The following is a 72,089-nucleotide window of genomic DNA, read 5'->3' on the forward strand; positions in this document are numbered from 1 at the left end:
AAGAAGACAATAAGGGATGCTAAAAAAGAATTTGAGCAGCACATTGCTAAGAACATAAAAACCAACAACAAAAAATTCTATAAATACATTCAAAGCAGGAGACCATCTAGGGAGACAATTGGACCCTTGGATGATAAGGGAGTCAAAGGTGTACTAAAGAACGATAAGGAGATTGCAGAGAAGCTAAATGAATTCTTTGCATCTGTCTTCACAGTGGAAGATATAGGGCAGATCCCTGAACCTGAACTAACATTTGCAGGAAGGGATTCTGAGGAACTGAGACAAATAGTGGTAACGAGAGAGGAAGTTCTAAGCTTAATGGACAATATAAAAACTGACAAATCACCGGGCCCGGATGGCATCCACCCGAGAGTTCTCAAAGAACTCAAAAGTGAAATTGCTGATCTGATAACTAAAATATGTAACTTGTCCCTTGGGTCCTCCTCCGTGCCTGAGGACTGGAAAGTGGCAAATGTAACGCCAATCTTCAAAAAGGGATCCAGAGGGGATCCCGGAAATTACAGGCCAGTTAGCTTAACTTCTGTCCCTGGAAAACTGGTAGAAAGTATTATTAAAGCTAGATTAACTAAGCACATAGAAGAACAAGCCTTGCTGAAGCAGAGCCAGCATGGCTTCTGCAAGGGAAAGTCCTGTCTCAGTAACCTATTAGAATTCTTTGAGAGTGTCAACAAGCATATAGATAGAGGTGATCCAGTGGACATAGTGTCAAAAAAGCGTTTGACAAGGTACCTCACCAAAGGCTTCTGAGGAAGCTTAGCAGTCATGGAATAAGAGGAGAGGTCCTCTTGTGGATAAGAAATTGGTTAAGAAGCAGAAAGCAGAGAGTAGGAATCAATGGACAGTTCTCCCAATGGAGGGCTGTAGAAAGTGGAGTCCCTCAAGGATCGGTATTGGGACCTGTACTTTTCAACTTGTTCATTAATGACCTAGAATTAGGAGTGAGCAGTGAAGTGGCCAAGTTCGCTGATGACACTAAATTGTTCAGGGTTGTTAAAACAAAAAGGGATTGCGAAGAGCTCCAAAAAGACCTCTCCAAACTGAGTGAATGGGCAGAAAAATGGCAAATGCAATTCAATATAAACAAGTGTAAAATTATGCATATTGGAGCAAAAAATCTTAATTTCACATATACGCTCATGGGGTCTGAACTGGCGGTGACCGACCAGGAGAGAGACCTCGGGGTTGTAGTGGACAGCACGATGAAAATGTCGACCCAGTGTGCGGCAGCTGTGAAAAAGGCAAATTCCATGCTAGCGATAATTAGGAAAGGTATTGAAAATAAAACAGCCGATATCATAATGCCGTTGTATAAATCTATGGTGCGGCCGCATTTGGAATACTGTGTACAGTTCTGGTCGCCTCATCTCAAAAAGGATATTATAGAGTTGGAAAAGGTTCAGAAGAGGGCAACCAGAATGATCAAGGGGATGGAGCGACTCCCTTACGAGGAAAGGTTGCAGCATTTGGGGCTTTTTAGTTTAGAGAAAAGGCGGGTCAGAGGAGACATGATAGAAGTGTATAAAATGATGCATGGCATTGAGAAAGTGGATAGAGAAAAGTTCTTCTCCCTCTCTCATAATACTAGAACTCGTGGACATTCAAAGAAGCTGAATGTTGGAAGATTCAGGACAGACAAAAGGAAGTACTTCTTTACTCAGTGCATAGTTAAACTATGGAATTTGCTCCCACAAGATGCAGTAATGGCCACCAGCTTGGACGGCTTTAAAAGAAGATTAGACAAATTCATGGAGGACAGGGCTATCAATGGCTACTAGCCATGATGGCTGTGCTCTGCCACCCTAGTCAGAGGCAGCATGCTTCTGAAAACCAGTTGCCGGAAGCCTCAGGAGGGGAGAGTGTTCTTGCACTCGGGTCCTGCTTGTGGGCTTCCCCCAGGCACCTGGTTGGCCACTGTGAGAACAGGATGCTGGACTAGATGGGCCACTGGCCTGATCCAGCCGGCTCGTCTTATGATGGGCTGGAGGGAGCATTTGCCATTTACTTCAGGCACCAAAAAGTCTTGGGCCAGCTCTGCGGGTGAGCTAATAGTCTGACACATACACACCCTGATACTCCCTATAGATACTAAGTGAAACTTTAGACTACAAATATACATCTGTCCCAGTGCTTGGTCTTTCCAATGTCTTCTGACTAACAATCATGTTCACCCCTCTGTTTCATTTTCCTAGAATCAAACAAACCTTAAGCATTTGCACAGATGTATCCAACACTACACCCTTGCAAAATATAGATATAAATATTATCTGTCGTGCTGCTTTTACTGCATGTAAACAAAGCACCTCTTTTAAAACATTTATTCCCTGTTAGATGTGCGCTTCATTGTACTCAGACTGCTGCAAATTTAGCTCATTTATATTGTATTCACATTACAAAACAATCTGTCAGGCTTTTTGTTGGAGGTTCAAATCTTATGCTAAAAAAAAAAGGTAAGCCACACACATCATCATCTCAGGAGAGAAACGTTTTACCAATTATTCCAACACTGATAGGTGCTCCCTAAATATTCCTAAACTCATATGATTTCTAACATATTAAAATAAAAAACATGTTGTGCAACAGTGATTGCGCTGTCAGATAAAAAAAATGCTTTCAAAATATATGCCGTGCTGTCTAATATTTGTGTTACTGTGCATGATTAAAAGTAGTGAAGGGATCAAGTTTTGTTGTTTGGGAGAGGGAGGTTGAACCCCTTGAGCTCATTCTCAGTCAAGCTCAGACTGTAGAACAGGGTGGAGAACCTCAGGTCTAGAGCCTGAATGCAGCTTTCTAAGCCTCTCTGACCTGCATCCAGAAGTCTCCCCAGGCCCGTCCCTTTCCATAGGCCACACCCCTCATTGGTCACGCTCTCTGCCCTTTGCTTGGCTGAAATGTGCCCTACAACTTCTTGCTTGGCTGGAAGGAGAGATGAGGAGTGAGTTTTGTGTGGCTAGAATGTAGTCTGCTATAAATATGCACATAACACACAATTGGCATGTGGCCCTCAGAAGGTGTCCCATGAGGGAATGCAGTCCTTGGGCTGAAAAGGTTTCCCCACCCCTGTTCGAGAGAATCACCCAGTCGGTGAGGCTTATGTTTCCTAAGCATATGTTTTTCAACCAGACATGATTTACCATGTTTAGGGATCCCAGTCACCGTTTTTAGCTAGCAAAGGCTTTAGATTTCACCAGAAACACCAACATGCAGTGACCTTGAATGACAGATTAGTACCCCAGCTGTGAAGGTTTATCCATTCAAAAAGGTCATAATACCACTTGGAGGCAAGAAATACTCCAAGGACTGTTTTTTCTTTCTTTCCTGCTGAAGATTCTACCTGTGGTATTTTTATCATATAAAAGGTATATAGAAGGATATCTGTTAGGAAAATTTCATCAGGGTCATTAGCAGCTTAGCTGTGAAAATAAAAATAATTTCATATACCGCAACAGGGAATTATGCTTGGATTGTGATCACAGTCCAATGCATACCCAAAGTTTTAATAGTAAGGAAAAGTTCCCAAACTAGTCAAGGTAATTTGTAGGGATTTGTTCCACTAGGCTTTTCTCCTGAAGAGGGTTGGATGCTTATAACATGGCTGAAAGGTCCCTATGCTTAATAATATGTTTAACATCCAGTGTAATTTAATCTTACTCTGTTGGCTTTGGGTGTTACTATCTTGCTTCATTATTTTGTTTCCAACATGCTCCTTCAGGCTGAAAGCTCACTCCGTTAGACATCCCAGGTAGGATTCCACAAAAAACACTCACTCATTCCTTCCTCTCTGATGTCAGTGGGTAAGCCAACAAACAGTAAGGCTCAAGCAGGTTTATAACTGTAATTGGGTTTTGACCATAATACATTCATTCACATCTGTTTGGTCATGTCACTTTGGTTGTGAGGTTGAAAGTGCAAGACTCTGGGCAAGTAATAACAAGAGGCTTTGGGGAAGGACAGTAGCTCAGTGGTAGAGCACATGGTTTGGATACAGAAGACCTCAGGTTGAATCTGTGGTATCTCCAGGAGGTGCTGGGAAAGACACCTAGGTCTGAAACCCTGCAGAACCTCTGCTAATTAGATAGTACTGAAATAGATGGGCCAATGATCTGAATCTGTGTAAATCAGCTTGCTATCTTCTTGAGCAGGCACAAATGATAAATAAAACAAAAGCCTGACCATTTATCTACGATAACCTCTGGTTCTCCTCTTTGTAGTTCTAGTAAACAAGGTTGTACTATAGCATGCATCATATAGCTTAATTCATGATTTTGTAAATTAGATTGGACTGCCTTCAAGTTGATTCTGACTTATGGCGACCCTATAAATAGGGTTTTCATGGTAAGTGGTATTCAGAGATGGTTTTACCATTGCCTTCCCCTGAGGCTGAGAGGCAGTGACTGGCCCAAGGTCACCCAGTGAGCTTCATGGCTGTGTGGGGATTCGAACCCTGGTCTCCCAGGTCATAGTCCAACACTCTAACCACTACTGTATTCATGTGTCACATAACCAAGTAGTGTTCAACTAAATATAGCAATCTGACTCTTACATTTCATTGCTGCTATTTGCAAATTAATAGGGAGAATAGCTTTATGAATATGTCACAGAGGAAAAGCTGAATATGTGATCAGTTAATCTATTTATTCCCTAATGGAGATTACAAATACATAGTACTCATCTGCATGCTAGGTTTTGCATATGAATCTTAAAATTTAGCTAGCACATGTGCAGAAATTAATGGAACCTGACATCCTCTTATTAGATGCATAACTAAAAGGGTCTCAGGTAGATTAATTATTCCATCCTAATTAAGTCTGAATTTATGCTTTCTAAATCTGCCCTGGCCATGCCTATTTCAGAGCAAAAATATGAAACTGACATCATCAAATGGAAAGGCCCCATATATAGTCTATAAACCATCAGCTTACTCACCTGCCTTCAGTATCTGCATACTGAAACCTGAATCTGTTCAGATATGTAAAATCTGCACTCTGGCATATTATACTCATTTTGCACACACAAAAACTACACATATACTTATTTCACACAAAAAACAGGAAGATACATACCAGAATCTGTCATTTTAATATTTCTTTGAGTGGATGATGTAAAAGATGTTAACATATGCAACAAAAACGGTGCCACGTTAGGAAACAGAAGAGGGAGATGAATATGGCACAGAGGTATATAGAAAGGACATAAGCACTGAGTAATCAAGAGAAAATTTATTTTCAGGCAATTGTGCTGCTCCCAGCTCTGCTGTCAGACTTTAAAACTATGCAAGTCTTTCAAGATTCAAGCTGGTAGCATTTTCATGTTCTAGCTGCCAGTGGTTGATGCAGCATGCAGTCAGGGGGAATAGGCCACAGAATTAATTGCAACGTTTGGCAAAGATTTTTGCTAAAGGTAAAGACTGTTGGGTTTGGTATCTCATGTTGGTTTATGAAATCAAACATGTTCTTTTTTACAGGATAACCTTACAAAAGAATTGCCATTCAAGATCAGAGCAAAACTTCATTATATCCAGTAACTTATCTCCAATAGATGTGGCATTTCCAAGTAGTACATAATAATAATAAGCATTTCCTATTGTTTGTCCCCAGGATGTGGTAAACATAGGTTTGCTGCTTTAAATACAAAAAGTTTGTTCTTAGCTAATACTATTAATAGACCTATTTTCCTTAAATCCTATTTATAAGCCATCTAGGGAACTGTCTCTGCTAATGAACATCATCATATCCTTTGGCAATATCTTCCCTCAAGCTGCAGAAATGCCAAGATGTCCTTTTACTTTCTAGGAAGTTATGAGACTATCTTTATGCAAAATTAATTGCAGCTGAATTAAGCCTCAGACAGTGAAAACGGAAACTGAGCATCACTTCTGAAAACCTGGCAATTGTATTGCCTAAGCAGTGCTTGCTTTTGATGCACAACAAATTCCATTTGGTGAAGCCTCATAGGTTAGGTAGGGTAGGTAGTAGTTATGCATGACTATGCTAAAATTAGTTCTGGGTGGGAGCTCCAACCATAGCTTGCCTGTTCAGACAACCGCTATTGGAGACAGTGCAAGCTCAGGCAAGTACAATGTCTGACATATAAGGACTCTGAATAGGCAACAGGGAGAATGTAAGAACCCTCAATCCTATGCATTCATAAGAAAGAGACCATCTTGCTGGTTTCAAAAAGCAATTGCTTCCAGGCAGATAATGTGAGCTAATGCCAAGCAGAAAAATTCTGGGTAACATGAAATATGTAATGGGATATATATTTAAGGAATAGAACCAGTTCTAGGTGTTTTCATAATAGGATCTACTTTAAGTGCTCATGTACATCTGATATGATTGAATTTCCCTTCCCCTTTTTTTCAGATTACACATGCAAAATGAAAGTAAAATGCCTTTAAAAACTTTTTTAAACCATGAAACATGTACTTGAGGCATTGTGCTTGAACCAAAGACTAGCTGCTTAAAAGGATCACTAGCAGATCATAGAATCATAGAGTTGGAAGGGTCCTATAAGGCCACTGAGTCCAACCCCCTGCTCAATGCAGGAATCCAAATTAAAGCATACTCCACAGGCGGCTGTCCAGCTGGTGTTGCCCACCACCTCCCTAGGTAATTGGTTCCATTGTCATACTGTTCTAACAGTTAGGACATTTTTCCTGATGTTCAGTTGAAATCTAACTTCCTTTAACTTGAGCCCATTATTCCATGTCCTTCACTCTGGGATGATTGAGAAGAGATCCTAGCCCTCCTCTGTGTGGCAAACTTTCAAGTACTGGAAGAGTGCTATCATATCTCCCCTTAGTCTTCTCTTCTCAAGGTCCAGTTCTTTCAGTGTCCTCATAGGACTTTGTTTCTAGTCCTCTGATCATCCTTGTTGCCCTCCTCTGAACCCGTTCCAGTTTGTCTGCATCCTTCTTAAAGTGTGGTGTCCAGAACTGGACGCAGTACTCAAGATGAGGCCTAACCAGTGCCAAATAGAGGGGAACCAATACTTCACATGATTTGGAAACTATACTTCTGTTAATGCAGCCTAAAAATAGCATTTGCCCTTTTTGCAGCCACATCACAGTTGGCTCAACATACAGCTTGTGATCAACAACAATCCCAAGATCCTTCTCAAGAGTAGTATTGCCGAGCCAAGTATCCCCCATCTTATAACTGTGCATTTGGTTTCTTTTTCCGAGGTGTAGAACTTTGCACTTATCCCAGTTAAATTTCATTCTGTTGTTTGCAGCCCAATGCTCCAGCCTATCAAGATCCCTTTGAATTTTATTCCTGTCTTTCAAGGTATTAGCTATCCCTCCCAATTTTGTATCATCTGCAAATCTGATAAGCATTCCCTGCACCTCCTCATTCAATGTTGAAGAGCCCTGGGTTCAGGACCGAGCTGTGGTGTTAAATTCACTTCAGACCATCAGTACTTCTTTTCCCCATGCCTCCAAACATTATTTTCCTCTCATTATAGACAACAATCTGCTGCAGATATAGTTTTCCTTTTTGCAAGGCAAATATGTCATCTAGATTAATCTTGCCAGCTAGTATGTGTGCATAAATCCCCATAGGCAAGTCCCCTGCTTGACATCAGGCAGGCAGACATACGAAGTCACAGTCAAATTCCATTTCATGCATAGGAACAATTTCCTTTGACTGCTATATGCTCTCCAGCATAATCAGAAATATAAAGTGAACAACAACACTGCCGGAGTTCAAGAAAGAAGTGCAGCCTAGCAAGGAAATAACAGTGAAATGCAGATAGCAATTGCCATAATTTTAACTACTTGTGCATCACCGAGGGAGAACACACAAATTTGCATTAAAATGTAGATAGGCTAGATAAAATGAATAGATGCACATTTAAAAATAATTACTACAATTTTAATATAAATAGAATATGTCTCACCATACTGGGGAAGACTGTGACCCAGTGACTTGCGTTCCTGCTCAGTCAGGTGATGGGGTGCTAAGAGTAGGTGGTTAGGCTCTACTCCCGCCGTTTACTTCCTGACAGACCAGACAGCCCTTCAAATAGAGGAGAGTTCCCTGTATAGTAGGATGCACGGCCATCCTAGTTACTATGAGAATGGATGGAGCTGTTTAGGACATGGATGGGAAACCTGTGGTCCTCCAGATATTTTATTATTAATTTTAATTTAATTGTTGGATTACAACTCCCATCATCCCTGACCATTGGCCATATTGGCTAGGTCTGATGGGAGTTGAAGTCTAACAATGTTTAGAGGGCTACAGCTTCCCCACTGTATTGAATCCTCATCTCTGAGTACTAGAACCTAATTTCTCTGGTTTCACCAGATTTACACTGCAATAGGTATTTACTCTGAAATGAATCTTGCTGTTCTTATTATAAATGGCTTCTTCCTTTCCCAGAAATGGCACCTATTCTAGTTAGCTGCTCTTAGAGAGAGGAGAGACAACATGGCCAACTTCAGCCACTTGATTGGGACCAATTGCTATTTGGCTCCTCCTCTCCCAGAATGGACTCCTCAATGTCATTTTATCTAGTCATTGTTTAACTGGAATTTTTTCCCTCTGTAGTTACTTGTTTTCCTCTTTCTTCTCATTATCTTTTTTCTGTTTGTGTCATTTGATAAAAAAAATCTAAATCTAAGAGAAGTGGTCTGGCCTCAACACATGGTATCTATCCAGTCAGCTAAATTCACACCATCCAACCCACACTTTAATGTAAATCAGTCCTCAATTTTATTAATAACATGAAAACAGCTTGAACAACAAACAATTTATCAATACTTAGCTGTGGAAGAAGGATTAATAGATGGTTGAATCTGTCTAAGGTAAAAAAATAATTAAAAAGATGGTATGAATGAGGTGAAAAGACAATGCCAGGCCAGGCCTTCCAGGTTGCCATTCAGAATAGCCAAAAGGAAGCTGTTTTAAACAGGATTAGATATTCTATATAGAAACAACCAAACAAATGCATAGTAATCTGTACTAAAATGCTGAAGAATTTTCATAAGGCATGATCAGTTGCTAGGAGGGTTGCCAGGTGTCCTGTTTTTGCCTGGAGACTCCAGATTTTGGGGGACCTCTCTAGGTCTCCGGGTGAGTCACCTTAATCTCCAGACTCTCAGCTTTCATTAAAAAAAGATAAGTTTCTAGGTGGTTTGGTTTACGAGATGTACACCAAAACATCACACACCCCTGCAACTTCTGTGAAATGATCTCTTAGCAGGCTGCTCTAACCCTGCTCTTTCAGGTTTGTACCAAGTAGGTTAAGTGAGGGTTGTGATTGACAAGGGATTTCTTGGCCTCCACGCAGTACCTAGACCCCACTGCAAAGGTAGAAACTGTTTGTTTTTTCCTGTTTATCTTTATACTGAAAGTATATAGCTTTCAGTAGTACCAAAAGTAATTTTTTCTCTTCTGTGCAGAAGTCAAACAAGTTTAAATTTTCCTGGGCTATTGAAGATGGCAGTGTTTTGAAAACCTTCCCAGTATAAAGCTAATACCCACTTTTCTGTGAGTAAAGGAATAAAGCTACAATGCTAATCCCACATATCCAGAGTAAAACCATTGAATTCAATAGGACTTACTTTTGAGTAGACATGGTTAGGATTGTGCTGTAAATTAATGGGACTTTTGAGTGAACATAACAAAGAATCGCCTTTTTGTTGTAATTTTTTTTCTCCTCCTCCAATCCTATTTTTTAAAGCAATTAGGCAGGGCTTACATAGGTATAGCACAGTGGGGAGGAGAGCCTGGCTGGGAGTCCAGAGTCTGTGAGTTCAAATCCCCACTTGTGTCTCCTGGGTGTCAAGGGCCAGCTAAAGATCACCCCACAGTGAGTGGCTCAGGGGTTATGTCCCCTGCCACTTGTGCAGCCGTGGGCAAGCTGCATAGTCCCAAGGAGCCCAGTTGCCCCTCAGCTGGCAATTGCAGACAAGGAAGGGGCTGGCTTGTGCAGCTGTGGCAAGCTGAGCAGGCGCTAGCCAGCTGGGGAGGACTAGCCTCAGAGGGAGGCAATGGTAAACCCCCCTCTGAATACCACTTACCGTGAAAACCCTATTTATAGGGTAGTCATAAGTCAGGATCAACTTGAAGGCAGTCCATTTCCATTTTTTCATAGGTATCACTGCTTTTATTATGTAGGAAACTAATAATGATTTTATTTTATTTTTTAAATAAAAGTTCTCCAAACTGGTTTTAACACTAATCTATTATTCACTAATAGGCAAAAAAAAAAACCCTTGCCGTTGGAACCCCTAGTTGCCGGGGATTGACGATTCTGTCAGTTTTGGTTCTCTTATTTTATCATTTTTCCAATCTTAAATTAAATTTTCTACATTTCTACAACGATTGGTTATTTAAACAAATCCTCATGAAAATTGTATGTAGTTTTCACCAACTACACTTTTTTGAAAGCAATTTATCCTGATATAATGCATTTATATGTGTTATTTGGTTGGTGAACTGCTTTGCAAAATTCAAGTAAATGCAAATATGAAAAGATAGCTGTGTTTTGGTTCTCATATTGCTTTGGAAAGTGCAAATATGATAAATTTGACTTTAGATGCAAATGGAATGGAATTTCTCCCCCATCCCTATCAGTTGCTAATAGAACAACAGAGTGAAAATTGAAGTTCTAAATGGAGAAAGATTCGGCAAATAACAAATAATCCAATGTACACATGGAACAGAACAGGAAAGGGGCTGTGGTTTTTTAAATGCTTGTACGACACATAGAAAATTTAGGAGTAATAATAGTAATGTCATTGTTATTACTGAATAATGTGTTCAGTAAGGCTTATTCAGGTTATCAGGTTACAGTCACAGTCCCTGTACCAGAAATCTAGAAGTACTGAAGCAGGTTGAGCCCTTCCTGTTGCAGCCACAATTTGACTGATTTCCAGCACAACCTTATGCATGTCTACTCAGAAGTAAGACCCATTGAGATCAAAATCACATAGGGCTGTATCCAACTAAGTTCTATGCAGAGTAAACCCATTGAAATTAATGGACATAACTTAGACCACATTCACACCATACATTTATTTCACTATTATTCCACTTTAAACAGTAATGGCTTCCACAAAGAATCCTGGGAAGTGTAGTTTGTGAAGGGAGCTGATAGGAGACCCCATACCCCTCACAGAGCTACAATTTCCAGATTCCCCTGAGAAGAGGGATTGACTGTTAAACCACTCAGAGAATTATAGCTCTGTTAGGGGAACAGGGGTGTCCTAAAAAATCTCAGCACACTTAACAAACTACAGTTCCCAGGATTTTTTGGGAGGTGCTATGACTGCTTAAAGTAGAATAATAGTGGGAAAACTGTCTGGTGTGAATGTGGCCTAACTGAGGTCCAGAAATTTCAATGGGCCTACTCTGAGTATAGCAGTGTATAGCATTATAATTTCAGTAAGACTCTATGAGTTTAAATCTAAATGCTCTGGTAAACTCAGTTGTGTCCCAGGTTGCATACATTTCAGATGGAGAACTTTGGTTTTAATTGGAGCTTCCGCTGGACTCCTATATTAAACAGAATTTGAGCTGCCATTCGTGGGTCCCACTGCTACAGAAAAAAAATTATGTTGCTTAGCACTATGCATTTATCCAGAAAATGTTCTATAATCTAAGTGTTATGCAGCCTTGAGATTACAATAAAACTGATCTATCTGTGGAAAAAGTAAAAACGCATTAAGAGATCTGGGGTCTGCAATGCTAGCAACTAGTATAGAAGGGAGGCATGGAAGTGCAAAACATAACTTTCCATATCTGAAAGTGATTTCCCCATGGAGATCTATTCCTCTCTGGGCCAGGAAAATTAATTTCAGAATGGAATTCCTTCTCTAATTTTGCACATTAGTCTGAATGCATCACTGAAACATGTTGCAGCACATTTCTTAATACATTCCTTTGTCTCTACAGTCTTCAGTACTTTTGCTACTGAAATGCTAGGAGGGTGATTTCTTTAACATTCTCCTTATCACAATGGATATTTTGAAATAATGTTGAAGAATATTTCTGGGACTTTCACACGTATGTTTTCTGTTGGTGCTAATGTTAGGCCAACCAAATGGGGTTTAAAAACAGCGTGCACATCCTCTGGTGGTTGTTTCTGATAGGCAAAGAATTTGAGGCCACATCCATACCATACATTTAAAGCATTATTATACCACTTTAAACAGTCATGGTTTCCCCCCAAGAATCCTGGGAACTGTAGTTGGTTGAGGGTGCCGAGAGTTGTTAGAAGACCCCATTCGCCTCACACAGCTACAATTTCCAGAGTTCCCTGGGAAGAGGGATTAATGGTTAAACTACTCTGTCCATTAACAGAATACATATCCATTCCTATTATGTAAACCCTGGTTTTTAGAGAAGACATTTATTTTATAATTTGTTCACATTTGAAGGCTATTTTGCAGAATAGTGAAGAAAATGTTTTTGCCTCAGATATTTCCAGGAAAGCTGGAATTTGGAGCATTTCCCAGTACATTAGTGTAGTTTAAAAAGTTAAATTCCCTTGAACTATCTCTGAAAAACCAATGTGCCGTAATGAGGAAGGCCCTAATGAAGAAGCTGAGGTGAACATATAAGCTAAAATTGGGCTTCCTATGGTAAATAATCAACAAATACTTAATATGAATTGTACATTATAGTTTTCAGCTGGTGTAGCAACTAAATAAAGAAAATTGGGTACTTGGTATAAGATTTCCTAGAAAATGTTTTCAACCTTCAAAGCAAAGGACACTGTAGATTGCATTATGTTTTATTTAACTGCAGTGTAAATTTTTGGAAATGCCACATCAAATCATCTGCCAATGTTTAGGGCATTTCTTCTCTAGTTGTGACCGTTTCTTATTGTTCAAGGGAAGAAGATGAACCTGGAAAAAGGGGAGACAAGTCTTTAAACAACTACAAAAATGTAGTAATTCTCTTGAGTTGAATCACTTGCTCCTAGTCATTGGCTATGTTGACTAAGCATTAATTACATGTTATTATGAACAGAATACATTGCAAGAATATATAAAATTGCTAGAATGCAGCAGTTTAAAAAACCAGGGATGTATTGTCACAAATGGCAATTATTAACAATTTTTAGGAGGGGGTCATAAAATAAATATGTTTGTTCTATTTCTGGATGTATGGTTCATAAAACAGCGACCAGGGAGCAGGTTAGTGAAATGCAGGGAAATGTAGTAATAGGTAAACACAGGGACCATATAGAGGCAAATGACATGGTATACTGCCCCATGAGATTCCAGACCCCTGGGTATTAGCTTAACATGGGGACGGACAGGCCATCCCAAGCTGTTTTGCTGCTTGAGGCAAAGGACAAGATGCCCACCATTCCACATACAGAAGCCAATTGGAATGGCAGCAGGACAGCATTCTCCAAAGCACCTGAAGGCAGCAGAACAGCTTAGGGGATGTAGGGCACATTTTTATCTCATCCTTTGTGAGGAAAGCGCAATAGCTCAGTAGCAGATGATCCACTTTGTATGCAGAAGGTCCCAGGTTCAGTCCCCAGCATCTCCAGATAGAAGTGAGAGAGACTCCTCTCTGTTGAGCCCCAGGTCTTTCAAAGGAATCAAGGAAGGGGGTGGAGGAGCTTCAGCCCCCTCAGCTAAATCAGCAAGGGGCAGAGCCTGAGACTTTCGAGGACACTGGGGGAGGGAGTGTACTTGACACTGTGCCAGTTCCCACGGACAGTCCTCCTGCTGAAGAAGACACACCAACAGAACCATTGGGGGAATCTCTGGCATGCGTGCCAATTCCAACCTCCCTGGATCCCCCTCTTGACACTTCAAATGCTTCCCCCCTCCTGACCTCCAGCCTGCACCTATCCAGTCGGTATTGTCAGATGAGCCGTCAGAGGCTCGCCCTCTTTCACCCCGCGCCAGACGTCACGAGAAGCGCGCCGGTCAGAGGGAGGTTCCTTGAAGGAGTGAGAGATTACGAGTGAGGACCTTTCCTATTTAAGCTTGCGCCCCCTGACTGGGGTGCTGACTCAACTTCCTTCATATGCTGCAGAGTATGCTTAGTAGCTTAGATAGGGCTTGAAGTGAGTTAGTTAGTCGAGTTAATGAGACGTGCTGCCTCTGATGTTTCAATTACCCTAATAAAACAAGAATTTCTTCCACCCTTGTCCCTGACTCTCCTGCATTAGGGATTTCCAAGTAAAGACTAGATAGACACTTATCAGGGATGGTGTAGTAGTGGATTTCCTGCATCAGCAGGGCAGCTAAATGACTTTTCGAGTCCCTTCAAGCTCTGTAATTCTACTCAGCAAAAAACCTTCTGGTAGGCCCAAACCTTTGTGGGAGCAAAAGACGGGAAAAGGGAACTGGTAGCGTGGCAATGGAAAAAGGTTAAGCACTTCTTTCCTTCCTGTCCTTTCTCTGATGTAGATTTCCCCCTTCCCAAGGGATCTTGGCAATGGGGAAGAGACCAGTGGAATTTCTTACACATGGCTTTCTTATAAATGGCTGACATGTAGTTTATCTCATACGCTTTATCTAGATCCCAATTAAGCCATTGTGTAGGAGGCACAGAATGGAATTGGGCCTTCAGCTAGTATAATGGTTATTCTACTTACCACATGACAGCATTATGGACCAAGCAACATTTCTCCCAGAAGTTCCTCTCTGATTTTGAATGTTAAATGTGTTTCCACTCTGGACAGTAAGTACCTGAATGGTCCAATCCAGCCTATTCCCACTTCTCCCATCCCTAGCCATTCACCCACTGATAGACCATCCAAATATAGTCATAGGAATGTTAATGTTGGCCAAAATCATGAAGATGATTCCCAGAAAAAACATGATCAAGTAATGGCACAACTCTAGTCAATTCATTGCTAATCTTTGACCTAACAAATGCTGGAAACCACAGGAGAGGAGAATGTTCTTTGCGCTCAAGTCCTGCTTGTGGGGTCCCATGGGCAATTGGTTGGTCACTGTGAGAACAGGATGCTGGGTTAGATTGGCCACCAGCCTGATCCAGCAGGCTCTTCTTGTGTCTTATGTTCTGAAATCGCATCATACAATCATTGTGGGGCTCTGTTGCATTTCAGAACTGTCTTCAGTGCCTCTCTTGTTTTTGTGCACTATCACACTGATGATCCCTCCTTGTCAGTATTTCCCTGCAAGTAGAAAAGTAGCACAATCAGAAGAAAACGTCTGACCTCTTCCTAGTCATATGTTGCCATGCAGTCATCCATAGAAATGAATGTTTTACTTATATGAACTGGAAGAAGAGGGTCTGCACTGCAATCTGCCTTTTTTTGTACCAGGTCATATAAATTTGTACTACTTTTCTAACAGAATATCTTGATATCTTTTGTGTTTTCCATAATTCAGATCAATTCCATGGTGGTTGTTCTTGGCTATGGAATCAATTCCTGCTGTAATACAAGAGGCCCCATCTGTATTTGGCATTATGCCAGCTTTTGAAGCAACCAGTTTTCAGACTTTGTAAACTGCTTAGGAGCGTATTTTGGCATTATGTAGTATATTTTTAGTTATAAAATTGTTTAGTCACCTTTCTCAACCTGACCACAAGTGACTTGCAAAAGTATAAAAATAGGTGGTATAAGTCCAACTCTAATTTAAAGGCTTGTTTTCCCTCTCCCAGACTTGGACAACCTCAGCAGACATGAGCCTCATTCATGAACAGAGTTTGGATCTGGTAGCTTAACTTAAACTGGTGTAAATTACGCTGGCTTCCCATAGTTAGCATTGCTCCCTTAGTCATACCCATTCGCATCAATGGGTCTACTCTACTTAGAACTATCAGAGGATACAGCCCAATATATGAAGTTTAAAACCAACCTCCACCCCAACAATAATCCATATAATACTAAAAATATGCATAAAAAATTAAAAAATCAAAATTGCAGAATATACAATTAACCAGTTGTATATTGTTAATGAAATCTAAGTTCCTTGTGGTGAATGAAAGGTTCTGGAAGCAGAGGGGTGATAGTGACAACAGGAACGCTCCTCTGAAATTTCTTCCAACAATAAAATTTATTCAGACATCATGTTCATGCTTCAGATATGTTGCCATATTTTTTCTTATTAGCCCTTGAAATAGCATATAAGGAAATTAGCATATATAGGTGCTCCTATTAGCACCACAGCAAAAAATTTTGAGGGGGGTTGGGGAGAATTGTGAAAAGAAAATAGCTTTTTGCTGCATAGGAGGTATTTGTGTGTATGATATACTGTATTCTTTGAATATTATATATTATTTGTCCGATTAAGATTTTAACAGGCTATACAAGGAATATCCCACTTTCAAAATACTCAGAATACACTATATGGGAAAATGTGAATTCTAAGATAAAACTTTAAACAGATAATCTGTCTCTTTGGTGCATATCTTGCAGCAAGAGTTAATGAAGACAGAATGCCCAACGAACCATTTTCTGCTTTATGTTTTTACCTTGACAAGCCAGATATTTATTGGAAATATCTTAAGTTAGTTTCTGTGGCATTTTAACTGTTCTGCCTCATGATTCATTCGCCCACTTGATGGATAACAAAATAATAATGAGCTAGTAGTTACCTTCAGAATCGGATTTGAATAAAATATACCAAACTAACTTGCAAATAATTTAATTGTGTCATGAGCTCTGCAGAGAACTGTCAGTTTGATGCATTCAGCTGAGAAAGATGGAGATCACCTCATGAAATTACACTATGTTACAGGGAAAACAAAATTAGACGCAGAACTACAGGCAGATGCCTCAGTCCCAAAAGAATTGTGTGTGATTCTAATGCATTCTGGGAAATGGTTCCACTGTCTTCTATCAAAGTGACTTTTCTGAAAGCAGACAATCGAGATCAATTTGAAAGATAAAATCAATGTGATGATCAGGGTTGTAATGTGATAATTTGATTTCTTCAAGTTCTCTTCTACATGGAACTCATTGGAAGTAGACGAGTGATCCAATCAGATACTGACATCCTATCATCTAGTTTGGTTCTCAGTGCAAAGCATATTAGTCTTTCTTTATTACGGTCAATGACCAGCAGAATATTAGTTGGTTGCATGCAAATAGTTGTGAGATGTGGGTGGGGACTGGTGTAATTGTTGCTAGTATCACAAAGCAGGGGGGAAAGTAACAAGCCCAGGATGACTAATCTTTTTTGGGCAGACTGCCACATTGACCCATGGTCAACTGTTTGAGGGGGGGGCATGCCAAAGAGAGTGTGGCCAAAGTGTAATAAAAGTGGGTATGGACAATTTCAATAATTTTGGGGGGCGGGGGGGTCAATGAAAGAACCACACTAATGAGTGGTCAGAAAAAATAAAAAATTTAAGAAGTATTTTTTTTAAAAAAATGACAAAATTTTCAGGGCCTTCAGGGGGATACAAAAACATTTGGCATCACAGTATAATAGTGGAGTACCTATGGGAGCAGTCATAGACAGACAGATGATAGATAGATAGATAGATAGATAGATAGATAGATAGATAGATAGATAGATAGATAGATAGATAGATAGATAGATAGATAGATAGATAGATAGATAGATAAAAATTTTAATGGACAATTTTTGGGAACTTAGGGGTCCTCAAAAACCATTTTGTCATTATGGCATCATGGCAGAGGACATTTGAGAAGAATCAATAAAAATGTAATTTTTAATGAAAAAAAATAGGGGGCATAAAATGCCTTTTGTCATCATTGTATCACAGTGGGGACCTATGGGAGGTTTTTTTTTAATAAAAAAATAAAAATAGGTTAGCCGTTCCTACTGTAACCCTTTCCTAGGCAAAATGGGCTTTCAGGGATCTCTTCCAAGTGAAAGGCTGCATGTTTGCAAGCAGTCTATTCCTTTCATCTCTCTCAGTTTTCTGGTGGCATCTCTGCTACCTACACCAGCAGTTCGCTAAGTGAAATGTGAGTTGCTGCACAATGGGCTGGGTGCCTATGAAGGTAGAACGTTAAAACACTCTATGTTTTAGGAGTGCTTCAAACAACAATAACTGTAAAAATGCCATCTTCATACTAAGATACACCCTATGGAGCTCCTAAAGCATATCCACCTAAGGACCCATCAAAATCATTTATTTATATTGCATATTAATATCAAGGAAGCTAAAATGCCACCCTGGGTTTCATTTTAATGGTAGATATAGCAGCATACAGAATAGAAAAGAAGGCAAGAATACATGTCTGAGAACACTCTAATTTAAAAATATGGCTGTCTACCTAGTTCTGTAACCCCCTGTCTTAAATGGATCTCCCAGCTTAATACAGCAAGATACATTAATTGAAATGACAGCTCTTATGGCAGAACCAGCATGGCTTCAGCAGGATTAAGTCCTGCCTCCATAACCTTTAAAGTTATTTAGACTGTCAACAAGCAAACAGAAATATGTGGTCTAGTAATATTATCATGCTATGTAACCATACCAGGTTTGGCTACGTGCTGATATACCTTGGAGTAAGTTCCATGAAACACAGAGACTTAATTTTGAGTAGACAATATGTATACCAGTGTTCCTAAAGTTAACTATACAATGATTTGTTCTGCCAAAGAAGAGGCTTAGCAACATAATTTTTGGTTTAACACAAATTTTGAAGTCAGGTTTGGCCTGCAATCTGGCTAGATTACTAATTTAACTCTCTCTTGGTCTTTGTCACTTGTGTGCATTCATAGGCAAAGAATCACACACGCACGCACACGCACACACACACACACACACACACACACACCAGTCCTGCAAGATTGGTCTTGGTCAGATAAGAAAAAAATCCTTCCCCTCTTTATTTTAGATTCCCCCCACTCTGCTTCTTTTCCCCACCTCATGGTGGTGTTGTTAGAAAATGAAACAATTGTTCACAGTCATCATCAGCATGACAGAGAATTTAAGAGCATTCACTAATGGGCAAAAAACTTTGCGGTTTAAGAATTTACCTATAGGTCACAGATATTTCTATCAAATGTTAAAAAGCAGGGAAATTGGGCGGCTATAGTGAATGCACCAGGGGAGCAGGAGACCTCACCTCCTTTCTGAGATATTGTACTGCCCTACAAATGTGTAAAAATGCAAACACAAGTTGGGTTGTTCTTTCACAGTCCAATCCACTTGCTGTGTAGCTTGAAATAATTTGGTAACATGTGCCTCTGAGCATATGGTGAGTAATGGCAACACCTGCCATCTCCAAAGATGGAGAATTACATTTTTGTATGTTTGCTGGTGTTCTTCTTACTTTGCTGACCGCAGGGGATGGGGAGGGGAGGAGGGGGAGGGGAGCAGACAGGAGGGGGAGGCGGAGGGCAGGTTTGATCATTTGCATGTTTATTGAGTTCAGTGGGATTTACTCCCGTGTAATCATGCTTAGGATAGGTAAAACTGACCATGGGGAAGGAGGCCTGCAGTGGGCAAGGGAGGAGGAAGAGGGAAGGGGAGGAAGAAAGGAAAGGAGAGGGGAAAGGCAGGTCTGATCATTTGCATGCTTATTGAGTTCAGTGGGATTTACTCCCATGCAATCATGGCTAGGATAGGTAAAACTGACCATGGGGGAGGAGAAGGGAGAGGGGAGAGTAGAGGGAAAGAGGAAGGGTGGAGAGGAGAGCAGAAGGATGGAGAGTGGGAAGGAGGGGATTGGAAGAGGAGAGGGACAGACGAAGGAGGGGTGAGGGAATGGGTAAAAGGGAGGTGATGGGAGGGAGGAGGAAGGGAGGACAGGTTCAATCATTTGCATGCTTATTGAGTTCAATGGGATTTATTCCCATGCAATCATGCTTGAAAATGAAATGGACTGCCTTATGGCGACCCTATGAATATTCATGGTAAGTGGTAGTCAGAGGTGGTTTACCATTGCCTTTCTCTGAGGCTGAGAGACAGTGACTGGCTCAAGGTCACCCAATGAGCTTCATGGCTGTGTGGGGATTCGAACCCTGGTCTCCCAGGTCATAGTCTAGGATAGGTAAAACTGACCATGGGGGAGGGGAAGAGGGAGGGGGAAGGAGGGGATTGGAAGGGGATGGGGAGAGGAAGGGAGGGTTGAATGAAGGGAGAGGGAAGGGGCAAGAGGGAGGGGATAGGAGGGAGGAGAAGGGGAGGGCAGGTTTGATCATTTGCATGTTTTTTGAGTTCAGTGGGATTTACTCCTGTACAATGATTCTTAAGTTAGGTGAAACTGATCTGGGGGGGGGCAGGGAGGTGAGAGGAAGGGGAAAAGATTGGATGGGTGGGCACTGGGCAGAGGGGAAGCCCCTTTCCTTTCCAAAAGGAAAACATTGTGAACAGTATCATCCTTTTTCAGGGTTTCCCCCACCTTTTTATTCTACAGCAGGCATGTATAGCCTCCCGCCCAAATTTAAACCAAAGCTGTCACTGGCCACACCTTTATTTCTCTTTAGACAGTCATGGCTTCTCCCAGAGAATCCTGGGAAGTGTAGTTAGTGAAAGGTGCTGAGAGTTGCTAGGAGAGGCCCTGTTCCCCTCAAAGAGCTTCAGTCAGAGTGGCTGACTCTTAAACCACTCTGGCCACTGGAGCTCTGTCAGGGGAATAGGGGTCTCTCAGCACCCTTCATAAACTACACTTCTCAGGATTCTTTGGGGGAAGCCATGATTGTCTAAAGTGAAATAAAGGTCTGGTGTGGGTGTGGCCCCCTGATTAGCCAAGCAGCCATGAGTCTAGCTTTTGGAACACTGACAGTTGGTTCTTACTGAGCATGCCCAATGTTATTGTTGAGTTCAATGCAAAATTACTTAAATTAATTAAAAATCAGCCAGGCATTTTTTAACTTTTAAATTGCAGAAGATGAAGGTCAGAGTATGGCTGACTTTTAATTAATTTCAACAGATTATGAGAACTCTGACAGAAAAAGGTCCAAAAGGGTCTGGTTTTCCCCCTCTGTTTTTAGACTTTGAACTCTGGATTCTCTCTGTTTTGTGTATTGCCATGAACATTTAGAGGGTTGTTAAGCAAGTGTTTCTGAGATCAGGACTATAAGTTTTGTAAGGTTTTGTCTGAAATGAGCTTATGGGAAGCATCAGAATGGCATGGGGGTATTTTTTATTCAACATTGTGGAATGCAAAAAATCCATGCTGACTGTAGTACACAGCGACTCTCATGGCTGTATAATATGTAAATTTTCTTTTCTCTCTCTGTCAGGAAAAAAAGACATAAGAGTTCAAAGTCACAAAAGAAATAGGTAAGCTAGAATAGCAACCAAGAAAGTAGTTAGGTGGAAACTTTTTTAATTATGTAGATTTCATCTTTTTTTAAAAAAAACATTGAAGTATTGAAGAATTAGGCTTGCATTTGTAAGTCGGGAATCTGATCCTGATAGTGTACAAATGGGCAGGAAAGGAGAAAACCTGTGCCTGGGGCCACATTCACACCATACATTTATTACACTACTTTAAGCTGTCATGGCCTTCCCCAAAGAATCCAGGGAAGTGTCATTTGTGAAAGGTGCTGAGAGTAGACTCCTGTTTTCCTCACAGAACTATTTCCAGAGTGGTTTAACAGTACCTCTTCCCAGGGAACACTGGGAACTGTAGCTCTGTGAGAAGAATAGGAGTCTCCTACCAACTCGCAGCACCCTTCACAAACTATCTTTCCCAGGCTTCTTTGGGGGAAGCCATGAGTGTTAAAGTGGAATGTACAGTGTGAATGTGGTCTGGGGCCGCTTGATGCTGATTTCTCTGACATCCCTACTTACCACCTCATTTTTTAAAATATAAAAAAGCCTTATGTAGATTCTGAAATATGCTATGGATACATATCTCAAGAAAGTGAACACAAAAATGGTCCAAATCCATAAAAACTGAAAATATAAATTAAACTCTGATAGTTTCCAAAGTCAATTAGACACTGATTTTAATGGAATTGCCCTGAAGTGAGCTCAAAGTTATTTTTCTACAAAATCTGAAAAGAGACATATTATCCATTCACACCATGGAAAGGCTGGCTTGCATTTTATTTAATAATGTCTTTAAAGTTAAATGAATTTACTATTAGTGTAGGGCAATGAAAGTGAAATCATTAGTGTAGGGCAATGAAAATGAAATCAATGTCAGACAGTCTCATATGTGTCTTGTCCAGACACTTCAGAACAGACAGAGTAGCATTGATACAAAGGATAGCAAGCAGCACTGACCAAAATCTTGGTTCATATTTTCTAACCAGAATTTATGAGTTAAGGCCATAGCTTGGTGGTAAACACCTATCCTGCATGAAGGTCTGAGATTCATATCTCAAGAATCTCCTTTTAAAAAGATCTCAAGAAACTGAGATTTTGTGACATTTTAGCTGATGGTAATAAATCTATTGCTTCATTGTAGATTTTAGTATTTTTCTTATAGATCAACATGGCTGCTTTTGCTTTGTATGCATCACATCAGAGAGCAATTGATTTCATCTCACTGTTGATTGTGTACTCAATTGCAACCCTGACTTGGGTGACATGCAAGTGTTTGTCTCAGTGGTACAGCATCTGCTTTGCATGCAGAAGTTCCCAGGTTCAATCACAGCATCTCTAGGTAGGGCTGGGAAAGACTCCTGCCTGAAACTCTGGAGAGCAGCTGCTAGTCAGTGTAGACAATATTGAACTAGATTGCAATAGTCTGAGTTAAGGCAGCTTCGTATGTTCCTAATGTGGAAAGCTGCACTGACCACTGAATAAGGCTTAAGCCACTCAGTGCTGGTTAGAAGATCATTCTTGATCATTCTCACAGCATGTTCCCCCAATGGAATGAACTCTGAATTTGATTTCATGTGTGGCTGCAGGGAAGAGGGGGTTTAACTCCCCCCCCGAGTCAATTTTTACCATCAAAATGTCTCAACCTGTTCCCCTGCCTGTGGAATGGGGGGTGGAGGAGAGAAAGGTGTGGTTTAGACTGTAAAAAAAATGGTCATTGGGGAAAGAGATTATCATTGCTTCACTTAGCTCCGTTGCTGTTCTCAAATTCAGAGTGCCCCAAACATGTATTTCATTGGGAGTGGGAGGAGACTCGGAAGACAGACCATGGGCCTCTTCGCACCATGTGGAATTTGAGCTTTAATTCCAAGTTACCGTCAGCAGCTGGCAACACAGATAAATTGACTATTTCATATTAGTTCAATATGCTCCCATACTCAATCTTTTCTTCTTTTTTCTTGCTTACTGTATCTTGCAGTATCTTTTTCTTTTATCTTGTCCTCAGTTAGATGGGGAAGAGGATATGGGTATGTGGAGCATTGCTATCTTTATTTATTTATTTATTTCAATTTTTAGTAAGTCCAATAATAAAATCTTAATAAAAATAAATAGAGGTTTGGTTTAGAAATGTAAGATTCTGTAATTAAATTCTTACATAAGCTGTCTGTAGAAAATGAGTTCACGGGAACTCCGTGGGCAGTTAGCATTTCTCTGCTTCATTGCCAGCTATCTCAACATTTCAATCATGCTGTAGTTGCATATGCAAAAATCTATCAACCCAATCTGCAGCTTTCATCATTCATACTCTCTGTTGTCTCATTTTTAGGAATACAAGGAGGAAAAAAAATCGTCAGTAAAAGGTCAGCTTCAAAACATGCCAGACATAGCAATCAAACTAGTTAATCCAAAAGTGGGGAAATTGTCAACGTGCCAAGAGCTGTGAAGAAAAAATAAGAAGTCTATATTTACAGACTGCCTGCACATGGGACGGAAGAAATGGTACACCAGGTTTTTTATAGCCCTCTTCGGGCATTCCAGCAGGTGTCTACACCAGCAGTGGGGACCTGGATCTGGCTAACGGACCAGATTCTGATGGCCCAGCCCCTTCTCCCAACCCACCTTGCAGGCCAAGTTTGACAGGTGGGCAGGGCCACCACCTGTCAATATCTGATGTCACAATGCCAACAAGTGACCCATTTTTGCCTTCACGGCTTGAAATCAAACTCTGCAGGCAAAGTGTGGTGCACAGTGCTTTGTAAGCCCTGATGATCAGCTGGGCATGCAAAGCTTGGTGCTCGGTGCTGTGCTAGTCTCACGAGCAGCTGGTTCTTGAGCATTGCACAGCAGTGTGCATGGGGCTTTGCACAGGGCTTTGCACAGAGCTTTGCAGGTGCCATCAGTGAGCTGATCAGAAGTGCCTGCAAATCCCCTTTTGACCCAGCTGTCAGGCATAGGACAAGTGGGCATGGCTTGGCCAAAACAGCCTCAGAGACCAAATGGGGAGGCCTGGCAGGCTTAATTAGGCCCATGGGTCTGATTTCCTCACCACTAGTGTACGCTAACAAGTGAAGGGTGGGTGCGAACAAGCATGCTCATTCTACCCCCATCATGCTGCACAAGTTGGAAGATACCTCTATGAAGCAGGAAGCCTGCTTCTATTTGGGTAGGCTCCGATAGAGAACCCAGGAAAATCAGGGTTCTGCTTCATGCAAGGAGACTACACACAGAAAAGCAGGCTCCCTACTTCATATTGTCATCCTCCAATGTGCAAAGGGTGACAGTAACAGGGACAGGGGTAAAGTTAGGGTACACCAGGGATGGGATCAGTTGGCCGGTGCCGGTTCAAAAGCATTCTGTCGACCTAACAGGCTGTTATCAATAAGAGTTAGTTCTTCGTCTGCTAGCTGCTACTTTTACAGATCCATTTATTATTATTATTATTATTATTATTATTACATTTATACCCCGCCTTTCTTTTCATGATAGAAATGCTAGGCGGCTTACATATGGTTCCCAAGCAGTCTCCCATCCAGGCACTGACCAGACCTGACCATGCTTAGCTTCAGCCGAGACCTGGCCTTATGTGCCTTCAGACCATAGCCTGGTATTTCTTTTCATTCTAAGATTTATATTTTGAAAGGAAATATCAATAAATCAAGGAAATGTTGATCAAATTGTTGTTCTTAATAACAATATTTTAGAGGTAGGTTTTTTTTTTAATTAAATAGCCAGTGAAAATTACTACATAAAAATCAAATCCTCAGTAACAGAGAATAAGTGAATTAATGGAAAATTCAATACCAAATGCAAATTGGGTGGAATTCTCACACAGCCCTAATGTACACAGTTGCTGGCACACCTGAAGAGGGTTTATGTGTTTACAGTGCTATCGGAAAATGAGAGACTTGTGTCATCCTCAGCACAGGTACTCAAAAGTAGCTCCAACAAAGTTCAGTACAGACTGTTGGAGAGATAAGTGGGCATAGGATACTCCCAGCGAAGTGGGCATAAGATTGAAACCTTACTCTCTGGTTTAGTGTGCTTAGGACAGCAATTGTGAAGCACAATCCTATGCATGTTTGCTCAGAAGTAAGTTCCATTGTGTTCAACAATGCTTATTCCATGTTTATGCATATGATTATAGCCTTAAACTGTCATAGTAGAAACATACTCCATTTATTTTAATAGAGCCCAACTACAAGTAAATGTACTGAGGATCAATGTTAACCTGAACTCCAGTAACCTCCACCTGTATGCTATAAGGAGCATCAGCGGGTGAAGGTTGTGTCTCTGAGGGGACAATGATGGGATCAAACCCCTCTAAGGAGTTTGATGGTTTCTCCAAGGCCTGACTTAATCATGATCCTGGCCATAGCAGCACATTTACCTGCTGACTTGTGTAAACGTTCTTACCACATACACTGCTTTGGCCCACGTAGATGCACTGCTGGAATGCAGCTTGATTGGTCACAAGGGTTGTCATCTGTCCTTCTTTACTGAAGACTGCCCTCTATTTGAAGGGGCATCCAGTCCCAGTAAGTAAACCATACACACCTAGACAATGGACAGCAGGCACACAGGTCACATTTCTTCCTACTACGATGATGAGATGCATTAAATTTCTATTTACATTAGAGGAATTATTTCTAAATTTGCATCTATACATATAAATCAGCACACAGAAATTTTATGCAGATCTGAGTCTTGGGGGGACATTTTGTGAATGATCACTGAATAGGTCAAAAATTCTGCAGGTGTGATCTATGCAGATAGAAGCTCCCTGGGGTAGGGTGACAAATAGAGGTGACCACCCTGGGCCCCATGCTTTGTGGTGGGCTCATGCACCTGGTGTCAACAGGCCAGTGCTGCTGCCTCCCACCATCTGGCAAAGCTTTCCTCTTCCTCCCTTCCTACAGCAAGGCAAGGAGAGAGGTGGTACAGGTGGCAGATGCAGAGGTGAGATGGAAGCAATGGGTGGCAAGCTGTGTGATTAGCCCCAGGCAAATGCCTGCACCCCCCTAGAAATAGCCCTGACTGCATGTATATAACATAATGGTCTTGAGATGGTTATATAGTAGGGTTGCCAGGTTCATGGCCTGAGACTGATCCTGTATCTTTAGGAGGAGAGAAAGTCAGCCAAGTGCAGGTGTTCTTGCAACACTGTAATGAGAAAAATCACAAGGCGGAATTCTCCCTTCCCCCTGCACAACTTTTAAAGGTACAGAAGACCTCTTGGAGGCCTGGCCTGGCAACCAAGAGATCTTCTGTATCTTTAAAAGTTGTGCAGGGGAAAGGGAGAATTCCAGCTTGTGGTTTTTCCCATCACAGTACTGCAAGAACACCTGCACTTGGCTGACTTTCTCTTCTAATGATACAGGATCAATCTCGGGCCATGAACCTGGCAACCCTATTACTATCTACCTGTGTGAGTTTCTGCAAGACCTGCTCCCTGCATTTCTGGCTGATTTCCACCTGGCCTGGAAGGGCAAGGCCCTGTCTCTCTCCAGCTACAAAAGCAGCAACTGCTGAAGGGGCCAGAGACCATCTACTTGTGTGAGTTTCTGCAAGACCTGCTTCCTGCATTTCTGGCTAATTTCCACCTGGCCTGGAAGGGTGGGGCCCTGTCTCTCTCCAGCTACAAAAGCAGCAACTGCTGAAGGGGCCAGAGACCATCTACCTGTGTGAGTTTCTGCAAGACCTGCTCCCTGCATTTCTGGCTGATTTCCACCTGGCCTGGAAGGGCGGGGCCCTGTCTCTCTCCAGCTACAAAAGCAGCAACTGCTGAAGGGGCCAGAGACCATCTACCTGTGTGAGTTTCTGCAAGACCTGCTCCCTGCATTTCTGGCTGATTTCCACCTGGCCTGGAAGGGCGGGGCCCTGTCTCTCTCCAGCTACAAAAGCAGCAACTGCTGAAGGGGCCAGAGACCGTGTGTGTGTGTATGTGTGCGTGAACCCGCTGCTCGGGATGTCTATAGACTACTGGGGTTTTGTTTAGTATTATATGTTATATTTTACTCTATGTTATATTTTAGTCTATGTACGCCACCTAGAGTGGCCGTTAATTCAGCCAGATAGGCGGCCTAGAAATAAAATTTTATTATTATTATTATTATTATTATTATTATTATTATATAGTCAGGAGCACAGAGCCACAGAAGCAGCTTACATTGAGAGTGCACTGTTTGCCATGCCAGGCCCTGTTCATTCTTTAATGACTTTATTGGCACTGCATCAAACTTATACTCTGTATTCAAAAGTTGTTAAAACTGCTTCAAGTCTTGAGGCTGCTTCTTCCCAGAGCATTCTTGAACCTGGGGGGTGTTAGATTGTTTGCCACAAAGACAACATAGACATATGGCACAGACCCTGGCTCACTGATCTATTTGCCGAGATTCAGTTACAGCTGGAAGAACATCAGCTTCTGAATGTTTTCTAATATGGTTAACAGATTTTTAAAAAATTAATTTGCCTTCTGTTGCCTTGCCTGCAACTGCAACAAGCAGCTACTGAAACAGACTCCCGAAACTGGGTAAAGTGTTTCCATACTTTGGAATATACCTGATGGGTGACTCCAGTAACAGATGGGGTTGAGTCCTGTAGCAGCCACACACATACACACACAGAGTAGCTTATTAACTAGAATGAAAAAGGAGTGATGGTAATAAATACACTGCTTACAGTTGTTGCTCAACATGTTCGATTATTATATTGTGAGTTGAGTGAAACGGCCAGATCAGATAAGCCATCATAATATGAATCACATAGGAAGCTGTCTTATACCAGGACAGACTATTTATCTACTGAACCCAGTATGCTCTGACTGATAGTGGTTGTCCATGGTCTATAGCAGAGGTCTTCAACATCACCTGCTATCTGATCCTTTTATCTGGAGATGCCAGGGATTGAACCTGGCCCATGAAAAGTATGTTCTCTCTACCACGTGGTTGCTCCCCAGAACCTCAGTCAAAGAAAGCACTCAAACAGAGGCCAGATGATTCAGTGGTAAGTTAAAAGCTAAGAATTGTCATCTCAGCTGAGATTGCCTTGAGAGTGGAAGCTTAAATGGGTTAAAGAAATATTGGACTAATCCAGCAAGACAATTCTTAGAAGTATGTAAGCTGTCCTAAGTAAAAAGTAAGTAAATAGAATAGTAAGCTGCCCTATACCAAGTCAGGTCACTGGTCCATTTAGCTCAGGATTGCCTCCACTAGCTGGCAGCCGTTCTCCAGGATTTCAGAAAGGAGTTCATTCCCAGCCTTACCTGGGACATTTGCCTGCAAGCCGTGCACTACCGCTGAGCCTTGAATTGTGCACTTCTCCAATGTTTGTGATACAGTTCTCCAACCAAAGAATACAAGTGCAAAAAATCCACATACTAGTAAAAAGTGCACCAAAAAATTCATATATTAGTGAAAGTACCAAACACAAAAATATCCTGTTAGGAAGGAATTGCTTGCAAAAATGCATATGGTAGGCAGAATTATGTACAATTAGGAGAAATGTGCATGAAACTGTGTACTCATTTTCAAGGAAACTTAAAAACACACACAGTACAAATGTACACAGAAATGGGGCAAACCAAGCTTAAGACTGGGGGGGGGGATTAGAATTTGAGAGAAACTGACAGAATCATCCATCCCTCTTCCAAGTGAAGAGACTTTTCCTGCTTCAGATGTTAACTTCAGCAGCCTCATTGCTGCCAACTCAATTGCATAGCTTTCTCTCTCTGCTCAGATAGCCACCCTGTATCCACTGCACATAACAGTCTAGTCACTAGGATAGGTGCCCAGACAGTTTGGCTTCCTGGTAGCAAGTACACCACTGAAGTAGCATGTGAAACAAGCCTTTAATAAACTTAATTGATGGGTTTCCCATTCTCTGTCTCTCCCCACCCCTTTTCCTTTGATATTCAAATTGCAAATCAGCCTTCTCAGTTATAAACTGAGTTGCTAACCTTTTTTGGCCTGAGGGCCACATTCATCCTTAACCAGCTCTCTAGGGGCCACCCCACAGTCTCTCACACATTCATTCACATGCACACACACACTCATTCACCCCCTCCTCAGTTAAACCATGTAGATCAGCTGATGGGGGTTTATTACCCCCTCTCCACTCTAATGATAGATCTGATGGCTTGGGAAGGGCCATTTGCATATCCAACACTGAGCTCTGTCTACCTCAGCAATGTGTCAACTATTTTTTTCTTTTTGCCACTGCCATTAGCAATGGTGAGGTTTTGGGGAGCAGAATAGCTCCCCCACAAAAAAAAACACCTGGGGGTTATCTACCCTTGCTTTAGACCAATGGTGAAATATCAGAGCTTTATGAGAATCCATTTATTCCCTACAGAAACTGTTTCTCCTATAGGTACAGGTTGTAGCAGATGTTCTTTTGGTCAACTTCTCCTTATCCATCTTCAGCAAAAACTGGCCTAACAGCAACAAGCCATGTGGAGATCTTGCCTCCTGTTTACAGCTCAGTTCAACATTCATGTCATGCAGCAGCTAATTAACTGCTGGTTGTTTGCTCTCCATTTGCTTTGCCAATTATCCAAGCTCAAGAAAGCAGGGCACAGACATATGATCTGTTCTAAAACAAATGTGCTGGCAGGCAGGTAAGCTTATACTCCACCTGAGATAAATGTGTTTATTTTTCCTTCCCTCTGGCCCTGTCTTCTTATTAAGGCAGCCAGATAACAATTTTAGTGAGATGTTTTGGAGGTGAAGACATATTCCTTGGAAGCATGGACTGTAGAATGAGCAGAAACCCGCTATATCAGGTCTGGGAAGCTCCTGGGATTTAATATACTAACGTCTACTAAATGCAGCTCAAAATTGCATTAGCCTTTTTTTTTTGCAGCTGTATCACATTTCTGACTCACATTCAGCTGGTGATCAATTATAATGTTGAGATCCTTTCGACATGTACTAATGTCAAGCCAGATATCCCTCATCTTGTATGTTTAATTTCCCCCCCCCTCTCTCTCTGTCTCTCTGTCTCTCTCTCTCTCTCTCTCTCTCTTTCTCTCTCTCTCTCACACACACACACACACACACACCCCAAAATACACAACTCCCACCCATCATGGGCTTCTTTTCTCATCAATCTTTCTTTCTATGGAATCCTACCTAGGATTTTTATGACCTTCTTAAAATTTGTTGTTATGTACCTTCAAGTTGCTTTCAACTTATGGAGACCCTATGAAAGCAACCTCCAATAGCATCTGTCATGAACCACTCTGTTCAGATTTTGTAAGTTCATGTCTGTGGCTTCCTTTATGGAATCAATCCCTCTCTTGTTTGGCCTTCCTCTTTTTCTACTCCCTTCTGCTTTTCCCAGCATTATTGTCTTTTCTAGTGAATTATGTCTTCTCATTATGTGTCCAAAGTATGATAACCTCAGTTTCATCATTTTAGCTTCTAGTGATCATTCTAGTTTAATTAACACCCAATTATTTGTCTTTTTCGCGGTCCATGGTATTGGGTTTCCTGAAATCTATGGTATAAGTTTCACTACATTCACCATTGGTTTGCCATAAGATCATGACGTCTAGCATTACATGGTCCAAGTTCTCACTACTTTAATCTTCCCTAAGTTCAAGTCAAGGATAGTAGATCCCCTCATTCCTTCCTTCACCTTCTGAAAGAGGAGCTTGTCAGCAAGTCATGTCAGAAATTTGGTGGAAGTTTTATGCATAGTTGAGTTTGTCTCCAAGCAGATATCAGAGTTGTGAAAGTCCCCCATTACTATTAATCCTTACTTCCCTGAAACATCTATAATCTGCTTCATGAAAGCATCATTCACATTCTCTCCTTAGCTTGCTAGTCTAGTAGACTCCAATCGCAATGTTGTTTAGATTTCTTTCTCCATTTATCCCCCCCCCATGGTGGGGAAAAAGAGGACCTTCTGAGTTTCTGTCTGTGTGCTAATAAAGTACAAGGCCACTGGCAGCAAAAACCTTTTTCCAGGCAGACATGTAAAGCATATCCCCCTCCCCACAAAGAATCCTGGGAACGGTAGCTTATCCCTCACTGAGCTAAAATTCCCAGGGTTTTTTGAGGGGGGGATGTGTTTTGAATGTATGGTGTGTACACAGCCTCTATGCCTGAAAGAAATGTAGAAAGTGCAGTATTTCTAGTCACTAGGCAAGGCTGCCCTGACACATAAAGCAGGCAGCCTGTCATCTAACCCAAAGGAGTGGCCAGCAATAAATGATGTCTAGAGCTACACTAAAATACAAGCATAACTAATTGATAGAAGCAACAAAAAGCCAATTAAGGTAAAATAAAGTCTGTGTAATAATGTCCATAAGTGTACTCAGTGCAACATCAGGGATTAAAAACAAGCTGAGCAATGTTCAGCTAAATTCTTCCACAGAAGCAATAGGAAGAATGCAATCTACAGCTTTTCCCCTCTTCGTAATGATACCAGAAAGGCATTGTTACGGTATCTACACTTCAAGCTGACATAAAAGTACTTAAACGAGAAAAAATGCAAAAAGCTACCATACTATCCTGAACCTCATGTACCTCTTATCTAGAAAAAAAAGCCTGTTTAGAAAACAGGATTCAGGGACGTTTCATTCGGAACACAGGAAAGCGAGTCAGAAACAGCATCACACAGTATTAAATTTCTGAGTTTCACTCTGTAAAGTCACACAATATTAAACTTCAGCTGGGTGACAAACTGCTGAGACCAGCCCTACCATTACGCAAAATGGGCAACCGCCTCAGGTGACAAATGATAAGGACAGGAGCAACAGCCCCCTGGCTGTTCCTCCAAAGTCTCCCGGCCATTCCTCTCTGCTGGAGGACAGACCTGTGAATTCTTTGCAGCCTGTCTTGCCCCACCCCACCCACACCAACTCAAGTGCAGTGGAGGACACTATCCCATCATCAGTGTAGAAGTAAGGGTCAACTGCCAGTCCAGCCAGATTCTGCATGTGGAATGGAGAAGATGCCATTTTGTCCTTTTAACTCAGGCCATAAAAAGTTTTGGGAACACCCTGCAACCTGCCCTTTAATATTAGCTTAACATTACCTATGGGAAACCTCCACTGACCCCCTAGGTAAAATCCTTCTCAGGAAGAACTGGGTTTAGTGGGGCTTCTTCCCAGGCAAGTGTGCTTAGGCTTGCACCCAATCTCTTTGTAAAAGACAAACGCTTCGGAACTGTGATTCTTCTTTTTAGTCAATTTTTAACAATGTAATACAGAATGCCTATTGATTGTATTCTGTCTTGTGCTCTCTGACACTTACGAAGGACCGTCGGAGTAACGCTGTGAGAAATGCATTTGACATCATTAGTATTGATGACTATGCCAGGGAATGCAAGAGGAAGCCAGAGCATTACTTCAAAGAGAAATACATTTTGTCCCCAGCTGTTTATTAGCTATGTCCAGAAGTGGCTCACCCAGCTTGGCAGAGCTTCCCAGGCAGGTGAGTCTCTGTTGCTTACTGGGAGGAAGGGGGAGAGGAGGTAAAGAAAGAGTCAGAAAGAATATTAAAGTGCTGAGTTTCGTTCTGTAAAGTCACACAATATTAAACTGGGCATGGTGCAAACACACCAGCAATAGCGCCAGATTGGCTCTGCCTTGACTTCCCCTCGCCACACCCCTCTCCCTCCCAGGATGCAACAGCACCCCACCTGCTGGGAAGCTAGCATAGTGACTAGCATAGCATCCAGACAGCCAGTTCTGCATATGCTTGTTTACTAAGAATAAGTCCCAGTGTGTGCAGTGGAGCAAATTGCTCTGAGGGAAGTATACACAGGATTGCAGCCTGAGTCCAGATTTTGACCCAAACGTCCTATCACATTATTTCTCACCTCTATCTCATTGCTGTGGATCACTCCCCCCCAAAAAAGCCAAAAGGAGGAGGAGGAATAAGAAACACATACCTTATTTTGGGCCACGTGGTATTTCTAATGAAGCAAACAGAAAAATTCCTGCTGGGACCAAGGACGGGTCTTTCAGCCACAATAGTGTCAGCCATTGTGTTGCTCAGAAAACATTTCGGCTTTAATGGTTTCTGATTAGTTTCCACAGCGTCTGCATTTCAGAGACAAGCTGCCAGAGATATGACTCTGTATCCCCTGGAAAGCATGTTTTCTTCTCTCAAGGTCTCCCTTTGGAGCTGCTGTACTGCAGGAAAAAGCTGGCACTAGCAAATCATCAGCTACACAAAATCTGTTTATGCCTCACAGAACTAGAGATCTTGAAAGGCTGAGCTCTCTCACCAGCGTGTGTGTGTGCTCACGCACATACACACACATAAACACCCTGGCACCTCATACTCTTTTCATATCTTGCCAACATTTTGAAACGGATATTGATTCTAATGCAACAGGAGAAAGCTATTGCCAGCAAGGCAATGAAGATATATAACTGAGTCACAATGTCGATGATGATGATGATGATTAGTTGTTGTTATTGTAGTAGTAGTAGTAGTAGTAGTAGTAGTAAGATTTCTTACCCACCCTTCATCACAAGGTCCCATAGCAGGTTAGAACAATGTAAAAGGCAATTTTAAAATCAGTTAAGACAACATGCAATCAGAAGAATAGCGTGGGTCCTAAAACACACACACACACACAAAGGCCAGGGTAAAGAGGTATAGCTTCCGCATATGGTGTAAGCTGTATAATGAAGGTTGCAGATGCACCTGTCCGGGGAGGTTCCACAGGTTAGGGGCTACCACAGGAAAGACTTCTCCCGGGCTCCCACTCCCAAACTACTGAAGATAGTGGAACTATTAAAAGGGCCCTCTCTGCTGATGTTATCACTTCCTAAGGTCTGTAGGGAAGGAGGCGGTCTTTCAGATATTTAAAGGAAGTCTCGTTCACCTTGAAGGCTAAAACCCTGTCAACGCAACTTAAGGTAAAATGTAATAAAATACAAGTTATACCAGCGAGACAGAATAAAACAACACTCAAAGGCTAAAATAGAGAACATATTGATCACCAAAATTAGCAATGGAAGAATAGAGCAATTCAAGAAAAAGGCAACAAAAAGAAGTGGGTCTTTAGGGCTTTCCCAAATATCTGAAGGGAAGGGACCTGTCAGAGGACAGTGGGCAGGGCATTCCAGAGATGTTAGGCCACTACAGAGAAGGGCCTCTTTCCTCCCATCTGCCAACTTGACTGCTCTCTGAGGAGCTATATGAGGAAATCCTCTCTGCTTGATCTTAAGGTAAGGGCAGGCTTATACAAGTAAAGGCAGTCCTTCATATAACTCTCTTCCCTTAAAAATAAAAAAGGAAATAATGCACATCAATCAAACTCTGCATCAGGAACGCCCAAACTGCAGAAGATGTTTGGAACTCTACAGAGGTTACACAACAAATCAAAAATCATACTGTCTGAACCTGAGAATACAATGTGAGAATGCAAATGCTGTCGAAAACTTAGTCAGCCCAATTTCTATACGCTTGCTTTTCTGGCAGCAAAAGGGATCACTTAAACGAACCTTTATTTCACCTTAATAGGCCATTAACATGCTTTTATCTTCCTATTATTCAGCAGGCATAAATGCAAACTAAGACACGTTTAAGATGGGCACAATAAGGAGTTTAAGTGCTCAAGGCCAAAGTTGATAATTATTTCCTAGGCTTATAGCATCCAGTAGCCAGGAGTACCTTAATGACTGATGGACATTTAAATCATTCTAAGTCCTGTTACTGTTTTTCTCCCCGCACCCACTACATATTTCATGTTACACTTCAACATTTGTCTGTTATGCAGTACACCAAAGATGAGGGTGTTTGTGCATATAAGGTGCAAGAAAAACAGTTACCTTTATATAAGGGCTCTGAAAACACTGCTGTCAAAGATGTGTGCTTTAGATGGACTTTAGGTCCCTCTAGTGGCTTGATATAACTGAAACAAAACAGTAACGTAAAGGCCATCGGATAGCAAGACAAATGCCAAAAATATGTAATGTTCCATAGTGAAAGGACATGAATTAATCGTGGCTCTGCAGCTACTGTTGCCAATATTGTCTCTTTTTCAGTACAGATTCCTGAACAGATAGGTGAATCAGCAACCTGTACACTTCCAATATAGCCTGTAGGATGGAGAGATTGCTTCAGTTTGCCTTCAAACAATTTTGTGGCTTGCATTCTTGAACATCTAGCAATTCTACTCAACTGCGTTTTCATTGAAACATAGTCTTGGGGCTTGTTCTTCCAGTACATTCTGTGTAACCAGGAAAAGTCCCATTTGCTTAGATAGATGCTCATATGGGCAAGCATAATGTATGAGCTGGAAGATCATAGATCTTGCTGTTGGCCTTGTCTAGGATTGCTCTTTTCACAGACTATATCTGTCTTTAAGGTCTGAGGCCTGCCAGACAGAGCAAGATCTACCAATAAGTAGAGTGAAGCACTTGCCTCAGGCAGCAGATGCTGGATAAGGGAACAATAGTGGGGTGTTCAGAAGACAGTGCTATGTGTGCCACATGGATTTCCTTGTCTCCCTTGAGCTAGCCTACTGCAGTGGAGGATGCTGTCTAATCAGCAGTGTTGAAATAAGATTCATCTGCCAGTTTGGTTTGTTTCTCTACATGTTATGGGCAGGAGGCACCATCAATGGTTACTAGCCATGGTTGCAATGGTAACTAGCCATGATCCATTGTCAGAGGCAGTATGACCCTATATGCCAGTTGCTGGGAATCACAAGTGGGGACAGTGTTGCTACACTCAGGTCCTGCTTGGAGGCTTCCCATAGACATCTGGTTGGCCACTGTGAGAACAGGACACTGAACTAAGTGGGCTTTTGGCCTGAACCAGCAGAGCTCTACTTACGTCCTTATGCTAGCTATATGGCTGGAGGAAATGAAGGGTGGGCCCAAAACTGATTCCTTTCCTTTTTCTGTCCCAAGCAAAAGAAATTGCTGCTTCTGCAAGGGCTTTGCAACATGATAGCATTGTTAGTTTGAGATTCTTGAGACTCAAGAGGCCCTTTTCCTTCCTTCTCCTTTAAAGAGTGTCTTGATTTTAAGGGGCTGTTCTTTATGTGCAAGAGAGGTTGAATAGAAAATAGTATTAAGGCATTGTGAGCGAGAAGGATAAAAGACACAGGACTAAAGGTCTAGTTTGACACACACAGAGAACTTTCTTCTCAAATATGTTTAAGCAGCGGTAACGCAGCCGAAGCTCTGCTCACGGCCGGAGTTCGATTCCAACGGAAGGAGGGAGTCGAATCTCCAGTAAAAGGGGTCGAGGTCCACTCAGCCTTCCATCCATCCATGGTCGGTAAAATGAGTACTGGCTGGGGGGTAAAGAAAGGCCAGGGAAGGAACTGGCAATCCCACTCCATATATACGGTCTGCCTAGTAACCGTTACAAGACGTCACCCTAAGAGTCAGAAACAAGTCGCACTACAAGTGCGGGGACACCTTTACCTTTACCTTATTTTCAGACATAGCTTTTTAAAAAATCAAAATAAACTCCTTCAGGAGCAGATACATCTAGTCTAAGCACAAGTGTCAAACATTTTCCCAACTATCAAGCTCCCAAGAGATTTTACTAGACTCAAAATCTTGGCAAATTCAAAAGAAAGAAAGAAGTTGGGACATTCAAACCATTTTACTATCGAGCATTTATCAACATTATCACTCAAACCATTCAGTCAGATTGAGGGTGTGTGTGATTGAAAGCACTCTGAAATAGAGCGTAGAGGGGATGCTTATCAAATTTGCAGATGACACAGATCTGGGAGGAATAGCTAACACCGTACAGGAAAGAATCAAATCTCAAAGCAATCTTGACAGGAAGGAACATGGGGACAAAATGAATGAGATGAAATTCAGCAGAAATAAAAATATAGTCATGAATTTCAGAACAAAGAAAAGTGAAGGCACAAATATAAAGTGGGGAAGAACTCGCTTGGCTGCACTACATACGGAAAGATATAATTATTACATCTTTCCATATGTATCATCTATTAGTTGATCACAAGTTGAACAGGAGCCAGCAGTGTGATGGGACTCCTAAAAAGGTTCATGCAGTCTTAGGCTGTGTTAAGAGAAGCATAGTGTCCAGATCACGAGATGCAATAATTCCACTCTATTCTGCCCTAGTCAGGCCACTTCTGGAGTGCTTTGTCTGGTTCTGGACACCATACTCAGGGCTGACACTAGCGAGCTGCCAGGTCGGGCACTGGCCAAGAGCCCAGAAGCTCACAGGTGGCCCTCACCAGCCTGAGCCCAACTGTGCCATGCTGGTGCATCTCCTTTTGCTTCTTCCTCCTCCTCTTCCTCTTCCTCCTTTCCCCTCTGCGGCTCCCCCTGGAACCAGCCCTGACCACATTTTAAGAAGGATATTCACAAAATGGAGCATGTCCAAAGGGTCAGGATGGTGAGAGGTCTAGAAAGCAAGCACTATGGTGGCTGGTTGAAAAAGCTGGGTTAAGCTTGGAGAAGACAAGACTTGAGGGCTTCCTTTTGCAAGCAAAAGCAGGGCATGCCTAAAACGATGAGAATTAAAGGGAAATATGAAATCAGACTTCAAATATCTGAAGGGCTGTCACATGGAAGATGCAACAGACTTGTCCTCTGTTGCTCCAGAGGGCAGCTAGAACCGATGGGTGGAAATGGCAAGGAAGGAGATTTTAGCTAAATGCAAAGTGAAACTTCCTATCTGTAATTGCTGTTCAGTGGTGGAACAGACTGCCTCAGGAACTGTTAGGATCTCTTTCACTGGAGGGATTTAAGCAGAGTCTGGATGGCTATAGTTGCATTCTTCATTGCAGGTCCCATTTTGAGAAATGAGTTGGACTAGGTGTCCTCCCAGAACCTTCCAACTCAGTAATCCTATGCGTCTATGAAATGTAAAATACCTTTCTACTCTTTGGGTACTGTCAGAGGCAGTATGCCTCTGAATACCAATTGTCATGAATCACAAGTGGAGAAGGACCATAGCTCAGCGATATGGGGCATCAGCTTTATTTATTTGTTTATTGTACTTATATACCGCCCCATAGCAGAAGCTCTCTAGGCGGTTTGCATGTGAAAGGGCCCAGGTTTAATCCCAGGCATCTCCAGATAGGGCTGGGAAAGATTCCCTGTCTGAAATCCTGGAGAGCTGCTGCCGGTCAGTGTAGACAATACTGAGCAAAATGGACCAATTCATTATAAGGCAGCTTCCTGTGTTGCTAGAGTGCTATTGCGTGTAGGTTCTGTTTGCAGGCTTCCCATAGGCATCTGGTGGGTCACTGTGAGAACAGGAAGCTGGATGAGATAAGCCTGATCCAGCAGAGCTCTTCTTATGCTCTTATATTCACTTCTGTCTAATTGAAACTATTCGCTATGCCATTCAAGTGGCATTTTTCAAAACAGAATTCCATGTTGGCATAAATATCTTTATTTACAGGCCCATGCGTGATCCATTGAGGCTTGCAAGGACCCCAAGGGATTCTCTTTCGTTGATGAAATTGCAATAAAATTATAGAGCAGGACAGGCAAAGTATTCAGAACATCCATCTAACAATGTCAAATTTGTTTTCTTCTTTGACAGAATTTTCAGCTTGGAGGCAGCCAGGACTCCCAGTCCATTACTCAATGCTCTCTCTCTATCCCAAGGAAACAAAAAAAAACAGAATCTAATGGTGTATTTATGCGCTTCTTAGAAGTTTGCTGCTTACCATAGCAAATGAGGAGATTCGGATGTCCAGAGACCCAGATAATTATGTAGTGCCTCTTTCCCAGTTTGAACTGTTTAGGAAAAGAAGAGCATGACTAACACTCAGGCACGGCACTTCTGCTGTACAGATGCTTCTCTTCCTCTCCTCTGTGCCAGGCATAGCAGCAGCCTTCCAATGTTCTCACACTGGTTCCAGCACCATTTGTTCTTCTTTCCCCTGAGCTTCCCCTGAAGGAGGGGGAGGAGGGGGGAGAAAATAAAACATGCATTTCAGGAGAACTGCTAGATTACTTCTATAAGCAAAATGTCCTGCCTTTACTGTGTCTTCCGTTTCATTCCCTCCTCCGGAAGACAAGCACCACTGTTTCTTTGATAGCTATGAGAAGACTCCCAAAGGCAAAGCCTTCTTTCCTTGCCCTTCATCCCCTGCCTTGATGGTCTCTGCCATTTTTTAAATTGTGAATTCTTTTTTGTAAGAAAAACCTTTTCGTTTCTGCTAACTGTTCTTTTAAAATGAAATAAACGTGTCACAAAAATAACCCAGTATACAGTATAATAAAATATTATTCCACCAATGGACTCTTATTGACTTACAGCCTTCATATATTGGACACATAACTCCACCATAAAGAAACATGAGTTAAAGGGGTTTGGATCACTTCCCTAGAGTTTTTTAGAAGACTCAGGAATGGGAACCATACAACGGCAAACTGATCATGTTTCCCCTCCCCTCTCAAACTCAATGGTGCTGAGTCAGGCGCTCTGATAATGCCAGCTCCCAAACATAAGGCCACTATTCTGTTTTAGAGATATTATTATGCGATTTCCACCATTTTGCTACTATTTGCCTAGCTGCCATTAGCAAAAGCAAGACCAGCTGCTTGTGGATTAATGAGGGATTCAAGTTGCTCTCTTAAGTGAGGAGGGCTAGGCCAGGCTCAGGACACAGAGATTGACCCATAATTCTAGCAATCAAAGAGATCACCCACAGAACTTGGAAGATTACTTTTAAAAAATAATAAGTTACAGTTACAGTTACATGGCCCCAAAAAGTAGTAATTACCGTTACAATTACAATTGCTCTGAAAGAAACTGATTACTTTTCCTCCAAATTAATCACTACAATTACATTTCAATTACTTTTTAAAAAAACGCCTACAAGGTGCTGGCCTTGGCTGCTACACATCTAAGTAGCCTAAAACAACATTAAAAATAAATACATACAGAGGTAGTAGAATAATTCTTTTTATTCATAAGATAGCAATGGTGGTCTCTGCTGGTAAGGGTGGTGGGGAGGGAGGCTAAGGCCACTACTCGGATCTTTGCATGTCAAACCAAGGGCAACCCCACCCCCCACTCAGCCAGCCAGCATAATCTCTCTCACTTAACCACCTCCCAGACCCTGCCCCGCCACTCACTCAAGCAAACATTTTCCCCTGAGATGCAAAACAGTTAAAATACTGCAAATGCAGCACAGTAGCCAGAGAAGGTGACGGAGGCCACTTTGTGTGCCAAGTGCAAACACAGTATTCACACACACACACATTGTCATCTTTCACTTCCACAGTTCTTTATCTCCATTCTGCTGCTGCCTCCTCCTCCTCCTTTATCCATGTTCTTGACCTCCGTCTCCTTTTTCCCTCCACTCCATTCTTCACTACCACTATCTGTTTTTTTAAATAATTGTTTTCTCCACTCCACCCTGTCTCACTCTCCGCCTCCTCCCTCGTCGCCTCCTACCCATCCACAGAGCATGAGGAAAGAGCGATGCTGCACAGAAGCCCAGTTTGAGGCACATGGTTTTCACCCACAAATCAGAGGAGCAGAGATTTCCCCTGCTCCCCCCCCCCAGTAATGCCCAAAAGTAATGCTGGAAACATTACAATTACTCCACAAAAGTAGTAAAATTACTCCTAGTTCTATTACAATCAAAATGTAAAGGAATTACCCACTTGTTCCTCAAAAAAGTAATGAATTACAAGTAATTCATTACTTGTAACTAATTACTTCCAAGCTCTGATCACCCAGTCCCAAAATGTCCTTACCAACTGCCATCCCCACCATATATGGATGAAAGAATTCTAACAAATGCAATGCTGGGGGGAGAGGCAAAGTCCCAGGACAAGTATGGCAAGGACCTTGATTTGCTGGGAAGGGAGAGAGAGGCTAAAGGGTTCACCCTTTGGGAGTCTTCTCCCCACTGTCAAACAAACTGTGCCTGCCTTTTTAAAATGACACAGACATGCACTGTGTTAGTTTAATTGCTTCCATTTTGTAGATTACATGGGAATGGCCCCACAGTTCATTCCTCTCTTATAGGAAGCTGCTTTATTTCAAGTCAGACCCTTTGTCCATCTAGTTCAGTGGTGTCTAGGAATGGGGTTTGCTGCCTAGTTCTGATACGTTTGTATTCCAATACCCCGTCATTCAATCCAGAGCCACCTTTTTTTTGTTCCAGCTTGCTTTTGCACTTGCCAATTCAATCCACTGCTGGGGGGGGGTTGCCATGAAAAAAATTCCTTAATTTTTAACATAAATTCTTATGTAAATCCATGGAAGTTAATGGATAGAAACTATTGTAATTACAAAGATATTTATGTAAAATCGGGGAAATTAAGGGGGGAAGCTGTGCCAATTACAGCCATGGCCCACCGCTATCAGTGCTGCTCCAAAAAGACAGCATACTGTCGGATTCAGTCAAAATCCAGTACTAAGTCTGATTTAGTGGATATTCTACCCCATCCCTAGTGGTCTCTACACCAGAATTTGGATGAATGACTTGCCCTGTTCTTTTACAGAATTGTCGGGGGCTGGGCCAAACAACGCTTTGCCTCATTTTGGGGGGTGAGGCCAAATTCCTTGTAGTCAACTGCTCATTATAAGACCTGCAATTTAAACTTGTGCCCAAGTTAGCTTTTTTCCTCTTCCCTCTCAGTCCCTTTTCCCTCATGTGTCATGTTTTTTAGTTTGTAAGCCTGTGGGTAGGGACTGTCTTGTTTTAATTGATCATATGTAAGCCACTGTGTGAGCATTTGTGACTTAAAGAGTGGAGTACAAATATTCTTAATAAAATAAAATAAGAGCAGGGGTGGAGAACCTCTGGCCCATGAGCCAAACCTGGGCTACCAAGGATTCAAATTTTGCCCACAAGGCCATTTCCCCCAAACCACAGCCACCTCTCACACATCTAATATCGGATGCAATATCATGTGAGGGACAGGTAGAGATAGAGCTGCCAATGCACAGTCAGGAGTCTTACAGTGCACTCCTGATTATGCATTGGCAAGGGAATGCAGACTTCCGCTCTACCAAGGGCTCAGGGACTGCAAGCTCCATGTGGTGCTTTGAAGACCCAACTTTGAGACTTCAGAGCACCCAATCACCTGACATCATTGTGATGTCAGGTGACTGAAAGTGAGCATCCTGACCCACCTGTAAAATTTGGTCTTCAAGGCTACGATCAAATATGGATCTGTCCTGCAGAGCCAAAAAGGTTTCCCAGCCCTGATTAAGAGGATTAATGAAATCTCTTTCTCTCTCTCTCTCCTTAAGCAGAACAGGCTTTGCTGATTCACAAAGCAACAGCAGAGCTTCAATGAGCAGGTCATCTTATTCCAGTAGGAATAACACTACATCACAATGTTGATTTTTGTTCTATTTGAATGTATACGTTTTGTCAAATTATCTCCCCCACCCCAGTGCTTTGTATTTTGATATTTCAAATGTAAGCTGCGTTTGGCACATCTCACTGTAGAAAGGCAGCATATAAACAAACTAGATCAATCAATCAAATCAGAAAGCTCTTTGATCCATCTGAGCTTTGATCAGCTTCAATGGCACAAACTTCTGAGTAGACTTGAAAGGATTATGATGTTTTGTCTGATTTTTATGGGGGCTGTGAGGGAGCTCTTTGGGGATATATATATACAGGATTTATATGCTGCTTAATCATCAAAACCTCTAACAGTTTATGTAAAATATACATTAAAATTATCAAGAAAATCAGATGTTAAAATGAGTTCGCTTAACATTTTTCAAAATAAAACCAGCAGTTTTAAAAATCTATGTTATAAAACTACATATTAAAATACATGTCAAATGTACATGTCTTGCTAGACTTGTGTAAACAAAAAGGTTTTTACCAGGCAACAAAAACAGTACAGTGAAGGCATCTGGCTAAGGGCTCATCTACATGATGTCCTGCCCAAACCGACTGAAGTAAGACATGAATGCGGAGGTGTGCTCTTCTTTGGTAGATGTAATAGAAGGTTCAGTTCAGAGCGCTTTATGAATCAGCTTACAGGTTACACAGAATTCAGCATCTTTCCTAGGAATAACTAGAAACAATACTGCACTAAGATGTTGTCGCAGCAACTAGTCACACCCCCTCATCATGCTTAAGTAAGGATGGGCGGGCACCCTACTTGAGTGAACTGAGTGTCACTGTTGAGAATGCGTGTACATTGAATTTGCTGGCGCAACCAGCTCCATGTACGAGGCAAGGGCAGCTGTTCTGCTTCAACAAGAACCTCCCCATCAGAGGGAAGGGGCAGCGCTGTGGCAGCGATGAAGCAGGCGTTAGAAGGGGATGAACATTGGCCGGAGAGGCAACTGCCTGACTGAGCTGAGCCTCTTTGTGGGTAACTGGAGCTATAGGGTCAGAGCAGTCACTGTCCATGGCATGAGGGCTTTTAGAATCCAGCACACCTGTAGGCCCGTCACTGGAACTGTCATCCCATTCCAAGTCTTCCTCCTCCTCCTCATTCTCGCCACTCCACCCCCTCTCTGCAGGGCTCACAACACACAGTGGCTTACCGTGTGTTTGGTGCTACTCACATCCCCTTTTAATTCTCATCGCTCCATTTCCACAGTAATCTAATAGAAATTACCATCGGATTTTATCATTCTTTCTCATATTGCGGAGAGAATGTTGAAGTAACATCTCACTGCGCCTGGTTTCTGATTTTTTTTAATTTTTCCAATTTCTTTTTCTAAAAATTCACTTTGAATTCATCAATAATGTGATCAATACTTTTATCAATGTATTTTCTATCATTATAGGGTTGAGAATAAACTTTGATACCAGTGGAGACTCATGAATAAATATTGATTATAATATCTATAACTCTCCACAAAGCAAAAAAAAAACCACCCCAAATTATGGAGGAGATAGGGAAAATGATAAAATAGCAACGGGAAAAGGAATCAGATCATTAACGACCACCAGGGGGCCACACTTAAAAACTAAATGTAAAAAAGGAGAGATTACATCCCTATAACAGACCAGGAAAAAAAAGAGGTGGTGGCCAGTGACCCCACTTCTCATCAACTCCCAAAATACATTCTCTCCTCCTAGCAGACTAGTGCAAAGACGGGAGGGAGAACTGCTGCATGACTGAAAGAACTGTGATGGCGAGCTGGGAAAAGCTAGGAAAAGGAAGAAGAGGCGGGGGCAGATCACCCCACTTCTTTTCAACTGCCAAACTTAAGGAAGCAGTAGGGGCAGGAGGGAGTGGAAATACTGCACAGGTAAAAAATATTTGCACATGCCCAGTAACTGAGCAATCGGAGGGAGTAAAAATGTAAAATTAGAGGGCAGGACCACAGGGAAACAGCGACAATAATCCTTCCCAGAGGAAAAATTACTTGTGTTAATAGAAAACCATTTGCAGCTACTACTATCACCACGATGTGAGGATGGTGCAAATCTGTTATGATGGTAAAAGCAGTGTATTTGCTACGAAGAAATGCTCCCATGTGGATAAGCCCTACTATCAATGGGCAGGGAGTTGCAAAGTGTAGGTGCTGCTGCACCTACACGATTGATTTCTTGCAAGGAAGATTTGCAAAGAACATTTATGTGGCATGGAAACAGTGGCTGATGGACTACACCACAGGTGAGCCAACATTTTGGTCCCTTAAGCAGCCTGCCATCATTTCCATACTCTCTAAAGACCATGAAAATGTAACAATTTCCAAAGGCCCAGCAGCCTACAATTAAAAAAGAGGGCTTCCCCTGCAGTGAACTGCTGTAGTCATGTTAACCCAGAGGTGAATGTTTCCCAATATAGTGAGTTCGTTTTGTGTGGTCTACCAGGTTGCCTGCAGGATTTTGAAACCATCTTGATTGATGGAAAATTCCATGGCCCTTGACCGAGCTTCTTCCTTTTTCTTTTTCTTTGCCTTAGTTCTACTCTGTGATTTGCCAGCTAGATGTTTGCAAACAACCATCTCACCAAGTGGAATACTTCCAAAGCATTTGGCAGGCTTTAGGCAATCTTCTATTGTGTAGGAATGAGGAATTCAAAGGCGGCAAGTAATCACAAAAGCAATATTTTGAGACAGGGACAGCTTGAGTGCCGGCACAATGCATTGTTTACTGCACAGGGTATGCCTGATAACATTCCATTTTCTAGAGCAATTTTCCCCCTCTGTGTTTTGTGTTTCCAGGGAAAAGGTAATTCCCTTCGATGCAATAACAAAAGAAAACAGAATATAAATATTCCCATCATGCAAACTTGGGATGCTCTATAGAACACGCTGGGCAATTAGAATTTGGTTCTTTCTTTTTAGAATTTTGTGTAATTGTGCCATGAAGCCCAGTATAAATTAGCATAACACACTTGTAAATTGAGAGAACACCTGGAATGTTGGACAAACTGGTCCTGTGACATACCATGAATTTGCATTAGACATAGATCAAATTAGGGAAGTACATTTTTCCCACTGCGAGGTATTGCACATTTTATTGTAAAAATGTGCATTCATGTCCTATGGTTCAAATATTTCATGCTGAAATATTATTGGGTGATATCCAATTGTCATCTTCAGAGTAGACCAATAGACATCAATGGCCTTAGGTTATTAATGATTATCATGCCCATTAATGTCAGTGGGTCTCATTCCAAACATTGGATATCATCCATTGTCTTTCCATAGCAATCTTGATGTCCTGAATACTTTGCTATCGCCACTTTGCTTATCTTTACAACACTCTTATGACATAAATCTCTATTGCTCCCATTTTACATTTGGGAGCCTGATGTTGGCAGAGACTCCAAACAAGTCAATAGCTGAATAAGATTCTGAATTCAGCTCACAAACATCATCCTGCTGCACTCATATCCATGCTCATTTACAAGCCAAAACAACATTGTGGCACAGGATGGACTTATAAAAATACTGGTGATGTTCAAATAGAGATGGAAGAAAAGTTCAGTTCACATTTAAAGGTGAACCTACCTAACTCACACTTTCCATAACAATACGAGAACTGAAACACAGCCATCAGTCAGAATTTGCAGTATGTATGCACCAGAATTCATATTCTGGAGTAAAGTGTCCATACAATAGGATATATTGGTGAAAATAACTTACAATAATACATTATTTTAAGAAAAACTGCTTTGCAAAAAAATGAGTTGGGCAAAATTAGGCAAAATTGCATACAAACGTGTATAGGGGATAAATTCACCCTGAAATCCTGATGAGTTTTCATGAGGATTTAAAAAAGAAAAATGGCAAAGTGATGTGGAAATGTGGAGGCCTGAATTTAAGACTGGAAAAATGAGAAACAGAGAAAATGAAATTGACAGATGCCAGCCATCCCTTATTTTGCATTTGGGGGGGGGCTTCTTTGTTTTTTTGTTTCATGGATGGTCAGTAAGTAACTGATGGCCACACAGTCTGAAAGGAGATGTACTTACAAATATTATGACTCATGTTTCTGCTGCAAGATGTGAGCGTCAGTGGGTCACATCCTTTTTTAAAAAACTAGTATACCAGGATATTAACCAGTCCTCTTTATCAAAAAGCCTTCCCTCTAGGATGTAGTTTTAAAATTATTTTCAGATATTGCAACATTTTCATGTCTACATAACTTGTATGTTATGAACTTAAATAGTTCCATCCTTCCCAGAAGGACTTTTGCATATCGAGGTTCCGGCAATGGCTTCCCTTGTGCTTTTGTTACCCTAGGTGACATTGTTCACTGATAAGTCACTTAAAAAAAGGTCTCCTTCTACCTTTTCTCCTTTTTTTTTTTGGCCTGTGAGATACTACAAACCTTATGCTGCATGGATAATGCAAATCTTACTGGGCATAGCATCATACACTGGGTCAAGGAGAGGCAAGCTAAATTACATTACTAGACAGCAGTGGGTGTTTTTGCTATGGTACTCACTTAGGGTTGCCAGGCTCAGGGCCTGAGAATGATTCTGTATCTTTAACAGAAGATAAAATTCAGCCAAGTGGTTGCTCCAAGAGGTCTTCTGTATCTTTAAAAGTTGTGCAGAGGGAAGGGAGAATTTCACCTTGCGGTTTTTCCCATTACAGCGTTGCAAGAAAACCTGCACTTGGTTATATTTTCTCTTCTCTTAAAGATACAGAATCATCCTCAGGCCCTGAGCCTGGCAACCCTATGGTACAGAGTACCAGCACTTCTTTTTTGGGTGCTCAAGGCAACCATTTTGTGCTGGTACCCACAGCACTTTTCTCTAGGTATGAGTACTGGCACCTCATTTTTTACCAAGAGAAACATGGAGAGACAGAGGGTGAATGAGACATCTGACTCAGGGACAAAGTCATAAGCCCTTTTTACACAATCTGTGTGGGTAGAATAGATTGAACTCTTGTAGAGGAGCTTCATAGCAGGTCCCACCTATGTACTACAATTAGGAGAGAAGAACACATGAGCACACACAAATATTTACATATAGGGCTGTGTCTTCACAATTAGTAGGCCCACTTTTTCAGAGATCCGGATCACAGAGCAAAAGAGACCTTGCCATCATTACTGGCCTACTGAAATGTGTTCTGCTCAGAGCTGCATTGAAAGCAACTGAAAAGGTACAGTTGGTCCAGAATGCAGTAGCCAGAGCAGCCCCTGGGAACATATAATGCAAATATTGTTTACATGTTCTTACAATGTGCTGATAAATAAATACTAATTTTAGAAAAATTGCAAAGGCCCTATGGGTTACCAAGTTGTTTCCAAGCAAAATTCAAGGGTTTGGTGCTTGCCTTTAAAATCTGTGGGATGGGAAACCTGCGGCCCTTCAAATGTTGTTGGACTCTCATCAACACCAGATATTATACAGTGTGCATCCAGGATAACTACAGACAACCTTTTCCTGTTTGAACCTGCCCTTTCACCAAAGTCCAGGAATGCATCTCTGTTATGCATACCAAATCCTTTAAAGAATCACTTGCCTTTGATATCTAATGGAACATTTTGAATTGAAGCCCTGTGTCTTTGAACCTCGTTACCATTTGAGATTCATGACAAAGAGTCCAGCTTCTAGCATTTAAGCATTTAAGACTTTTTCTTTTCTAGAAAGACATTTGTAACTTAAAAGTTTGCAATCCTATGCACACTTACCCTGGGATTAAGTCCCATTGATCAATGAGTCTTATTTCTAACTGGACTGTAAGTATGATCTGTAAGTTGAGTTTGGGTGCATTTAATTCCCTCTTGTGTCTTAAATGGTGGTCCTGTCATTGTTATATTTCATTGTTACCTGGAAATTTAAATTGATGTTGGAGTTGTTTTTTTGTGTGTGCTTCATTGTTTACCCAACTTTATTTTTTAAAAAAATTCAACATAAACAGATTGTCAGTATTAACTTGACTGTTCCACTCAACTGAACCTAAGTAAGGATATAAAACTTTCCCTATTGATGTAATTTATTACTAGTTCAATTATTAAGATCTCATTTCTTGTAAGTTACAAAGCTGCTTGAGTGACACTGAAAATAAAAAAAACTTGATAGGCCCAGTTACAATACAATACTGGTGTTCCAATTTGTTAATGGTAGGAAACTAATTGCAATCAACTGGAAAGAGAATAGCCATCAAAGACCATTCTTTAAAAAATATCCACTGAAGCTGAAGTTAGGGTTAGGCCCTAATAGTATGTGCGCTAATTTTTGTGATAATGTTTATGAAGCTACTTTTTTCCCTCCCATCTCCACAAGCCCTGCAATGCACTCCTAAACTTGGATGGCAGTGTTAAATCCTGCTTGCTCAGAACACCATCAGAGCACTGGGGAAGGAGGCAGCCACTGGGACAAAAAGTCCTGCTGGCATCTGATTCATTGGAATCAGCCTTGCCTTTTTTTTTTCTCCTATTCACATAGTGTGCCTACTTTGAGGGAGGAGGGCAGACTGGATCTCAATCATCTTCTGTTTTCTCTGAATTCCTATCTTCTCACAGGGTAGAAGCACCAGTGCTCACTCTTTATATGAGTTCTGTGCATATGTGAGTGTCTCCCAAAACCAGCTCTCACCCTTGCCTCCTCCTTTAGGTCTGCCCTTCTTGCCACACAGACAATGCAAAGATGGATGGCTTAGTTCCTTGCACATCCCTCCTCAACTTGTACTACCAACTGGGTCATGCCACAGTTATCCGTCTTGATCACGTGCCTGCAATGGCTCCCCTCGTCACCCCTCGTATATATCCTAAATAATCTTTTAGGATATAAGATATACATGATCTCTTAATATATAGGATATATGATCTATTTATTCTCCTATGTACTTTTAGGGGAAAAGAATACTTCAGTAAATTACTCTGAAGACAGAACATCCCTAATGCAAATATTTATTTTTCAGAAGTATTATGGCAATACCTGTCCATAACAAAGCATCCTGGCAATTGTAGCTCGGAACAAACATACACAGAAAACTACAAATAAAGGTTCCTGGCCAAAACATAAATCCTAAATACCCAGGTAAGCTCATGAAAGTGCAGAGAAAGGGCAGAGAAAGGGCAGCTGTCCGATAATGATGCAATTGCCACTTTCATCATCTTTTTTTTTTTTAAAAAAACTTCCCACACAGTAGTTACTGTGAAAAGAAACTGACACTATTGCCTCATGTTGCAACAGAATAAAAAATTAAATCAGAAAATGGATGAGTTATTGGTGCAGCATTTTTTAAATGCTACAGATCCTTTCACTCCAAAGGCATGAGTTGGAGAGTTATGTATTATTTCATTTTCATGATCACTCCCAGACCGATGAAGTAACTGTAATGCCAATACTCCTAAATGATTCCATGAACTTTAGAAATGAGTGCATCTAATATTAATTTACAGTTGTGTGTATATGCACAAGCATGTCTTATTATGGACTAGGGGGAGAAATTTCATTCAGTTCAAATTTAAAGAGGAATCTACTTAATTTGCACATTATGGAACAATACGAGACTCAAACACAGCCGTCCTTCAAAATGTTTCAGTGCAGTTCTCCAGCTAAGAAATGTGTACAAAAATGCATATACTGGAGTAGTGTGCAAATAATTGCATATATTCATGAAAATAAGATACAAAAGTGCATTATAATAAGGAAAATTGCCTTTCAAAAATGTTTATATTAAGAGAAATTACATACAAAAATGTGTACATTAGGAGAAATGTAAACTAACATACCGATGAATTTTCAGGAGGAGTTTTTTTTTTTTTTTAATCACAAACTGATGTGTAGAACTCAGTTTAAGATTGGAAAAATGAAAAACTGAAACGGACAGATTCACCCATACCTATTATGGACCTTTTGAAATATCACATTGGTGAATGTTAAAGAACTGAAAATGGAGCAGAGAAAATGAAAATCAATCATATGCCAATATAACATTATTGTATGGGACCTAAGTGAAAGCAATAGAGTGGATCCAATCAAATAAAAATACAATTTAAAAAGCGTACTAATAATGTTAAGGATCCATTGAAATTTTTGTCTAAGAACAATCCAAGGGTCCCTTTATTTTATGTGTTGTCAAAGATTCATAAAGGTGTAAATCCTGCCCCAGGTCACCCTATAGTTTCAGGTAATGATTCTGTATGTGAACCAATATCTCAGCTTGTTGACTATCTCTTAAAACCTTTCATTCCCTTCATGAGATAATATTTCAGGATTCCATGCATTTCTTGCAAAAAAATAGGTTCCATCCAGATAGAGCAAGAAGATACTTTAGTCACCATGGACGTCAGATGTCTATATACAAGCATCCCACAAGATCAAGCATTGGAAATCATCTTTGACATTTACAAAAACCAGAAGCACAAAATCTGCCAACTCATTTTTTTATCTCCTTAGCCAATATAGCTTTACACAAAAAAAAATTTTTTTCTCATTTAATAAAAAGTTCTTTTTGCAGATCAAGGGGTAGCCATGGGATGTCCCATGACTCCAGAGGTTGCTAATTTATATATGCAATCCTTTGAACAACAGTTCATTTTTGCTAATAATCCACATGGTGGAAATATGATCTCATGGCTATGATACAGAGGACATATTCATGACCTAGAGAGGTACACATAATGATTTGAGATATTTTTTTCAATGGGATAATGTGAAAGATTCAAATCTTAGTTTTGAGACAATTTTTAGCACCTAACAGGTCGATTTTTTGGACATTATCGTTAAAAAATCCATAAAGAGTCTAAGCACCACTATCTATAACAAACCTACCAATAGAAACACATTCCTTGAGTATGATAGCTACATCCTGCTCATCTTAGGAACAATTTACCGTAAAGTCAGTTTTTGAGAATAAAGAGCAATTTCTCAAGAAACCAAAATTATATCCTAGAATCCCAATTCTTAGCACAACTTTTTTATGACAGAGGATATCCTGTCAAGGTGATGAGCACAGCCATGCACAGAGCTAATGTTTGTAAATGAGACACTCTGTTTTGTCCTCAAAAAAGAACAATACGCAACCAAATAGCTTGTATTGTCCTATTTAATCCAGTCACTAAGAGACTCCAAATGCATATTTACTCTACTTGGCAGTTGGTTCAGGATTTGTCAAGCTTAACAACACAACCTATGGTAGCATTCAAAAGAACCAAAAATCTCACTGGTTGGTCCACACAGAACATGCAAGGAGTGACAATAAAAACAGTCAGTCAATGGTGTTTCATACATCCAAGCCAACAGGACATCATCCATGTGGCTGCTGCATATGTTGCAAATTAACTAAAAAGAAAAAAATCTTCATCAATCCCAACACTGTAAAGCATATTCAAATCTTGGATTACTTCACTTGCAACTCTGCATGAGTGATTGTTTTGATTTCTTGTCCTTGCAATCAGAATTATATTGGAGAGATATCAAGACCACTGAAACTTAGAACTGGGGAACATCTATGAAATCTAAGACACCAAAGAATGGGTGCCCCATTAGTCAGGCATTTTGTTGAAAAACAACATAAACCAAATGATATTGCATTTTGGGCCACTGAAAAAATTGGTGGCAATGACAGATTACTTAACAAGAGGGAGCTGTTTTGGATCATCTCTCTTCAAAGTTTGGGACCTCTAGGTTTAAATGAGGATTTGGATTTTTCTGGGTTTAAATAAACACAAGAAAGAACAGGGGGGGGTTATATGAGAATTAGTTTGCTGTTTGTGATAATAGTATATGTGAGCTATTGACTGTACGTTTTAGCAGGATCAGTAGGTTTCACATGTGTAATAGTCACACAGCTGAGCCATTTGAATCTAAAACACTCAGGACAAACATCAGCAGCTTAAATCTTAGAAATAGGAAATTTTGATGCTTTTAGAATTGTGTTCATTGTGGGGCTTTGGCAAAAGATTTTTATTGTTTGGACAGAATGAAGGAAATATACAGCTCCATAGGTCAGTATAGGAGGTAGGTCAGTATAGGAGGATGTCTGTGTTTGGGGATAGGAGTTATTCAAGTAGCTATGCAGTGATGAAACAAGGCAATTATTTATCTAGCTAAATACTAGGGCATAGTAATATTTTACTAGGGTTGCCAGGCTCCAGGTTTTCTTGCAACACTGTAATGGGAAAAACCACAAGGTGGAATTCTCCCTTCCCCCTGCACAACATTTAAAGATAATCATTCTCAGGCCCTGAGCCTGGCAACCCTATATTTTACTTTGTCCTGTGGTTATGGGTGCAACCATTTATAATCAAAGTAAAAAAGTGTTTTAAAAAGTTCAGTTTTAATATCAAATGTAATCTGTAAATGTTATGTTAGTATCAATGACCACTGTATTGTCTCCAAAACATTTTGTCTATTTGAATGTTTGTTTTTAGCTCCTGAGGAAGGAGATATATTCTCCTAAATGCATAGAGCACTCAAATAAATCATATGCATAGTGCCAGAGCCCATCTCTTCTCTTTTTAAAGATCCAGAGTGCCAGTTACAGGCATATTCAGGGTCCTGAGCATGACTAGAAGGATTTTTGACATGTTCCCTTTAAACAGCAAGCTGCTATGCCATATCACACACTGTTTTGCAAGTCTCCTCAGTTTCAAAAGAGATTAAATGATAATCTTTAGTATTTGCATGGTGCTTTCAAGTGTTTAAGATACTTTGGGTGAAATTCAGCTGGTGCCCTTGCACTCATTCATGAGCTTTTGATCTAGCAGATACCTCTTCTAGTGGATTCATTCATTGATTCATTTGCTGATTCTCCCTCCCCACGGCATCCCCTACCAACCAAATGGCTTGGCAAAAGTCTCTTTTCCTTCCATTAGTGAAGGCGTCCACTGGATTAAAAGTTCTTGCCTTAAGACACCAACTAGATTCCATTCATTATCTTATTGCAGTAGCTTACAACAACCCTGTAAGGTAGACTAGTAGTATTACCCTCATACTGAAGATAGAATACTGACATAAGATGTGAACCAGAGGTCTCCTGGTTCATAGCTATTATGCTACATCAGCTCTTATCTGTTTTGCATGCAGAAGGTCCCAGGTTCAATCCCTGGCATCTCCAGGTGTGGCTGGGAGAGACTTCTGTCTGAAATGCTGGAGAGTTGCTGCCAGTCAGTGTAGGCAATGTGGAGCTTGATGGACTAACAGACTGACTCATAAGGCAGGGTCCTTTGTTCGTATAGCATAGACTGCAGTTCTCAATGCTTGAGCACATTTGTATAACTGCTATGTATGCATAAACTGCCTTTCAGACATGCCACCCAATGCAAAGGTCTTAGGGTGGGGTGATGTTGGTGGCATGGCCAGTACAAGTGGCTCCATTCCACATTCCATGTATTCTTTGAATGTGTGGAGCAAATTCTGAAGCAGGCTATAATGCCAGGTAAAAATCCTTCCATCATTCTGGAGAAATGATAGATAGTACTCTGCTATTCAGTATTATTAATCTCATACAGAAATGCAGTCAGATACAATTCTGATTGGCACTACACTGTGCCATTTAATGTTCATCAATAAAACTCTCTCTCTATATATATATATATGTTTTCCTTTACATTTTCTCTTTCTTTTGTTTCCACATCTCTCTCTGCAGCTTTACTATAAAGTATGCAAACATTATGCATTTAATCAATGGTCAAGCAAATTGCAACATTAGCGGCTGGCAAAATGTCTCAAGGCCTTGTTCCTTGCGCCAAGCACTGACGCTGCATCTGATAACTGTCCTAAAATTACCCCTTGTTTGAGTTTAATACCAGGGAAGATTATTTTTTTAAAAAATGTTCTTCACATTAAAGCCCATTGCAGGAACGTGACACAACATTTTGGCAAAAGATTTTGATTTTATTTTGGTCTAGGATTTTCCAAGCAACATTTCTACACGCTTCGCTAAACTGCTTAAGGCCTTCATAGTTTAGAGGCTGTTAATCTGTCTTTGGAATTCCCTTAATCTGGAGATCCATCAAAGTCTTGTATATTTTCTAGACACAGTGCAATTGTTTTTATTCAAGAATCATTTGATGGTGCAAAATACTGTAATGTAGGGTTCTTTTTAGCAATGAAATTGTGTGTGTGGTGAGGTGCATGTGTGTGCAAAGCAAGCCCTGTCATTAGCCAGAGTGAGGCATCTGCCTGAAGCAGTAGATGCTAAAGGACAGTGGTGTCAGCCCTCCACTGTTCCTTCTGAGCTCTGAAGTGCTCCCACCTATTGGAGGACATAACTATGTGTGCCAAGCAATTGCCCACAATCCCCTAAGCTAACCTGCTGCCATCAGTTGTGGTGAAGGATGCTGTCCTGTCACCAGTCTTGAACTAAGGTTCAACTACTACTCTGGTTGGCTTCAGTATGTGGAGGGGGGCACTGTCTTATTCTCTGCCTCAGGCAGCAAAATGTCTTGGGTTGGTTCTGTGTGTGCAAGAGAGTGTGAGTATATGAGGAGACAGTCTCTGCAGTGGTGCCCCAACTAATAAACTCCCTTGCTCTGGAGGCAAGGATTACCCTACCATTATTGTGTTAGACTGGTGGCAGGTTAAGATGCATTTCTTCACCCAGGCTTTTGGAGGAATATGATTAGATTCAAGGTTGGGGCTTTTTAGTTCAGAGAAAAGGTGCGTAAGAGACAGCATGATAGAAGTGGATAAAATTATGCAAGATTTTAGACAAATTCATGGGGATAAGGCCATGAATGGCATCAGTGGCTACTAACCCTGATGGATATATTCTACCTTCACAGTTGGATGCGGTATGCTTCTGAATTTCAGTTGCTGGAAACTGCAGCAGAGAGTGCTGTTGGATTCAGGCTCTGCTTGTGGGTTTCTTATAGACATCTGGTTGCCCACTGTGAGAACAGGATGCTGGACTAGATGGCCGCCTGCCTGATCCAGTAGGCTCCTCTTTTCTTATGTTCTAAGGTCTTAATAGCATTTTAGACTGCTGTTTCATTTATTGGAAGACGTAAGGATTTTTTAAATCTCTGTTGTTTCTTTTTTGGTTTTATAATTTTATAATTGTGTTATTCTGTTTTATGCAATGCATCATAAACTGCGCTGGGATCTCCATTTGATGAAGGACAGTTTGAAAATTAACAAAGAAATAATAACATAACATAGATATTCCTGCAAAGAACAGGTTGAAGATGTTCTAACATGGTCATTCCATAGCGACATGTCAGTATTTCAGATCATTCAGTAATCATTAACTGTTCTTTCTGATATTTGTCCATTTATTTATATAGAAGACTGTCCCTGAATTTGAAAAAGGGTAACTGAGATAAAACAATTTGGCAAAGTTGCAAAGATATTGTTATACAACAGCATGGCAGGGAGGTTGGGACCTCTCCTGTCCTGGACATTATTTAATTACTGCTTTAAAAAGAAACAGAAGATACTCCTAATAACAGATACTTTGTTCCCCATTTGTTCTTGAACAAAAGCAGATAGATTCCCATTCACACCCATTTGTTCCTTCCATGTGCTATTTATTGGCCAGAGGACTCACCTACCCTAGTAGACGGCGAGGCCCTCTTAACAACTGCAGAGCAGAAGTGGCTTGCCAGGTGGGGCAGAGCCACTATGCTAGTTTCCTGGGTGGTAGGCCACTCTTCTTACTGGGAGGGGTGAGGCGGCAAAGAGGTTGGCCCAGTGCAAATGCATTGTCAGGAGCACCAGATTGGCTCCACTGGTGCATTTGTACCATGCTGACCTCCGCATTGCCTCACCCCTCTCCTTCTGGATAAGTAACAGCAACCCATCCACCTGTTGGAAATGTGGGAACGAAACTTGAACTGGGTTGGGGTTTGCATGTGTGAAGGGAAATAAAGAGAAGACCTCCAGGGTCCTAGTCTGTACCTGTCCTTTGTTCTTCTGCTAATCTTCCTTCCTGTAAACTGATACATCTTGGGGATGCTGCTTTCTAGCTCCTCCTTCCTGTTCTTTTTGATCTCTGGAGGAGAGAGGATATATTTATTTTGTCTCTCTCTTCTGAAGCATGAGGTCAAAGACCATGCCTGGTCTTTGCACCTCCAATATAGCTAGTAAGCTAGAACTAGAAACTCTGCATTTCCTTAAATAAGCAAGCTTTTCTCATCTTACCAGAGCCTGAAGCTTCAGTGATTGTATACAGGGTAGGGATGGAAGGATCTGTCAATTTAGGTTCTCTCAGTTTCTCATTTTTCCAATCTTAAATTCAGTTCTCCACATTTCTGCAGCAATTTGCGATTTTTTTTTAAAAAAATCCTCATGAAAACTCTTCCGCATATTCGTGCAAATTTCTCCAAATAAACACATTTTTGTAGGCAGTTTTTTTACTAAGGTATATATTTCTGCAAGCCATTCCTTGTCATATAATGCATTTTTGCATGTTATTTTTACTCATATTTTTTATGCGCACTTTCCACTAATACATGCATATTTGTAAACATTGTTTGATTGGTGAACTGCATCGCAAAATTCAAATAAGTGAAAATTTGAAAGGATGGCTGTGGTTTGGTTCTCATATTGTTTTGGAATGTGTGAATTTGATAGATTTGCCTTGAAATGCAAGCTGAATCAAAGTTCTCACCCATCCTGAATGCAGAGTAAAGGTCTGTTCCTTACAGGCAAAGACACATACTTGCTCACAATTCCACTATGGCTGTGCTGCTCCTCACTCTGCTAACAGTGCCAGGATGCTAATGGAGCAGCTTCACCCCACCTGGTGAGCCACATCTGCTGCAGAGGACTGCTTGATTACTGCCTCTGGCAAGGGGCACCACTTTATTTGGTCACAGTGCCCCAGGTATATCATTCTGGGGCATTATAGTTAAATAAATGAAAGCATCACATAAAAGTAGGAACTGACAATGGAATTCCCCCCTGCAATGTCATGGAATAATGCAATGCATGAGAATTGTGGGTAAATAAAATGGCAGCTGCCAGGAAACCAGAAAGAAAAAATTAGCTACTGCCTCCACAAGTGCAGCTTTAACAAAACATTAATCCTAAAGTGATTTTAACAGTGAATAAATGCAATCGAGTAAAACATATCAGTACAGTCAAGTGGTCATCATAAAGCACACGATAAAGCATCTCAGTGCAGTAAATCATCATCAGGACAATACAGAAGGCAGTTTGAAACTAGCATTGATTGTCAGGGAGCACCTTGGCAAAAGGTATGTTTTTAATAGAAGATGGAAACACACCGCCATTGGTGCCTGCCCTATCATAACAGGGGGCTTGTTCTGCACAACAGGCACCACGTGGAGAATGGTGACTGCAAGGTTTTACTAGGGTTGTGTTTATTCACTGTTGTAAATCACTCTGGAACAACATACTACACATGTTTCAAATAAATAAATGACAGGTGGAATAATGGTCTGACTGGTTCTAAGGCACCATTAAGCGTCTCTTTGCAGTGCCCTTTCAAATACCTTAGGTGTCACTATCTTCTCTTCCCTGCATTTGGGCATGATAGGAGTCCAGGACGAGCTACTTCAGCTAGCCATCACAAAGAAGTGGGATGCAATAGTGATTCCAATGCTAAACAAATGATCTCTTGAGGAAGTGGAAATCTCTAACAGTGGTATGTCTGACCAAAGGATTAATGTCACTACTCAAAAACTTGAAATATAATTGATGTTGTTAAAACTTTTTTTCCTTATGAAGTACTATATAGCATTTCATCTATCAAGGTAAACGGGATATATGAACTTTTCCAGACTGGATACTCATGTATTCTGAATATCAGGATTATCTCATCTAGAAGCATCAATTGCACACATGCAGACAGACACATATTCTGGAAACACTCTTAGTGACTGGCTAGAGAGGATAGAGCAGAAGGTATATTAGAAAATAAACAAGGAAGAAACCATACACCACCACTTTCTTCAGTAACCTGTGCAGAAATTCCTCAAAACTGATTCACCTGAGGGTAAGTTGCAAACATCTGAGCAATCTACTAGTGGGGTTTTCCTTAGAAAACAAGCAAGCAAACAAAACTAGCTGCACACTCAAAAGAACTGATTTGCAAGTTAATCACTGCAGAATTAGCTCCCCAGCTAATTCTCTCCCCAGGCTCCTTCCAGTCACTCACAGGCCCTCTGACCTACCATATATATTGCAGGCTTAACAAAATCCAAATGTAAAAATACATTACTGCGCTGCTTCAACACACAAAATAAAGAGGCAAAGCACACATACTGGATGAACTTAGAGCCACACCTTTATTAACATTAACCAGAGGAGATCAGCAACAAAAATTATCAGCTGTGCAGGCACTGGCTAAGACAGGAGTCACTTTGTGATGTGACCTCCTCAAAGCATCCTATATAAGGGTAAGTCTGGCCCTTCCCTGAGCCATATATCTCAAAGATACCAAAACAATGGATAGTTTTTTTGTAAGTATGGCCAACCCGTTTCGGCACGTTGCCTTTATCAAGGGCTTTTTATTATTAACATTTCTTTCCAAACCTGATTGAAAACTTCTGTTTCAAAAGAACTTGCATGGCAAAACGATGGTGACAGACCCCTTCAGGATCACTGCCATGCCCTGGAACCAGCAAGTTCCAAAGGGGCTCATTTCCTGACTTTGGGTCCCAAATGCCTGAGTGGCAAGTCTAGGAAAGAATCTTCTTTCATAGTTACAGTGCCTCAGAGTGTTCCCCAGTGACTCTCTTTGGGAGGTGTCTGCTTCTGACTGTTGCAAGCTGTCCGTTTGGGCTGGGCACTGTTCTGAGGAGAAAATGGCAGATAACAATGGGAGTTTGCAATAGCTCAGACAGACACATGTAGTTCCTAACCTCTTTGAATCTCCTCTATATCACAAGGTTAGAATTCTGGAATACTCAGCATTATGAATTTTTTAAAAAACCTTAAAAATACTATCCCAGTGTGAATGCTCATAACTCTGACATTTACTGGCTGGAGGAACCTGAAGGTACACAAGGGGTGTGACTACAGCCACCGACCTTTTCTGAATTCAGGCACAACCCACCATTAGTGTGGAAAAGAAAACTCTGCACTCATTCTCTAACAGCAACTTGTGTCCAAAGGTGCAGTCAGCTCCAAATCCACTCTTTAAAACATTGGATCAAACAGCAACTATACCATTATAATAGGCAAGTGTGGAAGCACCCACATACTATTTTGTTTCCCCCTGAGGCACAATAGTGCCTGCTTCCCAGGACTCTAAGGCAGGACAGGCTAAATGCTAGCGACAGGTCCAATATTAGCAGTGAACTTTGGGCTGAGTTAGGATTTGAACTCAGCTCTCCCCAGTCCAAGTCCAGCCCTTGAGCTATATCATATACAGAATAAAGCATTCCTAATCCTGGTAGGAAAAGGCATTTGAAATTGACGGAAAACTAAAAGTGCCTCATGTACTAAAGACAGATTAATTCAGCCTGCACAAGGGCCCCAGATGCTAAAAACAATAAGCTCGCATTTTCCTAATTCCTCTGAAGCTAAAAGTGTTTACTTAAATAAATGGGGATTGTGCAAGGAATAGAGTTTGAAGAACACAGAAGGAAAAAAAACATAAGCTAGGTTAGACCTGCAGTTGGGCCTCAGGAGTCAAACCTGGCATCCACCTTTTATCAGTAGCCCTAAAAACATTCCGAAGTCAATAATAGTGCTGTAGAGAGATGTTGTGGACGTACTATTGTTGCTGCTGCTGTTGCTGTTGAACACAGGTCAAAAGCTACTGTACCAGCAGTACCATCTTCCTGAAACAGTACACTTGAGAAAAGAAGTTGGGCCACTTCTTATGTGCCCTTTTAACAATGCATTGTTCTCCTTCATCAGAACCATGGAGGTTAGCATCACTTGATGAAATGGGATTAAGCAGGAGAAGATATGTCTGGCATGCGACAAAGGTGGTTGCTCCTCCCACTGCTGACAGGTTGCTGTGGGAAGTGGTTGCACCATTTTAGACATGCATTTTTCCTTCACTTCACCAAAGCAGCATTCCAAATCTGCATTCTCGCACAAATGAAGAGATTTGTGCCACAAGCTGGTTCTTAACTTCTAAATCAGGGGAGGGGAACCTAAAGCCCTGGAACCAAACGTGGCCCTTCAGTCCTCTTTATCTGGTCCTTGGAACTCTCCCCAGGCCATACCCCTAACTGACTCTGCTTTGCACCCACTTTTTTTTGCCTGGCAAGAACATGTCTTTGATAATCCCTCTTGACTTGGTTGGAGGATACAGAGGGGCATGTGAGTGTCTATAGAAACCAGCCTACTGTACAAAGGTAACATTTACATGTGTTGCTCCACCCACTTTTGCCTGTGGTCCCTCAGAATGTTGTCCAGAAGGGGATGTGGCCCTCAGACTGAAGAAGTCCCCCCCCCATTATAAATAAAATAGTAGTTCTGGAGATCTAACTACATGCTTAAAATTCCTGACTAATCACAAATGGGTTGGGAAATGCTAGTTGTGGTTACACAGGAATAAGAGAAATGCAATTTATTATGTATTATTAAGTCACAGATTCAAGGGCTCTGTGTCTAGAAGACTGATCCATTTTTACACAATGAAGAAACAATGAAAATATAGCCATGTTACTAAGACCATTATTATCTGTAAAACAGCATTATGTACCACAAATTCTCAAAATTGTAAACTTTTTTCAGAATTATAAAGTTGATTCCCTTCCTCCCAGAAGTTAAAAAAGTTCACACGTGCACTTTTGTTCCATCTGTTGATTCAATTTATTCATCACTAACATCACATACAGAATGCTGCGGCTCATATGATAACAATATTATATGAGTTCTTATGCAAGCAGCATTCCATTCATTTCAATGAAGCTTGTTTAAGAGAACCGTCCTTCAGCGGATCTGTCTGGTGAAAGAACGTATTGGGATATAGAAGATCAAATTCTGGTGTTTAACCTGTGTCACTCTTGTGTCATTTTCCAGTTTCACATTACTGGAATGATTTAGGATTTGTTATTGCATTAGAGAAATGATCTAATATAATATTCTAGCACCAAAGTCAAAACAAAGCTTGGGCAGTGGAGGCAGGAAGAGACCACCCAGGTCCAGAGCATTAAACTTACTAAGGCTGCAATCCAATATACACTTACCTGGGAGTAAATCCCATTGCATGCAATGAGGCTTACATCTAAGTAGACGTACTGGATTGCAGTCTTAATCTCTTAGCTCTGGTCTTTTATATTGGCAAATTAGTTTAGCTTTCTAGTTAAATGCTATATAAAAGAAGTAATAAAACAGGAAAAGAAGAAACTTACTGTAAAAAAACTTGGCCAGAAGCCATCCCTGTAACAGTAATCCTGCCAAGGTGGCAATATTGTGCACACTTACTTTGGAGCAAGTTTCACAGAACTCTAGTGAGATTTACTTCTTCATGGGCTATACCCAAGTTTATATTGATACTAGTTCCATCTTTCATATTCTAAGCTTAGTTTGGGGGATGGGGTGGAGTAGAATTAAAATAGAGCAAATGTAGTTTCAAAACTCATGAGCTGATGTTTCACAAGGGCTGCCCTACTACTATGCCAGGTTCAGGGTCCTTTTATTAATTTACAAAGCCCCGAACAACAGGTCCAGGGTACCTTAGGGACCTCCTGAACTCTTATATCCCAGCTCAATCACTGAGATCATCATTAGGAGCTTTGTTGGCTATCCACGTTCGTGAGGCTCATTTGACATTGACAAGAAACCAAGGCTTTAATGTCATTGGCCCAGTTTTGTGGAATGCTCTTCTGATAAAGATTCAGCAGGTGTCTTCTATTTTAACCTTTAAACGTTTGCTGGAAACTTCTATGCCACCAGGCTTATGCAGACAATTATCATAGTGTCATAGAATAGTAGAGTTGGAAGGGGCCTATAAGGCCACAGAGTCCAATACCATGCCCAGTGCTGGAATCCAACTTGAAGCATACCTGACAGGTGGCTGTCCAGCTGCCTCTTGAATGCCTCCAGGGCTGGAGAGCCCAGCATCTCCCTAGGTAATTGGTTCCATTGTTGTACAGCTGTAACAGTTAGGAAGTTTTTCTTGATGTTCAGTCAAAATCTATCTTCCTGTAACTTCAGCCCATTATTCTGTGTCCTGCACTCTGGGATAATTGAGAAGAGATCCCAGCCCTCCTCTCTGTGACAACCTTTCAATCACTTGAAGAGTGCTATTATATCTCCTCTCAGTCTACTCTTCTCAAGGCTAAACATGCCCAGTTCTTTCAGTCTCTCCTCACAGGGCTTTGTTACCAATCCCCTGATCATCTTTGTTGCCCTCCTCTGAATCTGTTCCAGTTTGTCTGCATCTTTCTTAAAGTGCAGTGTCCAGAACTGGACACAGTACTCAAGATGAAGTCTAATCAGTGCTGAACAGAGGGGAAGTAATACCCCTCTAGTCAACTATTGATATGTTCCTCTTGTATATGGATGCTGTCATTTTGGATTCACAAGTTTCCACACTTGAGTCAGACCATTGGTCCATCTAGCTCAGTATTGTCCAGATTGACTGGCAGTGGCTCTTCAAGGTTTCAGGGAGGGAGTCTTTCCCAGCCCTACCTAGAGATGATGCCACCAGGGATTTAACCTGGGACCTTCTGCGTGCAAAGCAGCTGCTCTACCCCTGAGCTACAGCCCTTCCCCTGTCACACAGAAAATGGAGTAGACTTGTTCTCTGTTCTTCCAAAAGGCAGAACTAGAACTACTGTGTGGAAATGGTAAGGAAGCGGATTTGGAGTGAACATTGAGAGAAACTTTCTAGCGGTAAGAGCTGTGGAACAGGCTGCTTTAGGAAGTGGTGGATACTGAGTAGGGATGTGGTAGAATTCTGCTCAATTGGGAACCAAATTTCCCATTAATTTGATTATTCTCTATTGGATTGGACTGGATTTTTATGTAGCGATGTTCTTCACCTATTTTCAAAAATGGAATTTCTTTTTTAGTATATAGGATGCACATACACACTCCATAGACTTAAACTGTTTCTATTTACCAAGTACAGCCCTCATTTTCTTGAATCTCTCCTTAGTAAATCAATGTCCTTTTTCTGTCTCTGTTTTTCTGACTGGTGTGTGTATGTGGAAACTAGCTTCCCTTTTATGCATTATCTTACCTTTCAGTTCTCCCCAAAGCACCCTATTTATCAATTTATCCATTCATCATTTTTTCAGATATTTCTATGCCATACACTGCAACAAATTTTTTAAAAATATATATATATTGATTTTCAGGTATTGAAACAGGCAAAGAAAAACAACAAAAAAGAATCCCCCTCACAAGTTACCCCTTCTACCCCAACTCTCAGTCAGTCCAATAGATGCTGTTGGTGGACGGGTTCTCTGATCAGATGGTGGATATATACCCTGTCCTGGACGGGGTTACACTCCCCCTAAAGGACCGGGTTCGTAGTCTGGGAGTCTTTTTAGACTCTTCCCTCTCACTTGAGGCTCAAGTAGCCTCGGTGGTTAGGAATGCGTTTTACCAACTTCGGTTGGTAGCCCAGCTACGTCCCTATTTGAGTAAAGAGGACCTTACATCAGTGGTACATGCTCTGGTAACCTCACGTTTGGATTACTGTAATGCGCTTTACGTAGGGCTACCTTTGAAGACAGTTCGGAAGCTACAACTAGTGCAAAATGCGGCGGCCAGATTGCTGACAAGGACCAAGTGGTCCGAGCATATAACACCTGTTCTGGCCAGCTTACACTGGTTGCCAATATGTTTCCGGGCTAGATTCAAAGTGTTGGTATTAACCTATAAAGCCTTATACGGTGCGGGACCACGATACCTTGCGGAACGCCTCTTCCGATATGAACCGGCCCGTGCACTACGTTCTGCTACGAAGGCCCTCCTCCGGGTTCCAACTCACAGGGAGGCCCGGAGGGTGATGACAAGATCTAGGGCCTTCTCAGTGGTGGCCCCCGAACTATGGAACAGTCTCCCCGAGGAAGTACGCCTGGCGCCGACTCTGCTCTCCTTCCGGTGCCAGGTCAAAACCTTCCTATTCTCTGAAGCATTTTAAGTTACACTGATTTACTTTTAAAAATGTTTATTGTATTGGATTGTTGATTGTATTTTAGTATTATTTTGTTATTCATTGTATTTTTATGCTATTTTATGTTCACCGCCCAGAGAGCTATTGCTAGTCGGGCGGTATATAAATTTAATAAAATAAATAAATAAATAAATAAATAGATCCCACAAGAACTCAACCAAAACTGTCACTCCACAGAAACTCATGCGTTCCCAGCTGACAAAATCCCTATTCTATCTATACAGCATACATAATAAATGTTGACCAAACATTATAAAACTTGTTGCCTGCACATTCTTCCTTGCCCACAGTTTGTATATCAACTTTTCCATTAGGGCCAGATTCCAGGTTTGTGCAGTCCATTCCAACATTAAAAACCTCCAGTGTTTAGTGATGGTCTTTCTGACAGCTACTACCAAGCAAATAATGAGGTTCTTAAAAAAAAGAGTATTGGCATCAAAATCGAAGATAGAGAGAACAGTGATCTTATGACTGGGTGGTATAAGCTGGTTAGTGATTAGCCTAATCTCTTTAAACACTCTCTTCCCAAATTGCATAATTTGGGGACAAGACCGCCACATGTGGTAAAAGGAACCAGAACCCACACAGTTTCTCCAACATTTATCATCATCTATTGCCAGTATTCTGTTAAGCCACTGTGGATACAGATACCAAAAATGGGCTATTTTAATGGTGTTTTCACAAACAGAAACAGATTTGAATGATAATTAGTCCTCTAGACCTGACCAGTCTTCCTCAGCAATACTGGTTCCCACATCCTCCTCCCAATTGCTCCTCAACCCTTCAGTAGAGCCTGCTGAGTACTGAGATAGAATTTTATAAATGATGCCTTTATCAGAAATACTTCCATGAAATATCAAGGATTCAAATGCTGTTAGTGATCTGGTAGCTTGGGACAACACTGCTGGTTGAGTGATCAGATGGAAGATTTGGTGGATATATAGCCAGTTAACATGAAGACCTTATAATTTCAGACATATTTGTTCACCCATTAACAAAGGAATTTTTTACAAGTTAGTACATTGAACATGGGTGTGTGTGTTATTGTCAGGCCCAGGATGAGACTCAGGAACCAGACCAGAGGTTGTAAGTAATTCGTGTTTTATTAGGGTAATGTCCAAACAAAGACTACGTCTTCTCATGAAGCAATACAGGGATACAGGTCCTGCGGCATTGGGAGAAAGTTGACAGAGCAAGGGGCTGCTTCCCGCCTGTTCTTTAAGAAGGGACCAAACGGGCGCGCAACCTTTCGCTCCTCCTTAACTGCCCCTCAGGTACTGCCCGCCTTCCCCCCTTCTCTCCTGCCTTTTCAGCTGTCTACGTGTGCGCGGTGAGGGGGGAAGCATCACCCCCTCCTCTTCTGAAGTTTCCGATTCCACTATGGGGGATAGGGAAGGAGCTGATGGTAAACTGTCTCTCCGCTTTTCTGCTGTGGTCAGCCCTCCCTCTTGCTCTGAGCTGCGGAGAAGGGGAGGCGTGAGAATGTCCAGGGAGGATTCTGAAACTCCAGAGCTCTCAGGCTCCCCGTTGCTAGGCGACCCTATCACTGGCATTTCCTCTGTTTCGTCTTCACTCCAAAGGGGGTAAGTTCCTCCCCCTTCCCTCTGCCATCCATCTGAATCCTCTTCTCCCAACTCCCCGGGACCCCCGGGACCCCAGCTCTGCCTCTCCACAGTTATGCACCTCTAGAAGTTGCTGGACAACTTCCATCAGCTTCAGCCAGCATGGCTGAATCATCAGGGATGATGGGAGTTGTAGTCCAACAACATCTGGAGGGCTGTAGCTTCCCCACCTGTGACATAGAAGTTTTTTTCTTCCTTTCTTCCCTCCCTCCCTCCCTCCCTCCAATCTTCTGATTTTCCTTTTCCTAAAACACCAAAGTGAATTATTTCCTAATACAAAATATTAGCATCCTAGGGCAATTCTAGCCAATGTTTTATAATCTAAATATAACAGCTGTATGCTAAGCCCCCTAGCTCCATTTTTCTCTGTGTCTGTACTTTATGCAGAAGAGCCTTAAGAACGTCTCGCAGAAAAGAAATATTTCCTAATAATTCTGCTATGCCAAATAAAGTAGGAGTTGAAAACAGAAGCAATATTTTCTGGAGGAGCTTTGTAATAAGAAATCTGTGCCTCCCACACACAGAGAGACCCATATGTTGCATTATTTGTTCATCATATCCTTTTCTAGATGAAATCAAATCAGTTAAATATGTAGGCAGAAGGAAGGAAATCCTTGTATAAATATCAGCTTCAGAGACACCTAATTTGTTGCATCAGTCTTTCTGACTCTTACTAGAAATTCCCAAGTTAAATTTGAAGCCCAATTTTCCTAGTCCAGTGGCTGTCATTTGGTTTACTAGTGCATCCCACCACCAACTTCTAGAGCCCATTCATTAGTCCAACAACCAGAGCCAGTGGTCATTCATACATAATGACTTCTTGTCACTTAGATGCCCCAACACACACTGCCAATACCAGAGAAAATCTACCATAAGGCACCATTTAATGGCTTATCTTTCAACTCTATGATTCTATGATTCTAAGTCTCATTAAAGACAGTGAAACTTACAACGCAATCCTGACCATGTCTACTCAGAAGTAAGTCCTACTGAATTCAATGAGACTTACTCCAAGTAAGTGGAGTCAGGATTACAGCCTTACTTCTGACTAAACATTTATAGGTTTGCATTGTAAGACTTCAGAAACTCATTGGGTCACAGTACACCAGGGTCTTACCCTGTCACTTGTCAAAGCTAGATCCTTAGAAATGCATATAGAAGCTGTGCATTGTGTCACATTGTGCCTACTAGGGTTGCCAGGTTCAAGGCCTGAGACTGATCCTGTATCTTTAGGAGAAGAGAAATTCAGCCAGGCCCAGCCTCCAAGACATCTTCTGTATCTTTAAAAGTTGTGCAGGGGGAAGGAAGAATTCCACCTTGTGGTTTTTCCCATTACAGTCTTTCAAGAACACTTGCACTTGGCTGGCTTTCTCTTGTCCTAAAGATACAGGATCAGTCTCAGGCCCTGAACCTGGCAACCCTAGTGCCTACTCACTCAACAAACTGATCCAAGTCTGAATACCACTAAACTATGAGAATCTACACTAGAATAAATATGAACAAAGAAGTGCAAACCCCACCTGATACATTGTTGGATTATTGGGCACTATAGACAGGATCTTCTCAGTGGTGACTTTTAGCTTATGAATTTCACTCCCAAGAAACTGCAGTTGGTCCTATCAGTGATGACCTTTTAAAGGACCTTGAAGACATATTTATCCGAAACTGGTTTTGGCTGAGTGTTGTTTTTTTTAAAGAACACTGCTGACTTTTAGATTGTTTCTTTCACATTTTGGATTCTAGATCATTGGTTTGTATTTTGATGCTCGTGGGTTTTTTGCTGGGATGAGGTATGTTTTAAAGAGTACAAGGCTAGTTTCCTTATTTGTCATATGTTTTAACTGTTTGATTGTATATTTATTTGTAAGTTATATTGTGCCTGTGAGTTTTTGTTTTTTTTAAGGAAGGCACTGTCCTATAAATGGAAATGGACTGCCTTCAAGTCAGTCCCGACTTATGGCTACCATATGAATAGGGTTTTCATGGTAAGTGGTATTCAGAGGGGGTTTACCATTGCCTCCCTCTGAGGCTAGTCCTCCCCAGCTGGCGAAGGCCTGCTCAGCTTGCCACAGCTGCACAAGCCAGCCCCTTCCTTGTCCGCAACTGCCAGCTGGGGGGCAACTGGGCTCGTTGGGACTATGCAGCTTGCCCATGGCTGCACAGGTGGCAGGGCACATAACTCTTGAGCCACTCATTGTGGTGGTGATCTTTAGCTGGCTCTTTAAGGCAGCCTTAGAAAAAAGTGGTGAGCACCAATAATCAACTGGGCTTTTTAAGCATCCCTATTGAAAGCTCAGAAAATCTCACAGTGTTTCTCAAGTTTTGACAGGACCACTCCCAGCTGATTGAACATATCTTGAATTTGGGCAAGTAACCCATCATACTCAACCAATTTGCGTCTCTTAAAATACCTAGTCTTCCCTATCTGTATATTCTTTACAATTGCCCTGTCCTGACCACAAGTGGGAGTTGACGGGACACAACAGACACCTGAGGATGGCTTAGTTAATAAGTCAGTGAGTCAGTAGGATCAGGCTGAAGTTGCAGGACCTTAGTTAACCATGCAGCACCTTGGATAGCTCCAATAAAGCTACTCCAATGAACCCTGGCATTTAAGAGACATTTTATCTCCCGTAGAGCAGGCTATTCTTCCCAGGTTCTGCCCCCTTCCTGAACAGTGTAATCATTAGTGTTCTGGCCCAGCTCTCAGATGGCTCCCATGTTGTGTATTATCTGTTCTGACCAGGAAGCACTCAAAAATGTGAGAACCCTAGTGCCTAGAGTAGAGGGGGCAGTCTATCAAGAGAATTTCTCTCAGGGGTCTCTGCCTCAAGATGTTCCTGGTTGGTAGGTTCCAGCTTTGGCTTGGTCTGCAGTCTGAGTCCAGGTTCAGCAGCTTTGAGCCATTCCTGGATCTCCTCATCTAGCTTGTTCCTCCTTCTCTGTATCAAAGTCCTAGCTGCTGCCAAGGTCAGGGTCATGACCTTGGACTGTAAAGTGATCTCTGTTCCATCCATACTCAAGGGTAAAACAATAAACTACAATCCTGGACTGTTTTGAACACTGTTTGTTTTTGTTGATTATTGTTATTATGTTGTACACCGCCCAGCGAGCCATTGGCTAAGGGCGGTTTATAAATGAAATTAAATAAATAAATAAATAAATAATACAAGAAGTGTTTTTCTTGGAATACACCATTTCCTGGGAGTTGATTTCTTGAACTAGGAACCCCAGTGACTGAAGTCCCCAAGATAGACCCAGAATCCTTGCCCCAAAGAGCCTTGCAAGCCAGCCTTACCACCACAGGCAGCATCCCTGGTGAGAAATAAAGAAGATGCAATGGAGTTGCAGACTCCAGTCCAGAGCGCTGCTACTTTTTTAAAGTTCTCCATTCACCAGCAGGGGAGGAGCATGGGAAAGGTAATCTGAAACGATATACAAGTTCAGTTAGCATCCAGCTCTCATGGAAACAAGCGTTTTTTTTCTTGGGACGTATCTGTAACCACTTTGTTACTGATACTAGTTCTTGACCTTTTGAATTACTTACTTGGTAGCAAGCCTCTGCCCCAGACCACTGCCAGATCAGATTTCTCCCAACCTCCTACTGGGAGGAAGGGTGGATATAAATGTAATAAATAAATAAAATAAACTTCCTGTGGGGTTATGTCTAAAAGTCAACCATTGTTACACAGAAATTTCATTCAGTTCTGGTGCTTTTATGGAGAAGTAGAGCTCAATGGAGTTTGAGAAGAGGAAACGTTTTTGGATTTAAGTCCAGAACAAGACTTCCTGCAATGCAATATATTTACAAGTTGGGCACATCTATGCTTCACTGCTATCAGTGGTAAGTGGTGCTGACGTTGGAAGTGCCACAGGAAGTATCTCAAAGAGAGAGAGAGAGGAGAGATCCTTCCTTCTGTAGGGGTTTAGGCTATTTTGGAACAATTGGGATTGTGCTACCTCCCCATGTAGACTAGCAATAACCAGCACCGGGATCAAAATCCTGAACATGCCGTTGCCGATGAGTCAGAATGACTTGAATACTCTTCCTGGCAGTTAAAAGAAATGATTTTGTTTGGCATATATCATTTCCTGAGAGATGATAGTTTTAAGAAAATTCAATTGCGTCTGTTTTTAAGAAGGCTATGTTAAATAATGTGAAAGGTTACTTTTAAAGTGTTGTAATTGCAGAATGACTTTAAAAAACACCCTTGGGTTATTTTCAGTTTCTTACATTTCCTGGAGATGATTTTTTTTTCTGCCCAAGATTTTATCAGGTCCTCACAGAACAAATACCTTGAATTTTTGGTCCAACTATTTTGTTAGTAGGCTTAACTATACGCTATCCATGCACTTAGTTCCAACAGTACCAATCATTTGGACTAGCAGCAATCAGTTAAAAATCAGCGTCCTGAATATGTGTGGGTACCTGATGCTCTGATTCACAGTGCTGATCATGTACAAACCACTATTGTCAGAAAACAACCATGCCATTCCCAAAATGCATTCTTTACCTCAAAATGTGTGGCCTCATAAACTGTGAGTCTTCCTGGACACTCTACTTCAGAATAATCTAAAGCCTACAATCATTTGCCTAGTCTAGGGCCCCATGTATGCTCTAATGCTTACATGAGTCGCTGTGTCATCCAGATTTTTCATTAATTTTAATTAAAGGGATGGCTCCTTGGATCATCCTTTTGTGTGTGTGTGTGTGCATCAGAGCTCCATTATCTATAGCAGATTGCTGGATCAGAATATCAGGTGCTAATTTAACTTAAATACAAATATTTCATTTCAAGTGGTTTGAGTAATTTCGTTTGAAGTCAATGAAGACCTTAATCCTAAATATTCACAACAGCATACCTGCCTGAAATTCATGTAATGTCCACCTCAAGCACTTATCTGGCAGCCAGAATCACCTAGAAATGGATTAAAGAATGGCTCCATCAGAATCTCAGATACAATTGGCTTACGCTTAGCATCATTAGTGTCTTGACTCCTAAAATAATTATGTTTTGAGATGCAGCACAGTGTTTTATCAACTGGGAATAATGAATTAGAATTTGCAAGCAATGTAGCTAATATGAGTGCTATACAAAAAGCTATTTATTTTTTTAAAAAGCTTGCCTGCAAATGATACAGAATTGCTGTGTTTTTATCTATACTGTCACAGCTGGAAATCTGTGTGTGTGATCTGAATATTTAGAACTCAGTGGAAAATTCCATAAATGTAGAGTATCTTGAATATATTTAATAGCTATCATGAGTATCATGCCAAAACAAGTGTCTGTCAAGTAATTGCCACTATGCCACTGTGTCATCTTTAGTGTGATCTCTCCACTTTTTATTAATTCAATATTTTATAAAATTGCAGGAGAGCAGATATCTGTACAGTCTACAAACCCTCATTTTAATACTACATTGGTATATCATTCTAGGTATCAAAGATTTGCTTTAGAAAGTAGAAATTTAGTGCAAGTTCCCACAATGCCGATATATACTGTTTCAGATCCACACCCCCACCTAAGACATGGTGAATTATAAAATATACTAATTTAACAAGAAAAGAAAAGCATGAGACATTATTTCAGTATCTTCATGTGTGGTGTTATTTTAACTCCTGGAACACATAATGGAAGGACACCTCCATTGGCTCAGGCCAATAATCAATCCAGTACAATATCCTGTATGTGACAGTGTCAAGCTCTTGATGTTACGGGAGGGAGGAAACCAAGAGATGGACAACAGTAGATGGGATTCAGCAAGTTACAATATTATTCAAGGAGCATGGCTAGCTGTTAAAGCCCGCATGGAGTGGGTGGTTACAACTCATCCTGTTGAGATGCACAGGGAGACTGACTTGGAGAGCCAGCCAGCCAAGATATTCCCCTGGCACAACCCAGCTCACCCTGAAGCTGCACCTGATACATTTCCCTTTCTCCTTGCTACAAAAGGTAGGT

The 72,089-nt window shown here is 41.3% G+C and overlaps 1 long non-coding RNA gene across 1 annotated transcript; it reads right to left on the reverse strand.

Moving 5' to 3' along the window:
* Positions 1 to 14,614: 14,614 nt before the first annotated feature.
* LOC133389993 (uncharacterized) lies at positions 14,615 to 33,217 on the reverse strand. The gene is made up of 3 exons (XR_009764259.1): positions 33,069 to 33,217; positions 25,584 to 25,724; positions 14,615 to 15,138 (listed from the first exon to the last, which is right to left on the reverse strand). It is a non-coding gene; the product is annotated as an uncharacterized LOC133389993 (long non-coding RNA).
* Between the last annotated feature and the right edge of the window lie 38,872 nt (positions 33,218 to 72,089).

The sequence above is a fragment of the Rhineura floridana genome, chromosome 8 (assembly GCF_030035675.1).
Source record: "Rhineura floridana isolate rRhiFlo1 chromosome 8, rRhiFlo1.hap2, whole genome shotgun sequence".
NCBI lineage: Eukaryota > Metazoa > Chordata > Lepidosauria > Squamata > Rhineuridae > Rhineura > Rhineura floridana.